General features: G+C 44.7%; 1 protein-coding gene across 1 annotated transcript; it reads left to right on the top strand.

The window, feature by feature from the left end:
• The first annotated feature begins 37,468 nt into the window (after positions 1-37,468).
• Positions 37,469-67,277, top strand: LOC115121609 (zinc finger CCHC domain-containing protein 2-like). Its single transcript, XM_029650715.2, has 4 exons — positions 37,469-38,420; positions 56,356-56,479; positions 59,894-59,964; positions 67,191-67,277. Exons 1-4 carry the CDS (start codon positions 37,878-37,880, stop codon positions 67,275-67,277), a joined length of 825 nt encoding a protein of 274 aa, XP_029506575.2. The 5' UTR covers positions 37,469-37,877.
• Positions 67,278-72,089: the final 4,812 nt, after the last annotated feature.

The following is a 72,089-nucleotide window of genomic DNA, read 5'->3' as shown; positions in this document are numbered from 1 at the left end:
TGTTAGAGTGTTATTCAAATTCCAAATGTCTCGATCCAAGCCATGCAACTCCACACAGAGGAGGGGAGCTTACTTTGCCACCAGTCAGGCCTGGAGCCCTGCATGGTCCTAGTGGGCCCAGTTCTGGAGCCCTGCATGGTCCTAGTGGGCCCCGTTCACCCTGTGTGGGTCAGGAAAAAGGAACAAGCATTTCTATTCTATAGTCTCTCAGCTTTAATAGGTTTATCATGCTATTAAACAAGACCTGGCAGTGGTTACGGCAGTGGTTACAGGCACGGTGTAATAGCTACTGTTGTGGTGGGTTTGAGTACTGCATAATCCCCATACACATTCTGCATATGATAACCGTTAGCATAGCATTCACTCCAACCCTAATCTACCACACCTGATTCTAATAATTAGCTGGTTAAATCAGGTTAGTTACAACTGGGGTTGGAGTAAAAAACTACAGGAACAGGGTTTGGAGAGCCCTAGTGTACAGGCTACGTGTTGATTAAGCGGAAAAGATATGTGACTCTCTCTTCCGTTATGTCAAATCATATTTCAAAATGTTCCGCAAACGTCTCCCAACATGTGGAGGTCGTCTGATGGGAGATTGATAATTTTGTTATCATACAGTATGCTGTTAGGAGACCTTGACGTGTACTCACAGGCTTACCGTCAGGGCCTGGTAGCCCTGTTCTTCCTATCGCGGCTTGGGAGACCCTGTACAACAGGTCACATTGGCATTAAAACCTCCACGGGCTCTTCCACAACCATGAACTTGTGATTGATTGCACAAAGTGACATATGCTCAGGAGGATGAGAGAAAAAAAGCTTTTTCTATCATCTCATTTTGTTTTGAATAACAGATTGTTCAAATAAATCCTGCAGTAATAATGGATGGTCTATCTAATGATTGACGATCTACAGCGATTCCTGCCCGCACACACTTCTAGAATGGACTCAGTGTAATAAATCACACAGGATGTGGTTGCAGGGCCTGTCGCAGATAATTGAAAAGTTTTAAGCTCTGGTGTCAAAGCCACCGGGGGGAGAAGACTAAACAATCTTTCAGAAGTCTTTTTCTCATACAATAAAGGCACAGGAAGCAGGAAGCTAAAGAAAGATAACAGGAAGCAGGTGTTATAGAAAGTGAGACAGACATATATATATATATATATATATATATACAGTACCAGTCAAAAGTTTGGACACATCTACTCATTCAAGGGTTTTTCTTTATTTTTTACAATTTTCTACATTGTAGAACAATAGCGAAGACATCAAAACTATGGAATTACACATATGAAATCATGTAGTAACCAAAAAAGTATTAAACAAATCCAAACATATTTTATATTTGAGATTATTCAAAGTAGCCACCTTTTGCCTTGATGACAGCTTTGCAAATTCATGGCATTCTCTCAACCAGCTTCACCTGGAATGCTTTTCCAACAGCCTTGAAGGAATTCCCACATATGCTGAGCACTTGTTGGCTGCTTTTCCTTCACTCTGCGGTCCAACTCATCCCAAACCATCTCAATTGGGTTGAGGTCAGGTGATTGTGGAGGCCAGGTCATCTGATGCAGCACTCCATCACTCTTCTTCTTGGTCAAATAGCCCTTACACAGCCTGGAGGTGTGTTGGGTCATTGTCCTGTTGAAAAACAAATTATAGTCCCACTAAGCTCAAATCAGATGGTATGGCGAATCGCTGCAGAATGCTGTGGTAGCCATGCTGGTTAAGTGTGCCTTGAACTCTAAATAAATCAATGACAGTGTCACCAGCAAAGCACCCCCACACCATCACACCTTCTCCAAGTTTCACACATGCGGAGATCCATTCACATACCATGCATCTCACAAAGACACGGCGGTTGGAACCAAAAATATCAAATTTGAACTCCTCAGACCAAAGGACAGATTTACACTGGTCTAATGTCCATTGCTCGTGTTTCTTGGATCAAGCAAGTCTCTTCTTATTATTGGTCTCCTTTAGTAGTGGTTTCTTTGCAGCAATTTGACCATGAAGGCCTGATTTACGCAGTCTCCTCTAAACAGTTGATGTTGAGATGTGTCTTTATTAACTCTGTGAAGCATTTATTTGGGCTCCAAGTTCTGAGGCTGGTAACTCTAATGAATTTATCCTCTGCAGCAGAGGTAACTCTGGGTCTTACTTTCCTGTGGCGGTCCTCCTCGTGAGAGACTTAGTCACAACACAACTGAATAGCTCAAACGCATTAAGATGGAAAGAAATTCCCCAAACACCTGTTAATTGAAATGCATTCCAGGTGACTACCTCATGAAGCTTGTTGAGAGAATGCCAAGAGTGTGCAAAGCTGTCATCAAGGCAAAGGATGGCTACTTTGAAGAATCTCAAATTTAAAATATATTTTGATTTGTTTAACACTTTTTGGGTTACTACGTGATTCCATATGTGCAATTTCATAGTTTTGATGTCTTCACTGTTATTCTACAATGTGGAAAATAGTTGTCACGAACGTCGTCAGGGAAAGGACCGGACCAAGGTGCAGGGTGGTGAGCGTACATTTTACTTTATTATAAATGTCGCCAACAAAACAAGAACCAACAAACACAACCGTGACGCTTACTAGGACTACACAGGCCACTAACAAAGACAACTACCCACAACTAAGGTGGCAAAACAGGCTGCCTAAGTATGATTCCCAATCAGAGACAACGATAGACAGCTGTCCCTGATTGCGAACCATGCCCGGCCAAAACATAGAAATAGAAAACATAGAAATAAAGAAACTAGAATGCCCACCCTTGTCACACCCTGGCCTGCCCAAAATAGAGAATAAAAGCCTCTCTATGGCCAGGGCGTGACAATAGTAAACATTTAAAATAAACCTGTAATGAGTAGGTGTCCAAACTTTTGATTGTCACTGTATTTATGTATTTATTTTACCTTGAACCTACCTCCACTCCCCTAATTGGAGTAAACTAATGGACAACAACACTTAGGTTACTTCTTACAGCTTATACATACTATATACATGTTACGGGCACATCCTTCATCTACCCTCAACCCCTCCCATTTATCTTTGAACACTATGTAGTTTTGATAGTTTCTATTTGACATATTTTTTTTTCCAACTGTGCTGTGATGTTTCACAAAAGTTGTAAATCTTTCTAGTCTCATAGATTCTACATATTGTAAATTAGCTAGTTAACATTTTTGCTTAAAGTATTACTATATTAGAGATTTACCCAGAAAGACTCAAAGCTGTAATCGCTGCCAAAGGAGATTCTAACATGTTTTGACTAGGGGGTATTTTATTTTTATTAACCTTTATTTTACTAGGCAAGTCAGTTAAGAACAAATTCTTATTTTCAATGATGGCCTAGGAACAGTGGGTTAACTGCCTGTTCAGGGGCAGAACGACAGATTTGTACCTTGTCAGCTCGGGGAATTGAACTTGCAACCTTTTGGTTACTAGTCCAACGCTCTAACCACTAGGCTACCCTGCCGCCCCAGGGTGGCAAGATATTTCTGTATTTCCTTTTCAATACATTTGCAAAAATGTCTAAAACCAGACAGACAGACAGACAAGTCCAGTAAATGTGTGTTGGAGAGAATTACAGTGGGGCAGGTGATGCTATACTGTTCCATAGGTCCAGGAGGACCGGGCGGTCCAGGCCTGCCATTAACACAGTCACATTCTTACAATGTGGACTCACGGCCCAGGAGACACTGGGGCAGATACACAGTCAGTGACACTCTTAATGCAGACAATAAATGGTTAAAGGGAACAGAGGAAACATTTCGTAGACCTCATTTACCCTCTCATCATCCTGTGAAAGAAATATGTTTATTTCCATCTACCCATATACCCATACACCCATCATATCCTTATACCATATACCCATCATACCCATACACCCATACACCATCATACCCATACACCATCATACCCATACACCCATCATATCCTTATACCATATACCCATCATACCCATACACCCATACACCATCATACCCATACACCATCATACCCATATACCCATCATACCCATACACCCATCATATCCTTATACCATATACCCATCATACCCATACACCATCATACCCATACACCATCATACCCATCATACCCATACACCCATCATATCCTTATACCATATACCCATCATACCCATACACCCATACACCATCATACCCATACACCATCATACCCATATACCCATCATACCCATACACCCATACACCATCATACCCATACACCATCATACCCATATACCCATCATACCCATACACCCATCATATCCTTATACCATATACCCATCATACCCATACACCATCATACCCATATACCCATCATACCCATCATAACCATATACCCATCATACCCATCATATCCTTATACCATATACCCATCATACCCATATACACATCATACCCATCATAACCATCGAATCCATCATACCCATACACCCATACACCATCATACCCATACACCCATACACCATCATACCCATCATACCCATATATCCATACACCATCATACCCATATACCCACCATATCCTTATATAGTGGCCCTCCTTATACCATATCCTTATACCATATACCCATCGAATCCATCATACCCATATACCCATCAAACCAATCACATCCATCATATCCATCATATCCTTATACCCATCATACCCATAAACCCATCATACCCATCATACCATATACCCATCATACCCTTCATACCCATTACACCAATATACACATCATACCCATCATACCCATATACACATCATACCATATCATTGGGGCGGCAGGGTAGCCTAGTGGTTAGAGCGTTGGACTAGTAACCGAAAGGTTGCAAGTTCGAATCCCCGAGCTGACAAGGTACAAATCTGTCGTTCTGCCCCTGAACAGGCAGTTAACCCACTGTTCCTAGGCCGTCATTGAAAATAAGAATTTGTTCTTAACTGACTTGCCTAGTAAAATAAAAAAAAAATTTTTAAAAATAATCAAAATACCCAAAAAATACCATCATCATATACCCATCATACCCATCATATCCTTATACCCATCATACCCATAAACCCATCATACCCATCATATCCTTATACCCATCATACCCATCATACCATATACCCATCATACCATATACCCATCATACCATATACCCATCATACCCATCATACCATATACCCATCATACCATATACCCATCATACCATCATACCATATACCCATCATACTGTGGTCTGTTTTGTGGGGTCCTGCCATTAGACCTGTGGTCTGTTTTGTGGGGTCCTTCCATTAGACCTGTGGTCTGTTTTGTGGGGTCCTGTCATTAGACCTGTGGTCGGTTTTGTGGGGTCCTGCCATTAGACCTGTGGTCTGTTATGTGGGGTCCTGCCATTAGACCTGTGGTCTGTTTTGTGGGGTCCTGCCATTAGACCTGTGGTCTGTTATGTGGGGTCCTGCCATTAGACCTGTGGTCTGTTATGTGGGGTCCTGCCATTAGACCTGTGGTCTGTTTTGTGGGGTCCTGCCATTAGACCTGTGGTCTGTTTTGTGGGGTCCTGCCATTAGACCTGTGGTCTGTTATGTGGGGTCCTGCCATTAGACCTGTGGCCTGTTATGTGGGGTCCTTCCATTAGACCTGTGGTCTGTTATGTGGGGTCCTGCCATTAGACCTGTGGTCTGTTATGTGGGGTCCTGCCATTAGACCTGTGGTCTGTTATGTGGGGTCCTGCCATTAGACCTGTGGTCTGTTTGTGGGGTCCTGTCATTAGACCTGTGGTCTGTTATGTGGGGTCCTGCCATTAGACCTGTGGTCTGTTTTGTGGGGTCCTGCCATTAGACCTGTGGTCTGTTATGTGGGGTCCTGCCATTAGACCTGTGGTCTGTTTTTTGGGGTCCTGTCATTAGACCTGTGTTCTGCACCACCAACCACAGCCCTCAACCAAAGAAAATAACAATGTAGGCAGAACTGTAGAGAAAACAACACCCCCTCCCTTCACTTCCATTCAATGACCTTTGACTGTCAATAGACATTATCTTCTTTTAAGTCTGCTTCAAGTTGGTTTTGAACCATTCATTTCAGCACCTGCTTTACAGCCTTGAGACCAAGTGAACACAGGGCCGTTTTGTAGGGTTTTTGGGGGCCCTAAGCGAGATTTTGTTTGAAAGCCCCCCCCCCCCCCCACCTCGTTTAGTGGCCCTCCTCTTGGCAGGGGACAGAAACATTTGCAATTTTAAAGCTAATTTACTGCAGTTCAACACATTTTGCCATGTTCTTATGATAACTGATTTAGACTGACGAGCCAAATCAATGGGGGCCCCCTGGAGGTCAGGGTCCCTGGGCATGTACCTTAGAGGTGAAGGATTGGAGTTCAAGCATCAGACACGGAGGTAAAGCCGAGTGGAGGAGAAAGGGGACAAACGTGACCAATGCTGGTCTCTTTTCTCTACTCCAACGTGACCAATGCTGGTCTCTTTTCTCTACTCCAACGTGACCAATGCTGGCCTCTATTCTCTACTCCAACGTGTCCAATGCTGGTCTCTTTTCTCTACTCCAACGTGACCAATGCTGGCCTCTATTCTCTACTCCAACGTGACCAATGCTGGCCTCTATTCTATACTCCAACGTGACCAATGCTGGCCTCTATTCTCTACTCCAATGTGACCAATGCTGGTCTCTTTTCTCTACTCCAACGTGACCAATGCTGGCCTCTATTCTCTACTCCAATGTGACCAATGCTGGACCAACGTGACCAATGCTGGCCTCTATTCTCTACTCCAACGTGACCAATGCTGGCCTCTATTCTATACTCCAACGTGACCAATGCTGGCCTCTATTCTATACTCCAACGTGACCAATGCTGGCCTCTATTCTCTACTCCAACGTGACCAATGCTGGCCTCTATTCTCTACTCCAACGTGACCGATGCTGGCCTCTATTCTCTACTCCAATGTGACCAATGCTGGCCTCTATTCTCTACTCCAACGTGACCAATGCTGGCCTCTATTCTATACTCCAATGTGACCAATGCTGGCCTCTATTCTCTACTCCAACGTGACCAATGCTGGCCTCTATTCTCTACTCCAACGTGACCAATGCTGGCCTCTATTCTCTACTCCAACGTGACCAATGCTGGCCTCTATTCTCTACTCCAACGTGACCAATGCTGGCCTCTATTCTCTACTCCGACGTGTCCAATGCTGGCCTCTTTTCTCTACTCCCACATGTCCAATACTGGCCTCTATTCACTACTCCCATGTGTCCAATGCTGTCCTCCTTTCTCTACTCTAGCATGTCCAACGCTAGTATTCCATTCACTCCTCCAGCGTGTCCAATGAAGGCCTCCGTTCACTATTTCAGCGTGTCCAATGCTGGCCTCCGTTCACTCTACCAGCGTGTCCAATGCTGGCCTTCGTTCACTCTACCAGCGTGTCCAATTTTGGCCTCCATTCACCACTCTAGCTTGTCCAATGCTGGACTCTTTCACTACTTCAGCGTGTCCAATTCTGGTCTCCGTTCACTCCTCCAGCGTGACCAATGCTGGTCTCCGTTCACTCCTCCAGCGTGACCAATGCTGGCCTCCATTCACTCCTCCAACATGTCCAATGCTGGCCTCCATTCACTCCTCCAACATGTCCAATGCTGGCCTCCATTCACTACTCTAGCGTGTTCATTGCTGGCCTCCGTTCACTCCAGCGCTCTTGTAAAATTGTAGCACAGGTAGTAAAATGCTACAGCCTGGCTTTAACTGCAGGTACTAGGAGAGGGAGAGGGCACTCAGGACATTCCCAGGGGCCTTCACTCCCTCGTAAATCACCCCTTTGCATCATTTTCCTTCATCTTACTACATTGATGATGCCACTAAACCTCCACGTTGTCCATCAGTGATAATCATACCACCATAACTGTAAATCAGGAATAAAAAATAAAACATGTGAATGAATTGTGGCCTGTTTGAGTCATTTTGAGGAGCCATATCTACCTCCAAAAAAAACACTTTCCAAATGTCCTTTCTTGACCCATCATCATTCTGACTGACATCCTAATCTATTTCAAGGCTTTTCACATTAGTCCCGCTTTGCAAAGACAGTGAACAATGTTTGTTTCTCCCCTTGGTCACTGCCTATCAGCCCTTACTTCAATGGACTAGTACACATTACATTTACATTTAAGTCATTTCAATGGACTTACAAAGTGCACTTATGACCTCCAGTGACATCTAAATCTTTTCACTCTTCGAGTAAAAGGTGCTATGTAGAACAAAACTGGTTATTCGGCTGTCCCCAAAGGAGAACCATTTGAAGAACCCTTTTGGGGCCAAGTAGAATACTTTTGGTTCCACCTATTTCTCCACAACCTCATGCGTCTCTTTGCTTTGCTTGTATTGCTGAACATGTGGTTTCCATGTGTTTGATGTGTTTCATACCGTTCCATTTATGCCATTCCATATAGCTCCTCCTATAGCTCCTCCCACCAGCGTAGCATTGGAGTATTGGAGTACTGGAGTAATGGAGTATTTTAGTATCGGAGTATTGCATTATTGCTGTAATGTAGTATTGGAGTATTGGAGTAGTATTGGAGTATTTTAGTATCGGAGTATTGCATTATTGCTGTAATGTAGTATTGGAGTACTGGAGTACTGGAGTATTGGAGTATTTTAGTATTGGAATATTGTATTATTTTAGCATTGTAGTATTGGAGTATTTTAGTATCAGAGTATTGCATTATTGCTGTAATGTAGTATTGTAGTATGGGAGTATTGGAGTACTGGAGTACTGGAGTATTGGAGTATTTTAGTATTGGAATATTGTATTATTTTAGCATTGTAGTAATGGTGTACTGGAGTATTGGAGTATTGGAATATTGTAGTATTGGAGCACTGGATTATTGGATTATTGGAGTATTGGAGTACTGGAGCACTGGAGCACTGGAGTACTGGAGCACTGGAGTACTGGAGTACTGGAGCACATTGGAGTACTGGAGCACTGGAGTACTGTAGTATTGTAGTATTGTATTATTGCGGTATTGTGGTATTGTAGTATTGCGGTATTGTGGTATTGTATAATGAGGCTCTGCAGCTGTTTGCCATCTGTGTGGTTTCCAATGCACCCACACGCTCACTATCATGGCTTGTGGAAGTTCCTCATCACACATGGAAATGTAAGAGGTTTCCTGTTTTCTCTGAGCTTACATATCTTGTGCCGAAGGCCATCAGTAAAAGGAATCTAGGTGGGTCAATGAAACGCTCACATCTCAGCGTGCATCTGTTGTAAAACAATATGCATTTTGTTCAAGCTCCATAACATTAGTGGAAAGTGGCAAAATGGCCCCAAGATGGTCACAGTTATACATTGGTCCATTTTATGGTCTTGTAAGGGTTTTCTGGTGAAAGAGAGGCGGACCAAAATGCAGCATGGTGGTTATTCATGTTCTTTAATTTATAAAGAAACTACACATGAGATAACTAACAAAAACCAACAAACGTGAGAAAACCTAAAACAGTCCCATCTGGTGCAAACACAAAGACAGGAACAATCACCCACAAACACACAGTGAAACCCAGGCTACCTAACTATGATTCTCAATCAGAGACAACTAATGACACCTGACTCTGATTGAGAACCATACTAGGCCGAAACATAGAAATACCCAAAACCTAGAAAAACAAACATAGACTGCCCACCCAACTCACGCCCTGACCATACTAAATAAATACAAAACAAAGGAAATAAAGGTCAGAACGTGACAGTACCCCCCCCCAAAGGTGCGGACTCCGGCCGCAAAACCTTAACCTATAGGGGAGGGTCTGGGTGGGCGTCTGTCCGCGGTGGCGGCTCTGGCGAAGGACGCGGACCCCACTTCACCATAGTCTTAGTCCGCCTTATTGTCCGCCTCCGTGGCTTTCTAACCATGGCCACCCCTCTCAATGACCCCACTGGACAGAGGGGCAGCTCGGGACAGAGGGGCGGAAGCTCTGGACAGATGGGCGGAAGCTCTGGACAGATGGGCGGAAGCTCTGGACAGATGGGCGGAAGCTCTGGACAGAGGGGCAGAAGCTCTGGACAGAGGGGCAGAAGCTCTGGACAGAGGGGCAGGGGCTCGGGACAGAGGGGCAGGGGCTCTGGCGCCTCTGGGCTGAGGGGCTCTGGCGCCTCTGGGCTGAGGGGCTCTGGCGCCTCTGGGCTGAGGGGCTCTGGCACCTCAGACTCCGGCAGCAGCGCCGGACAGGCTGGAGACTCCGGCAGCAGCGCCGGACAGGCGGGAGACTCCGGCAGCAGCGCCGGACAGGCGAGGCGCACTGTAGGCCTGATGCGTGGTGCTGGCACTGGTGGTACTGGGCCGAGGACACACACAGGAAGCCTGGTGCGGGGAGCTGCCACCGGAGGGCTGGTGTGTGGAGGTGGCACCGGACCGTGAAGGCGTACTGGAGATCTTGAGAGCAGGGCTGGCACCAACCGCCCTGGCTGAATCTTCACCCTAGCCCGGCAGATGTGCGAAGCTGGGGTGTAGCGCACCGGGCTAAGCACGCGTACTGGGGACACCGTGCGAACCACCGCATAACACGGTGCCTGACCAGCACCACGCCTGCCACGGTTAGCACTGCTAGGAGCACTGTAGTGCTGAGATGGCACAGGACGTGCAAGGCTAGGGAGATCCACAGGAGGCCTGGTGCGTGAGGCTGGCACAGTCTTCACCAGACCCCTAGCACGCACCTCAGGATGAGTATGGAGAGCTGACCCAGGTGCCATTAAATCCCTGACACGCTCCGTCGGGCGAATGTCGTGCCTCATGCACCAAACCAGCAATTCCCTCATATCTCTCTCCTCCAATTTCCCCATTAATTCCTTCACAGTCTCTGCTTCGCTCACCTCCAACACCAGCTCTGGTTCTGAGCTCCTCCTTGGCTCCTCACGATAAACGGGGGGAGTTGGCTCAGGTCTGACTCCTGACTCTGCCACACTCCCCCTGTTCCCCCCCCCAATACATTTTTGGGGCTGACTCTCGGGCTTCCGTCCGCGCCGCCGTGCTTGCTTCGCCAACCTCATTCTCCTGTAACCTTCCGCACACTGCTCCATCGAAACCCAGGCGGGCTCCGGCACTCTCCCTGGGTCGACCGCCCACCTGTCTATTACCTCCCAAGTAGTATAGTCCATATTCTCCAAGTAGTGCAGCCTCTCCCACTGCTGCTGCTGCTCCTGCTGCTGCTCGTTAACACGCCGCTTGGTCCTGTTGTGGTGGGTGATTCTGTAAGGGTTTTCTGTGGTGAAGGAGAGGCGGACCAAAATGCAGCATGGTGGTTATTCATGTTCTTTAATTTATAAAGAAACTACACATGAGATAACTAACAAAAACCAACAAACGTGAGAAAACCTAAAACAGTCCCATCTGGGGCAAACACAAAGACAGGAACAATCACCCACAAACACACAGTGAAACCCAGGCTACCTAAGTTTGATTCTCAATCAGAGACAACTAATGACACCTGCCTCTGAATGAGAACCATACTAGGCCGAAACATAGAAATACCCAAAACCTAGAAAAACAAACATAGACTGCCCACCCAACTCACGCCCTGACCATACTAAATAAATACAAAACAAAGGAAATAAAGGTCAGAACGTGACAGGTCTAAGAAATAATATTGTGTTTGAGTAATGTTGTAACCGTATTATACTCAAACAATGGCTAATATAATAATAATAATAATAATATTAATAATAATAATATAATAATAATAATAATAATAATAATAATAATAATAATAATAATAATAATAAATGCCATTTAGCAAACACTTTTATCCAAAGCAACATAAAGTCATACGTTTTAGGTATGGGTTACACTACGGGGTACGAACTAGAGGACCATGTTCTACTAACTGAACTACAGAGGACCATGTTCTACTAACTGAACTACAGAGGGCCATGTCCTACTAACTGAACTACAGAGGACCATGCTCTACTAACTGAACTACAGAGGACCATGTTCTACTAACTACAGAGGACCATGTTCTACTAACTGAACTACAGAGGACCATGTCCTACTAACTGAACTACAGAGGACCATGCTCTACTAACTGAACTACAGAGGACCGTGTTCTACTAACTGAACTACAGAGGACCGTGTTCTACAAACTGAACTACAGAGGACCATGTTCTACTAACTACAGAGGACCATGTCCTATTAACTGAACTACAGAGGACCATGTTCTACTAACTGAACTACAGAGGACCGTGTTCTACTAACTGAACTACAGAGGACCGTGTTCTACTAACTGAGCTGCAGAGGACCATGTCCTACTAACTGAACTACAGAGGACCGTGATCTACTAACTGAACTACAGAGGACCATGTTCTACTAACTACAGAGGACCATGTCCTACTAACTGAACTACAGAGGACCATGTTCTACTAACTGAACTACAGAGGACCATGTTCTACTAACTACAGAGGACCATGTCCCACTAACTGAACTACAGAGGACCATGTTCTACTAACTGAACTACAGAGGACCATGTTCTACTAACTGAACTACAGAGGACCGTGTTCTACTAACTGAACTACAGAGGACCGTGTTCTACTAACTGAACTACAGAGGACCGTGTTCTACTAACTGAACTACAGAGGACCGTGTTCTACTAACTGAACTACAGAGGACCATGTTCTACTAACTACAGAGGACCATGTCCTACTAACTGAATTACAGAGGACCATGTCCTACTAACTACAGAGGACCATGTTCTACTAACTACAGAGGACCATGTCCTACTAACTGAACTACATAGGACCATGTCCTACTAACTGAACTACAGAGGACCATGTTCTACTAACTGAACTACAGAGGACCATGTCCTACTAACTGAACTACAGAGGACCATGTTCTACTAACTGAACTACAGAGGACCATGTTCTACTAACTGAACTACAGAGGACCGTGTTCTACTAACTGAACGACAGAGGACCATCATTTACATTTACATTTAAGTCATTTAGCAGACGCTCTTATCCAGAGCGACTTACAAATTGGTGTGTTCACCTTAAGACATCCAGTGGAACAGCCACGTTACAATAGTGCATCTACATCTTTTAAGGGGGGGGGTGAGAAGGATTACTTTATCCTATCCTAGGTATTCCTTAAAGAGGTGGGGTTTCAGGTGTCTCCTGAAGGTGGTGATTGACTCCGCTGTCCTGGCGTCGTGAGGGAGTTTGTTCCACCATTGGGGGGCCAGAGCAGCGAACAGTTTTGACTGGGCTGCGCGGGAACTGTACTTCCTCAGTGGTAGGGAGGCGAGCAGGCCAGAGGTGGATGAACGCAGTGCCCTTGTTTGGGTGTAGGGCCTGATCAGAGCCTGGAGGTACTGAGGTGCCGTTCCCCTCACAGCTCCGTAGGCAAGCACCATGGTCTTGTAGCGGATGCAAGCTTCAACTGGAAGCCAGTGGAGAGAGCGGAGGAGCGGGGTGACGTGAGAGAACTTGGGAAGGTTGAACACCAGACGGGCTGTGGCGTTCTGGATGAGTTGTAGGGGTTTAATGGCACAGGCAGGGAGCCCAGCCAACAGCGAGTTGCAGTAATCCAGACGGGAGATGACAAGTGCCTGGATTAGGACCTGCGCCGCTTCCTGTGTGAGGCAGGGTCGTACTCTGCGGATGTTGTAGAGCATGAACCTACAGGAACGGGCCACCGCCTTGATGTTAGTTGAGAACGACAGGGTGTTGTCCAGGATCACGCCAAGGTTCTTAGCGCTCTGGGAGGAGGACACAGAGGACCATGTCCTACTAACTGAACTACAGAGGACCGTGTTCTACTAACTGAACTACAGAGGACCATGTTCTGCTAACTACAGAGGACCGTGTTCTACTAACTGAACTACAGAGGACCATGTTCTACTAACTACAGAGGACCATGTCCTATTAACTGAACTACAGAGGACCATGTTCTACTAACTGAACTACAGAGGACCGTGTTCTACTAACTGAACTACAGAGGACCGTGTCCTACTAACTGAACTACAGAGGACCATGTTCTACTAACTGAACTACAGAGGACCGTGTTCTACTAACTGAACTACAGAGGACCGTGTTCTACTAAATGAGCTGCAGAGGACCATGTCCTAATAACTGAACTACAGAGGACCGTGTTCTACTAACTGAACTACAGAGGACCGTGTTCTACTAAATGAGCTGCAGAGGACCATGTCCTAATAACTGAACTACAGAGGACCGTGTTCTACTAACTGAACTATAGAGGACCATGTTCTACTAACTACAGAGGACCATGTCATACTAACTGAATTACAGAGGACCATGTTCTACTAACTACAGAGGACCATGTCCTACTAACTGAACTACAGAGGACCGTGTTCTACTAACTGAACGACAGAGGACCATGTTCTACTAACTGAACTACAGAGGACCGTGTTCTACTAACTGAACTACAGAGGACCATGTTCTACTAACTGAACTACAGAGGGCCATGTTCTACTAACTGACCTACAGAGGACCATGTTCTACTAACTGAACTACAGAGGACCATGTACTACTAACTGAACTACAGAGGACCATGTTCTACGAACTGAACTACAGAGGACCATGTTCTACTAACTGACCTACAGAGGACCATGTTCTACTAACTGAACTACAGAGGACCATGTTCTACTAACTACAGAGGACCATGTCCTACTAACTGAACTACAGAGGACCATGTACTACTAACTGAACTACAGAGGACCATGTTCTACTAACTGAACTACAGAGGACCATGTTCTACTAACTGACCTACAGAGGACCATGTTCTACTAACTGACCTACAGAGGACCATGTTCTACTAACTGAACTACAGAGGACCATGTTCTACTAACTACAGAGGACCATGTCCTACTAACTGAACTACAGAGGACCATGTTCTACTAACTGAACTACAGAGGACCATGTTCTACTAACTACAGAGGACCATGTCCTACTAACTGAACTACAGAGGACCATGTTCTACTAACTGAACTACGGAGGACCATGTTCTACTAACTGAACTACGGAGGACCATGTCCTACTAACTGAACTACAGAGGACCATGTCCTACTAACTGAACTACAGAGGACCATGTTCTACTAACTGAACTACAGAGGACCATGTTCTACTAACTACAGAGGACCATGTCCTACTAACTGAACTACAGAGGACCGTGTTCTACTAACTGAACTACAGAGGACCATGTTCTACTAACTACAGAGGACCATGTCCTATTAACTGAACTACAGAGGACCATGTTCTACTAACTGAACTACAGAGGACCATGTCCTACTAACTGAACTACAGAGGACCATGTTCTACTAACTGAACTACAGAGGACCGTGTTCTACTAACTGAACTACAGAGGACCGTGTTCTACTAACTGAGCTGCAGAGGACCGTGTTCTACTAACTGAACTACAGAGGACCATGTTCTACTAACTACAGAGGACCATGTCCTACTAACTGAACTACAGAGGACCGTGTTCTACTAACTGAACTACAGAGGACCATGTTCTACTAACTACAGAGGACCATGTCCTATTAACTGAACTACAGAGGACCATGTTCTACTAACTGAACTACAGAGGACCATGTCCTACTAACTGAACTACAGAGGACCATGTCCTACTAACTGAACTACAGAGGACCATGTTCTACTAACTACAGAGTACCATGTCCTATTAACTGAACTACAGAGGACCATGTTCTACTAACTGAACTACAGAGGACCATGTCCTACTAACTGAACTACAGAGGACCATGTCCTAATAACTGAACTACAGAGGACCGTGATCTACTAACTGAACTACAGAGGACCGTGTTCTACTAACTGAACTACAGAGGACCATGTTCTACTAACTACAGAGGACCATGTCCTACTAACTGAACTACAGAGGACCATGTCCTACTAACTGAACTACAGAGGACCATGTTCTACTAACTGAACTACAGAGGACCGTGTTCTACTAACTGAACTACAGAGGACCATGTCCTACTAACTGAACTACAGAGGACCGTGTTCTACTAACTGAACTACAGAGGACCATGTTCTACTAACTGAACTACAGAGGGCCATGTCATACTAACTGAACTACAGAGGACCATGTTCTACTAACTGAACTACAGAGGACCATGTTCTACTAACTGAACTACAGAGGACCGTGTTCTACTAACTGAACTACAGAGGACCATGTTCTACTAACTGAACTACAGAGGGCCATGTCCTACTAACTGAACTACAGAGGACCATGTTGTACTAACTGAACAACAGAGGACCATGTTCTACTAACTACAGAGGACCATGTCCTACTAACTGAACTACAGAGGACCATGTCCTACTAACTGAACTACAGAGGACCATGTTCTACTAACTGAACTAAGGAGGACCATGTTCTACTAACTGAACTACAGAGGACCATGTTCTACTAACTACAGAGGACCATGTCCTACTAACTGAACTACAGAGGACCATGTCCTACTAACTGAACTACAGAGGACCATGTCCTACTAACTGAACTACAGAGGACCATGTCCTACTAACTGAACTACAGAGGACCATGTTCTACTAACTGAACTACAGAGGACCATGTTCTACTAACTACAGAGGACCATGTCCTACTAACTGAACTACAGAGGACCATGTCCTACTAACTGAACTACAGAGGACCATGTTCTACTAACTGAACTACAGAGGACCATGTTCTACTAACTACAGAGGACCATGTCCTACTAACTGAACTACAGAGGACCATGTTCTACTAACTGAACTACAGAGGACCATGTTCTACTAACTACAGAGGACCATGTCCTACTAACTGAACTACAGAGGACCATGTCCTACTAACTGAACTACAGAGGACCATGTTCTACTAACTGAACTACAGAGGACCATGTTCTACTAACTGAACTACAGAGGACCATGTCCTTCTAACTGAACTACAGAGGACCATGTTCTACTAACTGAACTACAGAGGACCATGTTCTACTAACTGAACTACAGAGGACCATGCTCTACTAACTGAACTACAGAGGACCATGTTCTACTAACTGAACTACAGAGGACCATGTTATACTAACTGAACTACAGAGGACCATGTTCTACTAACTACAGAGGACCATGTCCTACTAATTGAACTACAGAGGACCATGTTCTACTAACTGAACTACAGAGGACCATGTTCTACTAACTGAACTACAGAGGACCGTGTTCTACTAACTGAACTACAGAGGACCGTGTTCTACTAACTGAACTACAGAGGACCGTGTTCTACTAACTGAACTACAGAGGACCGTGCTCTACTAACTGAACTACAGAGGACCATGTTCTACTAACTGAACTACAGAGGACCGTGTTCTACTAACTGAACTACAGAGGACCGTGTTCTACTAACTGAACTACAGAGGACCGTGTTCTACTAACTGAACTACAGAGGACCGTGTTCTCCTTGTCTTTCCCTTAATCTACACTGATCTACACTCTAAAGGAGAGGAAATTAGGAGAAGTCACTTTAGACTGTTGAGATAGTCCCAGATGCTCACCGTTGAACAAACAGAAACAGTCATTATAAATACCTTCTTCGTAATGCATGTTAAGCTCATAAATAATACCTTGTTATGAGCTGTGCATAAGCAACGTCCCTCTGAGACAGGCCTAAGCCACCTCTCCTTGCTGTGTCCGTCCAGGCGGGCTAGACGACATCATAGAGTCCCCCAGGGCCTCTCCTTGTGAAACAGATCAGTTATTACACAGATCATTAACACATGCGTGGCATAGCGGCAGGCCTCGAACCTGAGTTCCTTTGAGTCTTACGGGGACATTTGGGAATCACTGGTGCGGTCAGTCAACCACTTCCATTACAATCAATCACATTTAGACGTCTTTTATTCAGCACGCTAATTTCGCTCCTCTCACATGAAGGTAACTAAACTGCACTGGGCCACGGTTGTGAATAAGTAAATGCTAATTGAGTCTATCAAGGATTTTTTTTTTAAATGAGCTACGTTAATGATGTGTGTGTATGTTGCGTAAAGAGATCTCAGGGAATTGATGCAAAAAAACAAAACACAGTCAATTGAATGGAGACGTTCTAGGGGAGAGCTGGCTTGGAGAGGTGGCTTTTTGTCCTACTAAAATGATTGCAAATTGCTCCAATTCCTCTGGGACTTAGCATGGGACAATGGGAAACATGATGGACCTACTTTAAAAACAGAAACAAACAGAGAATGCAGTGTTTAATTCAAACCATTTTCCCCCAGTAATTTAAATATATATTCTCCTGAGCCACTCTTCATTAATGTAGAGTGAAGTCAATTGGAATTACAATAAACTTTATAAAATCAAGTAGATTAAACTTGTCAACTTTTAAAGAACAAATTTGTCAGTCTTCCCATGTTCAGTTGGTCCCTGAAGCATATCATGCAGGGATATATTGTATTTTTGGTCCTGTTTGTCCATCTGTATCCACTTGACTCCTTTGTAAAGTCATACTTAGTCCCTCCACCGTCAGTAAGCATGTTTGCTTCTTCAGTTTTACAGAGCAGCGTTTTTTAGACATTTGGTATGATATCATTTCTGCTGCAAGACGCATTTGCCACGGTTGGAGGAAGGCATAGTATATTTTTCTTACCAATGTGTGAAGTGTTTCTTAAACAAAAACCAATGTTTTGATGTGCGGGCACACAGGTATAATCATGGGGCATTTGTATATTTTAGCATGTCAGTCCTTTTCTGCCCAGCGACAGTTGAATTTGTAAAATGTCTCATCTGCCGCGCCAACAGTTGCAGCATCCAGATTCAAATCAAATCAAATCTAATTGTATTTGTCACATGAGCCGAGTACAACAGGTATTTCACCTTACAGTGAAATGCTTACTTACAAGCCCACAAAAAAACAATGCAGTTCAAGAATATTTATTAAATAAACTTAAGTTTAAAACATTTATCCAAAAGTAACACAGGAAAATTACATAACCTTATTTTTTTTTTTTTTAAAAATAAACTAACAAATAATTAAAGAGCAGCAGTAAAATAACAATAGTGAGGCTACAGATGAAGTCGGAAGTTTACATATGCCTTGGTCAAATATATGTTTTTACAGTTTTCCTGACTTTCTCAGTTTTTGACAATTCCTGAGATTTACTCCTAGTAAAAATTCCCTGTCTTAGGTCAGTTTGGATCACCACTTTATTTTAAGAATGTGAAATGTCAGAATAATAGTAGAGAGAATTATTTATTTCAGCTTTTATTTCTTTCATCACATTCAATGTTTACATACACTCAATTAGTATTTGGTAGCATTGCCTTTAAATTGTTTAACTTGGGTCAAATGTTTCGGGTAGCCTTCCACAAGTTTCCCACAATAAGTTAGGTGAATTTTGGCCAATTCCTCCTGACAGAGCTGGTGTAACTGAGTCAGGTTTGTAGACCTCCTTGCTCGCACACGCTTTTTCAGTTCTGCCAACATATTTTTATGGGATTGAGGTCAGGGCTTTGTGATGGCCACTCTAATACCTTGACTTTGTTGACCTTAAGTCATTTTGCCACAACTTTGGAAGTATGCTTGGGGTCATTGTCCATTTGGACCAAGCTTTAACTTCCTGACTGATGTCTTGAGATGTTGCTTCAATATATCCACATTATTTTTCTTCCTCATGATACCATCTATTTTGTGAAGTGCACCAGTCCCTCCTGCAGCAAAGCACCCCCACAACATGATGCTGCCACTCCTGTGCTTCACGGTTGGGATGGTGTTCTTCGGCTTGCAATCCTCACCCTTTTTCCTCCAAACATAACGATGGTCATTATGGCCAAACAGTTCTATTTTTGTTTCATCAGACCAGAGGACATTTCTCCAAAAAGTATGATCTTTGTCTCCATGTGCAGTTACGAACCGTAGTCTGGCTTTTTTATTGCGGTTTTGGAGCAGTGGCTTCTTCCTTGCTGAGCGGCCTTTCAGGTTATGTCGATATAGGACTCGTTTTACTGTGGATACAAGGTTCTTTGCTGTTGTTCTGGGATTGAGTTGCACTTTTCGCACCAAAGTACGTTCATCTCTAGGAGACAGAAGGTGTCTCCTTCCTGAGCGGTATGACGGCTGCGGGGCCCCATGACGTTTATACTTGCGTACTATTGTTTGAACAGATGAATGTGGTACCTTCATGCGTTTGGAAATTTCTCCCAAACCAGACTTGTAGAGGTCTACAATTTTCTAATTGAGGTCTTGGCTGATTTATTTTTATTTTCCCATGATGTCAATCAAAGAGGCACTGAGTTTGAAGGTAGGCCTTGAAATACATCCACAGGTACACCTCCAATTGACTCAAATGATGTCAATAGCCTATCAGAAGCTTCTAAAGCCATGATTTTCTGGAATTTTCCAAGCTGTTTAAGGCACAGTCAACTTAGTGGATGTAAACTTCTGACTCACTGGAATTGTGATGCAGTGAATTATAAGTGAAATAATCTGCCTGTAAACAATTGCTGGAAAAATAACTTATGTCATGCACAAAGTGGATGTCCTAACCGACTTGCCAGAACTATAGTTTGTTAACAAGACATTTGTGGAGTGTTTGAAAAACAAGTTTTAATGACTCCAACCTAAGTTTATGTCAACTTCTGACATCAACTGTGTATACAAGGGGTACCAGTACAGAGTCAATGTGCTGGGGCACTGGTTAGTTGAGATAATATGTACATGTAGGTAGAATTATTAGTGATTATGCATAGATAATAACAGAGAGTAGCAGCAGTGTAAAAGGGGGGGCACAATGCATCATGGATTGGCATTGAGTGGGTACCAGACACGTTTATTCAGAAAGGCTCTATTCATAACTCATAATAGCATTACCATGAGAGACAAAGTACCGTACATGATGACCAATACACCAACACACCAAACGTAAATGTACCTTAGCCGTCTCTTAGCTGTGTCACTGTCTTTGCCCAGAGATATGAGGTCAAGTCATCATTGCCACTTGGCAAGCATAGGTTTCCCACTCAATGCCAAGCCATGACGCAACACTGTCAGTACTAGGCTACTGGATAGCTTTACTCAAAGTCAAGAACAGGCTTTTGTTACATATCATTTCCAGCAGCCGACAGGGGATAACGTACCTCACTGACTAATGGCTCCAGAATAGAAAATAAAGTACAGGGACCAATTCTCGAGTCATCAGCTACTCATATAGACTACTACCACAGTAGCCTGTACTGTTGCAATTCAACTTGTCACCTGATTTAGAACGATACATCATGGGCTACACATGCACCTTGCATTAGATAAGACATGACACAGAACGAAAACTTGCCTGTTGTGGTGCTGGGAATATACCCTAATACCCCATATATACACATGCACCTTGCATTAGATAAGACATGACACAGAACGAAAACTTGCCTGTTGGGGTATTAGGGCATATTCCCAGCACCACATATATCAAAAACATGCATTTTTATAGGCTATATGAGAACGAAAAGCTGCAAAACGCAAATATACCATTGATAGACCATGTATTGTCATCTGAACGCAATCACAGCAACGGACATTCCTGAAGTTGTATAGAAGACAGCTCTGCAGGTGCGTGCGATAAACCAACACCTGTGCATCACGTTTACAAACAATTTGAATCAATAGTTAATGCCAGCTGTTAATCACAAAATGTCACATGACATTTCACTGTCAATTAACAGTAAAACAGATCATTACTAATAAAGTAAAGTGATCAAAGTGGTTTTGGGAATGGCTATTAATGAATTCTGAAAAAAAGAATGCTCCACATGTTGTTACCCCAGGAGCCTGCGACGTCTCATCTAACCCTACACATGTTGTTACCCCAGGAGCCTGCGACGTCTCATCTAACCCTCCATGTTGTTACCCCAGGAGCCTGCGACGTCTCATCTAACCCTCCATGTTGTTACCCCAGGAGCCTGCGACGTCTCATCTAACCCTCCACATGTTGTTACCCCAGGAGCCTGCGACGTCTCATCTGACCCTCCACATGTTGTTACCCCAGGAGCCTGCGACGTCTCATCTGACCCTCCACATGTTGTTACCCCAGGAGCCTGCGACGTCTCATCTGACCCTCCTCATGTTGTTACCCCAGGAGCCTGCGACGTCTCATCTGACCCTCCACATGTTGTTACCCCAGGAGCCTGCGACGTCTCATCTGACCCTCCACATGTTGTTTCCCCAGGAGCCTGCGACGTCTCATCTGACCCTCCACATGTTGTTACCCCAGGAGCCTGCGACGTCTCATCTGACCCTCCACATGTTGTTTCCCCAGGAGCCTGCGACGTCTCATCTAACCCTCCACATGTTGTTTCCCCAGGAGCCTGCGACGTCTCATCTAACCCTCCATGTTGTTTCCCCAGGAGCCTGCGACGTCTCATCTGACCCTCCTCATGTTGTTTCCCCAGGAGCCTGCGACGTCTCATCTGACCCTCCATGTTGTTACCCCAGGAGCCTGCGACGTCTCATCTGACCCTCCATGTTGTTACCCCAGGAGCCTGCGACGTCTCATCTGACCCTCCACATGTTGTTTCCCCAGGAGCCTGCGACGTCTCATCTGACCCTCCACATGTTGTTTCCCCAGGAGCCTGCGACGTCTCATCTAACCCTCCATGTTGTTTCCCCAGGAGCCTGCAACATCTCATCTGACCCTCCACATGTTGTTACCCCAGGAGCCTGCGACGTCTCATCTGACCCTCCTCATGTTGTTTCCCCAGGAGCCTGCGACGTCTCATCTGACCCTCCATGTTGTTACCCCAGGAGCCTGCGACGTCTCATCTGACCCTCCATGTTGTTACCCCAGGAGCCTGCGATGTCTCATCTGACCCTCCTCATGTTGTTACCCCAGGAGCCTGTGACGTCTCATCTGACCCTCCACATGTTGTTACCCCAGGAGCCTGCGACGTCTCATCTGACCCTCCACATGTTGTTTCCCCAGGAGCCTGCGACGTCTCATCTGACCCTCCACATGTTGTTTCCCCAGGAGCCTGCGACGTCTCATCTGACCCTCCACATGTTGTTACCCCAGGAGCCTGCGACGTCTCATCTGACCCTCCACATGTTGTTTCCCCAGGAGCCTGCGACGTCTCATCTGACCCTCCACATGTTGTTTCCCCAGGAGCCTGCGACGTCTCATCTAACCCTCCACATGTTGTTTCCCCAGGAGCCTGCGACGTCTCATCTGACCCTCCACATGTTGTTTCCCCAGGAGCCTGCGACGTCTCATCTGACCCTCCACATGTTGTTTCCCCAGGAGCCTGCGACGTCTCATCTGACCCTCCACATGTTGTTACCCCAGGAGCCTGCGACGTCTCATCTGACCCTCCACATGTTGTTACCCCAGGAGCCTGCGACGTCTCATCTGACCCTCCACATGTTGTTACTGAAATTAGTGGAAATGTAGCAACGTCTTTGATTTCAGTTTATCAAATCAAAATCAAATCACATTTATTTATATAGCCCTTCGTACTTCAGCTGATATCTCAAAGTGCTGTACAGAAACCCAGCCTAAAACCCCAAACAGCAAGCAATGCAGGTGTAGAAGCACGGTGGCTAGGAAAAACTCCCTAGAAAGGCCAAACCTAGGAAGAAACCTAGAGAGGAACCAGGCTATGTGGGGTGGCCAGTCCTCTTCTGGCTGTGCCGGGTGGAGATTATAACAGAACATGGCCAAGATGTTCAAATGTTCATAAATGACCAGCATGGTCGAATAATAATAAGGCAGAACAGTTGAAACTGGAGCAGCAACACAGTCAGGTGGACTGGGGACAGCAAGGAGTCATCATGTCAGGTAGTCCTGGGGCACGGTCCTAGGGCTCAGGTCCTCCGAGAGAGAGAAAGAAAGAGAATTAGAGAGAGCATATGTGGGGTGGCCAGTCCTCTTCTGGCTGTGCCGGGTGGAGATTATAACAGAACATGGCCAAGATGTTCAAATGTTCATAAATGACCAGCATGGTCAAATAATAATAAGGCAGAACAGTTGAAACTGGAGCAGCAACACAGTCAGGTGGACTGGGGACAGCAAGGAGTCATCATGTCAGGTAGTCCTGGGGCACGGTCCTAGGGCTCAGGTCCTCCGAGAGAGAGAAAGAAAGAGAATTAGAGAGAGCATATGTGGGGTGGCCAGTCCTCTTCTGGCTGTGCCGGGTGGAGATTATAACAGAACATGGCCAAGATGTTCAAATGTTCATAAATGACCAGCATGGTCAAATAATAATAAGGCAGAACAGTTGAAACTGGAGCAGCAGCACAGTCAGGTGGACTGGGGACAGCAAGGAGTCATCATGTCAGGTAGTCCTGGGGCATGGTCCTAGGGCTCAGGTCCTCCAAGAGAGAGAAAGAAAGAGAGAAGGAGAGAATTAGAGAACGCACACTTAGATTCACACAGGACACCGAATAGGACAGGAGAAGTACTCCAGATATAACAAACTGACCCCAGCCCCCCGACACATAAACTACTGCAGCATAAATACTGGAGGCTGAGACAGGAGGGGTCAGGAGACACTGTGGCCCCATCCGAGGACACCTCCGGACAGGGCCAAACAGGAAGGATATAACCCCACCCACTTTGCCAAAGCACAGCCCCCACACCACTAGAGGGATATCTTCAACCACCAACTTACCATCCTGAGACAAGGCTGAGTATAGCCCACAAAGATCTCCGCCACGGCACAACCCAAGGGGGGAGCGCCAACCCAGACAGGATGACCACAACAGTGAATCAACCCACTCAGGTGACGCACCCCCTCCAGGGACGGCATGAGAGAGCCCCGGTAGGCCAGTGACTCTGTAATAGAGTTAGAGGCAGAGAATCCCAGTGAAAGAGGGGAACCGGCCAGGCAGAGACAGCAAGGGCGGTTCGTTGCTCCAGAGCCTTTCCGTTCACCTTCCCACTCCTGGGCCAGACTACACTCAATCATATGACCCACTGAAGAGATGAGTCTTCAGTAAAGACTTAAAGGTTGAGACCGAGTTTGCGTCTCTGACATGGGTAGGCAGACCGTTCCATAAAAATGGAGCTCTATATGAGAAAACCCTGCCTCCAGCTGTTTGCTTAGAAATTCTAGGGACAATTAGGAGGCCTGCGTCTTGTGACCGTAGCTTACGTGTAGGTATGTACGGCAGGACCAAATCAGAGAGATAGGTAGGAGCAAGCCCATGTAATGCTTTGTAGGTTAGCAGTAAAATCTTGAAATCAGCCCTTGTTTTGACAGGAAGCCAGTGTAGAGAGGCTAGCACTGGAGTAATATGATCAAATTCTTTGGTTCTAGTCAGGATTCTAGCAGCCGTATTTAGCACTAACTGAAGTTTATTTAGCGCTTTATCCGGGTAGCCGGAAAATAGAGCATTGCAGTAGTCTAACCTAGAAGTGACAAAAGCATGGATTAATTTTTCTGCATCATTTTTGGACAGAAAGTTTCTGATTTTTGCAATGTTACGTAGATGGAAAAAAGCTGTCCTCGAAATGGTCTTGATATGTTCTTCAAAAGAGAGATCAGGGTCCAGAGTAACGCCGAGGTCCTTCACAGTTTTATTTGAGACGACTGTACAACTATTAAGATTAATTGTCAGATTCAACAGAAGATCTCTTTGTTTCTTGGGACCTAGAACAAGCATCTCTGTTTTGTCCGAGTTTAATAGTAGAAAGTTTGCAGCCATCCACTTCCTTATGTCTGAAACACATGCTTCTAGCGAGGGCAATTTTGAGGCTTCGCCATGTTTCATTGAAATGTACAGCTGTGTGTCATCCGCATAGCAGTGAAAGTTTACATTATGTTGTCGAATAACATCCCCAAGAGGTAAAATATATAGTGAAAACAATAGTGGTCCTAAAACGGAACCTTGAGGAACACCGAAATTTACAGTTGATTTGTCAGAGGACAAACCATTCACAGAGACAAACTGATATCTTTCCGACAGATAAGATCTAAACCAGGCCAGAACATGTCCGTGTAGACCAATTTGGGTTTACAATCTCTCCAAAAGAATGTGGTGATCGATGGTATCAAAAGCAGCACTAAGGTCTAGGAGCACGAGGACAGATGCAGAGCCTCGGTCCGATGCCATTAAAATGTCATTTACCACCTTCACAAGTGCCGTCTCAGTGCTATGATGGGGTCTAAAACCAGACTGAAGCATTTCGTACACATTGTTTGTCTTCAGGAAGGCAGTGAGTTGCTGCGCAACAGCCTTCTCTAAAATTTTTGAGAGGAATGGAAGATTCGATATAGGCCGATAGTTTTTTATATTTTCTGGGTCAAGGTTTGGCATTTTCAAGAGAGGCTTTATTACTGCCACTTTTAGTGAGTTTGGTACACATCCAGTGGATAGAGAGCCGTTTATTATGTTCAACATAGGAGGGCCAAGCACAGGAAGCAGCTCTTTCAGTAGTTTAGTTGGAATAGGGTCCAGTATGCAGCTTGAAGGTTTAGAGGCCATGATTATTTTCATCATTGTGTCAAGAGATATAGTACTAAAACACTTGAGCGTCTCTCTTGATCCTAGGTCCTGGCAGAGTTGTGCAGACTCAGGACAACTGAGGTTTGGAGGAATACGCAGGTTTAAAGAGGAGTCCGTAATTTGCTTTCTAATAATCATAATCTTTTCCTCAAAGAAGTTCATGAATTTATCACTGCTAAAGTGAAAGTCATCCTCTCTTGGGGAATGCTGCTTTTTAGTTAGCTTTGCGACAGTATCAAAAAGGAATTTCGGATTGTTCTTATTTTCCTCAATTAAGTTAGAAAAATAGGATGATCGAGCAGCATTAAGGGCTCTTCGGTATTGCACGGTACCGTCTTTCCAAGCTAGTCGGAAGACTTCCAGTTTGGTGTGGCGCCATTTCCGTTCCAATTTTCTGGAAGCTTGCTTCAGAGCTCGGGTAATTTCTGTGTACCAGGGAGCTAGTTTCTTATGAGAAATGTTTTTAGTTTTTAGGGATGCAACTGCATCTAGGGTATTGCGCAAGGTTAAATTGAGATCCTCAGTTAGGTGGTTAACTGATTTTTGTCCTCTGGCGTCCTTGGGTAGGCAGAGGGAGTCTGGAAGGGCATCAAGGAATCTTTGTGTTGTCTGTGAATTTATAGCACGACTTTTGATGTTCCTTGGTTGGGGTCTGAGCAGATGATTTGTTGCAATTGCAAATGTAATAAAATGGTGGTCCGATAGTCCAGGATTATGAGGAAAAACATTAAGATCCACAACATTTATTCCATGGGACATAACTAGGTCCAGCGTATGACTGTGACAGTGAGTGGGTCCAGAGACATGTTGGACAAAACCCACTGAGTCGATGATGGCTCCGAAACCCTTTTGGAGTGGGTCTGTGGACTTTTCCATGTGAATATTAAAGTCACCAAAGATTATAATATTATCTGCTATGACTACAAGGTCCGATAGGAATTCAGGGAACTCAGTGAGAAACGCTGTATATGGCCCAGGAGGCCTGTAAACAGTAGCTATAAAAAGTGATTGAGTAGGCTGCATAGATTTCATGACTAGAAGCTCAAAAGACGAAAACGTCATTTTTTTTTGTAAATTGACATTTGCTATCGTAAATGTTAGCAACACCTCCGCCTTTGCGGGATGCACGGGGGATATGGTCACTAAGTGTAGCCAGGAGGTGAGGCCTCATTTAAAACAGTAAATTCATCAGGCTTAAGCCATGTTTCAGTCAGGCCAATCACATCAGATTATGATCAGTGATTAGTTCATTGACTATAATTGCCTTTGAAGTAAGGGATCTAACATTAAGTAGCCCTATTTTGATATGTGAGGTATCATGATCTCTTTCAGTAATGACAGGAATGGAGGTGGTCTTTATCCTAGTGAGATTGCTAAGGCGAACACCGCCATGTTTAGTTTTGCCCAACCTAGGTCGAGGCACAGACACGGTCTCAATGGTGATAGCTGAGCTGACTACACTGACTGTGCTAGTGGCAGACTCCACTATGCTGGCAGGCTGGCTAACAGCCTGCTGCCTGGCCTGCACCCTATTTCATTGTGGAGCTAGAGTTTATGACCTGTTTGATTGAGAATATCTGTGATTGAGAATATCTGTGTAGCCTACTATATTATAACTTGTCTAACTCTAGATTTATGTTACATAAATGGCTGGAGTTGGAACACTTTGTATTCACATTTCCTCCGCTACTGTAAAGGGAAAATGTGGCTTCTACAGTAGTTAAACACATTTTCTTCATAACCAAAATGTCATCAGTGACTGAGAACCTTCATGAGAGAAAGTAAATAGAACCCGGGCAATCAGGTTGACACTTGAACGTAGCCTGACGGTCAGTAACCGAAAAGGTCACTGTTTTGAAAAATCTGTCGATGTCTCTTAAGCAAGGCCCTTATTCCTAATTTGCTCCAAGTGTGACATACTACTATGGCTGACCCTGTAAAACAACACATGTCACTGCACCAGTGTGTGACAATAAAACATGATATACAGTGCATTTGGAAAGTATTCAGACCCCTTGACTTTTTCAACATTTTGTTACGTTACAGCCTTATTCTAAATTATATTAAACTGTTTTATTCCCTCATCAATCTACACACAATACCCATAATGACAAAGCAAAATAGGTTTAGACCATTTTGCAAATTTATTACAAATTTAAAAAACTGACATATCACGTTTACATAAGTATTCAGACCCTTTACTCAGTACTTTTTTGAAGAGCCTTTGGCAGCGATTACAGCCTTGAGTCTTCTTGGGTATGACGCTACAAGCTTGGCACACCTGTATTTGGGGAGTTTCTCCCATTCTTCTCTGCAGATCCTCTCAAGCTGTCAGGTCAGATGGGGAGTGTCGCTGCAGAGCTATTTTCAGGTCTCTCAGGTCTCTCCAGGGGTTCAAGTCCGGGCTCTGGCTGGGCCACTCAAGGACATTCGAAGACTTGTCCTGAAGCACCCCCTGTGTTGTCTTGGCTGTGTGCTTAGGGTCATTGTCCTGTTAGAACGTTAACCTTCGCCCCCAGTCTGAGATCATGAGCGCTCTGGAGCAGGTTTCCAACAAGGATCTCTCTGTACTTTGCTTCGTTCATCTTTCCCTCAATCCTGACTAATCTCCCAGTCCCTGACGCTGAAAAACATCCCAGCAGCATGATACTGCCACCACCATGCTTCACCGTAGGGATGGTGCCAGGTTTTCTCCAGACGTGGCACTTGGCATTCAGGCCTAAGAGTTCAATCTTGGTTTCATCAGACCAGAGAATATTGTTTCTCATGGTCTGATAGTCTTTAGGTGCCTTTTGGAAAACTCCAAGTGAGCTGTCATGTGCCTTTTACTGAGGAGTGTCTTCCGTCTGGCCACTCTACCATAAAGGCCTGATTGTTGGAGTGCTGCAGAGATGGTTGTACTTCTGGAAGACTTTCCCACAGAGGAAATCTGTAGGTCTGTCAGTGACCATTGGGTTCTTGTTCGCCTCCCTGTATAAAGGCCCTTCTCCCCCGGTTTCTCAGTTCCAAACTTCTTCCATTTAAAAATGATGGAGGTCAATGTGTTCTTGGGGACCTTTAACGCTGCAGAAATGTTTTGGTAACCTTCCCCAGATCTGTGCCTCGACACAATCCTATCTCAGAGCTCTAGAGACAATTCCTTCGAGCTCATGGCTTGGTTTTTGCTCTGACATGCACTGTTAACTGTGGGACCTTATATAGACAAGTGTGTGCCTTTCCAAATCATGTCCAATCAATTGAATTTAGCACAGGTGGACTCAAAGTTGAAGAAACATCTTAAGGATGATAAATGGAAACAGGAAGCACCTGAACTCAATTTATAGTCTCATAGCAAAGGATCCTGTTGTCCTCCGCAAGTACGACATGCCGCTGACTTTGAGTAAAGCCAGAGTGTATGCGTATGACTGCAACACTATACACGTCAGCTACGACAGTGACTGAAATGACTGCAACACTATACACGTCAGCTACTACAGTGACTGAAATGACTGCAACACTATACACGTCAGCTACTACAGTGACTGAAATGACTGCAACACTATACACGTCAGCTACTACAGTGACTGAAATGACTGCAACACTATACACGTCAGCTACTACAGTGACTGAAATGACTGCAACACTCAACACTATACACGTCAGCTACGACAGTGACTGAAATGACTGCAACACTATACACGTCAGCTACTACAGTGACTGAAATGACTGCAACACTCAACACTATACACGTCAGCTACTACAGTGACTGAAATGACTGCAACACTATACACGTCAGCTACTACAGTGACTGAAATGACTGCAACACTATACACGTCAGCTACGACAGTGACTGAAATGACTGCAACACTCAACATAGAGCAGCAGTTAGTTTCAGAATGGGTGGCAAGGAATAAGTTAGCCCTAAATATTTCTAAAACTAAAAGCATTGTATTTAGAACAAAACACTCACTAAACCCTAAACCTCAACTAAATCTTGTAATAAATACTGTGGAAATTGAGCAAGTTGAGATTAACTTCTTGTAGTAACCTTAGATTAAACTGTCATGGTCAAAACATATTGATACAACAGTAGCTAAGATGGGGAGAAGTCTGTCTATAATAAAGCGCTGCTCTGCCTTCTTAACAACACTATCAACAAGGCAGGTCCTACAGGCCCTCGTTTCTACCTTCTTAACAACACTATCAACAAGGCAGGTCCTACAGGCCCTAGTTTCTACCTTCTTAACAACACTATCAACAAGGCAGGTCCTACAGGCCCTAGTTTCTACCTTCTTAACAACACTATCAACAAGGCAGGTCCTACAGGCCCTAGTTTCTACCTTCTTAACAACACTATCAACAAGGCAGGTCCTACAGGCCCTAGTTTCTACCTTCTTAACAACACTATCAACAAGGCAGGTCCTACAGGCCTTAGTTTCTACAATACTAATACATGTATCACTAACCACTTTAACTATGCCACTTTGTTTACATACTCATCTCATATGTATATACTGCACTCAATACCATCTACTGTATCTTGCCTATGCCGCTCTGTACCATCACTCACTCATATATCTTTATGTACATATTCTTATCCCCTTACACTTGTGTCTATAAGGTAGTAGTTTTGGAATTGTTAGCTAGATTACTTGTTGGTTATTACTGCATTGTCGGAACTAGAAGCACAAGCATTTCACTACACTCGCATTAACATCTGCTAACCATGTGTATGTGACAAATACAATTTGATTTGATTTGATTTGAAGAGGCCTCTTCACAGTCCCGAGTTCCAGAACAGACTATGGGAGGCACACAGTACTACTGTACATAGAGCCATGACTACATGGAACTCTATTCCACATCAAGTAACTGATGCAGCAGTACAATTAGATTTAAAAAGCAGATAACAAAACACCTTATGGAACAGCGGGGACTGTGAAGCAACACAAACATTGGCACAGACACGCACACACACACACACACACACACACACACACACACACACACACACACACACACACACACACACACACACACACACAATAACATACGCACTATACATACACATGGATTTTGTACTGTAGATATGTGGTAGTGGTGGAGTAGGGGCCTGAGGGCACACAGTGTGTTGTGAATGTACTGTAATGTTTTAAAAATGGTATAAACTGCCTTAATTTTAATGGACCCCAGGAAGAGTAGCTTCTGTATTGACAGGAACTAATGGGGATCCATAATAAATACAAATATTTATGTAAATAAGGTATTTCAGTTTTTATTTTTAATTAATTTGCACAAATTTCTAAAAACTTGTTTTCACTTTGTCGTTATGAGGGTATTGTGGGTAGATTAATGTTTGTAATATTTGTTTTTGCCATTTTAGAATACGGCTGTAACGTAACAAAATGTGGAACAAGTCAAGGGTTCTGAATTCTTTCCAAACGCGCTGTATATCATGTTTTATTGTCACACACCGGATAGGTGCAGAGAAATGTGTTTTACAGGGTCAGACATAGTAGTATGATAGGTGCAGAGAAATGTGTTTTACAGGGTCAGACATAGTAGTATGATAGGTGTTGTTTTACAGGGTCAGTCATAGTAGTATGATAGGTGTTGTTTTACAGGGTCATAGTAGTATGATAGGTGTTGTTGTACAGGGTCAGTCATAGTAGTATGATAGGTGTTGTTTTACAGGGTCAGTCATAGTAGTATGATAGGTGTTGTTTTACAGGGTCAGTCATAGTAGTATGATAGGTGTTGTTGTACAGGGTCATTCATAGTAGTATGATAGGTGTTGTTGTACAGGGTCAGTCATAGTAGTACGATAGGTGTTGTTTTACAGGGTCATAGTAGTATGATAGGTGTTGTTTTACAGGGTCAGCCATAGTAGTATGATAGGTGTTGTTTTACAGGGTCAGTCATAGTAGTATGATAGGTGTTGTTTTACAGGGTCAGTCATAGTAGTATGATAGGTGTTGTTGTACAGGGTCAGTCATAGTAGTATGATAGGTGTTGTTTTACAGGGTCAGTCATAGTAGTATGATAGGTGTTGTTTTACAGGGTCAGTCATAGTAGTATGATAGGTGTTGTTGTACAGGGTCAGTCATAGTAGTATGATAGGTGTTGTTCTACAGGGTCATAGTAGTGTGATAGGTGTTGTTTTACAGGGTCATAGTAGTATGATAGGTGTTGTTTTACTGGGTCAGTCATAGTAGTATGATAGGTGTTTTACAGGGTCAGTCATAGTAGTATGATAGGTGTTGTTTTACAGGGCCAGTCATAGTAGTATGATAGGTGTTGTTTTACAGGGTCAGTCATAGTAGTATGATAGGTGTTGTTTTACAGGGTCAGTCATAGTAGTATGATAGGTGTTGTTTTACAGGGCCAGTCATAGTAGTATGATAGGTGTTGTTTTACAGGGTCAGTCATAGTAGTATGATAGGTGTTGTTTTACAGGGTCAGTCATAGTAGTATGATAGGTGCAGAGAAATGTGTTTTACAGGGTCAGACATAGTAGTATGATAGGTGTTGTTTTACAGGGTCAGTCATAGTAGTATGATAGGTGTTGTTTTACAGGGTCATAGTAGTATGATAGGTGTTGTTTTACAGGGTCAGACATAGTAGTATGATAGGTGTTGTTTTACAGGGTCAGTCATAGTAGTATGATAGGTGTTGTTTTACAGGGCCAGTCATAGTAGTATGATAGGTGTTGTTTTACAGGGTCAGTCATAGTAGTACGATAGGTGTTGTTTTACAGGGTCAGACATAGTAGTATGATAGGTGTTGTTTTACAGGGTCAGTCATAGTAGTATGATAGGTGTTGTTTTACAGGGTCAGACATAGTAGTATGATAGGTGTTGTTTTACAGGGTCAGTCATAGTAGTATGATAGGTGTTGTTTTACAGGGTCAGTCATAGTAGTATGATAGGTGTTGTTTTACAGGGTCGGTCATAGTAGTATGATAGGTGTTGTTTTACAGGGTCAGTCATAGTAGTATGATAGGTGTTGTTTTACAGGGTCATAGTAGTATGATAGGTGTTGTTTTACAGGGTCAGTCATAGTAGTATGATAGGTGTTGTTCTACAGGGTCATAGTAGTGTGATAGGTGTTGTTTTACAGGGTCATAGTAGTATGATAGGTGTTGTTTTACTGGGTCAGTCATAGTAGTATGATAGGTGTTTTACAGGGTCAGTCATAGTAGTATGATAGGTGTTGTTTTACAGGGTCAGTCATAGTAGTATGATAGGTGTTGTTTTACAGGGTCAGTCATAGTAGTATGATAGGTGCAGAGAAATGTGTTTTACAGGGTCAGACATAGTAGTATGATAGGTGGTGTTTTACAGGGTCAGTCATAGTAGTATGATAGGTGTTGTTTTACAGGGTCAGTCATAGTAGTATGATAGGTGTTGTTTTACAGGGTCGGTCATAGTAGTATGATAAGTGTTGTTTTACAGGGTCATAGTAGTATGATAGGTGTTGTTTTACAGGGTCAGCCATAGTAGTATGATAGGTTTTGTTTTACAGGGTCAGTCATAGTAGTATGATAGGTGTTGTTGTACAGGGTCAGTCATAGTAGTATGATAGGTGTTGTTTTACAGGGTCATAGTAGTATGATAGGTGTTGTTTTACAGGGTCATAGTAGTATGATAGGTGTTGTTTTACAGGGTCAGTCATAGTAGTATGATAGGTGTTGTTTTACAGGGTCAGACATAGTAGTACGGGGCCCCTGGAGCAAATTAGAATTAAGTGCCTTGCTCAAGGGACATCGACAGATTTTTAACCTCTCGGCTATTCAAAACAGTGACCTTTTTGGTTACTGGCCCAACACTCCACCTTCAAGTGTCAACCTGATTGCCTAATCCATTTTAGAATAAAAATGTAACGTAACAAAATGTGGAAAAAGTCAAGGGTTGTGAAACCTTTCCGAACGCGCTGTATATCACAGGCAGCCGGTGGCACCTTCATTGGGGAGAATGGGCTCATAGTAATGGAAGGAATGGCTGGAAAAGATTGAATGGAATTAATGGAATGGATTGAATGGAATGGCTGGAATGGAATCAATTGAATGGTATGGAAGACATGATTTCCATGTGTTTCATACCATTCCATTCAATCCATTCCCTTCAATCCATTCCAGCCATTATTATGAGCCATCCAGCAGCCTCCTTCAATGTATTTAAAGCAATTAAGCCCGAGGGGCTCTGGTATATTGGCCATATACCACAAACCCCAGAGGTGCCTTATTGCTATTATAAACTGGTTACCAACTAAATTAGAGTAGTAAAAATAAATGTTTTGTCATACCCGTGGTATACGGTCTGATGATCAGTGCTCGAAACACCCAGTTAATTTCTTTATTTATATATCAAAATACATCGAGCATGAAAAGCCTTTTTAGAGTTTTAATGTATACTGAACAAAAATATAAACGCTACATGCAACAATTTCAAAGGTTTTACTGAGTTACACTTCATATAAAGGAAATCAGTCAATTGAAGTAAATTCATCAGGCCCTAATCTATGGATTTCACATGACTGGGAATACAGATATGCATCTGTTGGTCACAGATACCTTAAACATAATGGGCCTCAGAATGAGCCTCAAGATCTTTTCATGGTATCTCTGTGCATTGAAATTGCCATCGATAAAATGCAATTGTGTTCTTTGTTCGTAGCTTATGCCTGCCCATACCATAACCTAACCCTACAGCCACCATGGGGCACCCTGTTCACAACGTTGACATCAGCAGAGCGCTCGCCCACACAACGCCACCCTACAGCCACCATGGGGCACCCTGTTCACAACGTTGACATCAGCAGAGCGCTCGCCCACACCACGCCACCCTACAGCCACCATGGGGCACCCTGTTCACAACGTTGACATCAGCAGAGCGCTCGCCCACACCACGCCACCCTACAGCCACCATGGGGCACCCTGTTCACAACGTTGACATCAGCAGAGCGCTCGCCCACACCACGCCACCCTACAGCCACCATGGGGCACCCTGTTCACAACGTTGACATCAGCAGAGCGCTCGCCCACACCACGCCACCCTACAGCCACCATGGGGCACCCTGTTCACAACGTTGACATCAGCAGAGCGCTCGCCCACACAACGCCACCCTACAGCCACCATGGGGCACCCTGTTCACAACGTTGACATCAGCAGAGCGCTCGCCCACACCACGCCACCCTACAGCCACCATGGGGCACCCTGTTCACAACGTTGACATCAGCAGAGAGCTCGCCCACACCACGCCACCCTACAGCCACCATGGGGCACCCTGTTCACAACGTTGACATCAGCAGAGCGCTCGCCCACACCACGCCACCCTACAGCCACCATGGGGCACCCTGTTCACAACGTTGACATCAGCAGAGCGCTCGCCCACACAACGCCACCCTACAGCCACCATGGGGCACCCTGTTCACAACGTTGACATCAGCAGAGCGCTCGCCCACACCACGCCACCCTACAGCCACCATGGGGCACCCTGTTCACAACGTTGACATCAGCAGAGCGCTCGCCCACACCACGCCACCCTACAGCCACCATGGGGCACCCTGTTCACAACGTTGACATCAGCAGAGCGCTCGCCCACACCACGCCACCCTACAGCCACCATGGGGCACCCTGTTCACAACGTTGACATCAGCAGAGCGCTCGCCCACACCACGCCACCCTACAGCCACCATGGGGCACCCTGTTCACAACGTTGACATCAGCAGAGCGCTCGCCCACACCACGCCACCCTACAGCCACCATGGGGCACCCTGTTCACAACGTTGACATCAGCAGAGAGCTCGCCCACACCACCCTACAGCCACCATGGGGCACCCTGTTCACAACGTTGACATCAGCAGAGCGCTCGCCCACACCACGCCACCCTACAGCCACCATGGGGCACCCTGTTCACAACGTTGACATCAGCAGAGCGCTCGCCCACACCACGCCACCCTACAGCCACCATGGGGCACCCTGTTCACAACGTTGACATCAGCAGAGCGCTCGCCCACACCACGCCGCCCTACAGCCACCATGGGACACCCTGATCACAACGTTGACATCAGCAGAGCGCTCGCCCACACCACGCCACCCTACAGCCACCATGGGGCACCCTGTTCACAACGTTGACATCAGCAGAGCGCTCGCCCACACCACGCCACCCTACAGCCACCATGGGGCACCCTGTTCACAACGTTGACATCGGCAGAGCGCTCGCCCACACCACGCCGTACACCTGTTCTTCGGTTGTGAGTCTATGACTAGGCTGGCTGGAGTGTTTGACCATTTTTAGGTCCTTCCTCTGACACTGCCTCCAAATGCCATGTTAAATTACCATCAATATGTTGAAGTCTACAGGGATTATCAAGGACGTATGATTAAATCTGACATATTGCACATACAGTAGGGTACTGTAGTCTTTAGCCAACAGGAGTGAAAATATATCCTGGCCTTGGTATTATGCACGTACTACTTATGCAATGTTGTTTGTGAGCCACTAGGGGTCAGTGTTGTCTAAAGGAATCCTCATCTCTCGCTCGGCCCATAGGAACAATAATTAAAACACAGTAATAAGACCAGTATCATGTAAAGTGTTAAACAAACACAGTATTTTACACGCATAGAGGTCTAAAACAAGAGATCACATATTTTAATACATACATCATTTTGACTTCTGCATTAAGGCCTAAGCATTTTGAAGGGATACATGAAACTGAATTACTACTACCGCAATAAACTGAGCAATGAATACTATGAAATCACATAATATAGGCTTGTCATTTTATACATCACATAATATAGGCTTTCCATTTCATACATCACATAATATAGGCTTTCCATTTCAGAAGATCCTACAGATTCGACATTAAACACATGTTAAAATGTACCACTCTACAAATTGTACTTCTACCTACATTGTAGATAAATAAAAGATAAGCTCAAATTGTTATGAAACTTTTATTAATTAACAAACTTCCACTCAGCTGAAATTCAGGACCCAGTACGCTTCTACGGAAAGGGGAGGGGTTTATGAATGATTGACAGGTCAGAGTGCCGTCTACAGTGAAGGAGAAATGAAAACTAAAGCTTGTCGCCGAGAGTCTCTCTGAATATTACTGAAAAATTGATTTGCTTCTGTTGATTCTGCATTACACAGCAGTTAGACGATCAAAGGATGTAGCTATATTTAACAGTCATTTACGCCTTGAAGCCTTTCCAGTCGAGACGATAATGCTTAAAACGAAGCTGCCCATGAGACCGCGGAGGCAGGAGATGATACGGCCGAGGAACAGCCGGATCTCCATATTCCCAGATCGGTCTCTCCCACGATCTCGGACAGGCTCGAAGATTCATCCAGACACCCAGGATATCCATCTCAATTGGACAAAGAGACCGTTTTCGAGTGGTTTGGTTTGCATCTAAATCCTGCCAAGCGGATCGAGTTAATGTGCGGACTGCTGCATATGTGCCAGCCGCTCGAACTCCGGTTTTTGGGCTCCTGTCTGGAAGACTTGGCACGGAAAGATTACCCGATTCTACGGGATGTCGAGATCAGGGCGAACTGTCCGAATGATTTGGGCATTTTATCTGATGTTATCGACCCGGTGGTGCGCTCCAAACTGCTGGTCTGCTTATCTCTTCTGCGATCTGACAGCAGGGAGTGTGCGGGAATACTATTTCAGATATTGAACCATATGGATCCCTCCTTGTTCTACAAAAACTATCCCGGTTATTCTGTTTCTCCCTTCAGGGACCCGTTCCATCCTTCGCGTGTGGACGGGAAAACGTTCAGGAGAACAGAGCATATTTGCGGGCGTCCAATAGAGGAAGCAGTCGGACCCTTGGAGCAGTTTGCGTTGCTTTTTACTATGGCTTCGTTGCATCCAGCGTTTCCTTTTCATCAAAGAGAAACCCTTCTAGTGCATCTGGACAAAATCAAATTTGCCACAGAGGATAGACAGCAGAATCCGTACAGAATAAACGCCCAGGTAACATTGATTAATAGTTGGTTAGTTTGTTAGCGGACTTAACTTTCAAGAGTTTTGGACCTGTGCTCTGACGCCGATAGCGAGCTATTGAAGTTTGTATATTATATCTAGTTGGTAAAGAGTACTATGAATTAGACAAGACAGTTAGCTAAATATATATCATTATTTATTAGCTCGCTAACGTTAGCTAGCTAGTTTGGCCATTTAGCCAAAGAATGGTACTGTAGTTAGCCAACATGGGCACAACAGGCTACACTGAACAAAAATATAAACGCAACAATTTCAAAGATGTTACAGGTGATAGAAGGAAATCAGTCAATTGAAAATAAATTAATCTGGTCCTAATCTGTGGCTCCCCAGTGGGTGGACCTATGCAGGAGTATAGGTCCACCCACTGGTGAGCCAGGCCCAGCCAATCAGAATTATCCCCCCCCCCCAAAAAAAAAGGGTTAGGGTTATTACAGACATAACTACTCCTCAGCACCCCCCCACCTCAGACGATCCTGCAGGTGAAGAAGCCAGATGTGGAGGTCCTGGGCTGGCGTGGTTACAACATGTGGTTGTGAGGCGGGTTGGGTTTATTGCAAAATTTCTCGTAAATGCAGTTGGCAACAGCTCTGTTGGACATTCCTGCAGTCAGCATGCCAATTGTACGCCCCCTCAAAACATGAGACAACTATGGCAATTGTGTTGTGTGACAAAACGGCACCTTTTATTATCTCCAGCACAAGGTGCACCTGTGTAATGATCATGCTGTTTAATCAGCTTCTTGATAATCCATTCACCTGACAGGTGTGGCATATCCTGGCACGGAAGACATTTCTGGGATTTTTTATTTCAGTTCATGAAAAATGGGACCAACACTTTACATGTTGCGTTTTTATTTTTGTTCAGTATATATAGCCAACGTAGCTCGGATGACAACTGTAGTTAGCTAGTTAACTTGGTGATGGAAGCTAGGTACATTTAGCTAGCTAGCGTAGGCAAATTGTGAATCTCTTCATGCTATGCTAAGTACAGTTTTGTCCATATTCATCCATCTCTTAATGTTCCTGATGTTTTAAAACCAAAAGTCTCTGCTAGGTTGCGAGACCAACGTGTATGCAAGAAGTCATTTCATGCTCTGGCGTTTGACAGCCGGGAGAGGCGAAAGAGAAAGTTAGGGATGGGTTTTGCCCTTTGACAACACAGCTACAAAAAAATATTGACCTTTTCTCAGATTATCTTGCGTTTTGTTACAGCGTATGCTTTAGTAAAAGTTTGCAAACTAGATAAATTGGCATATAGTGAATAAGACTGCAGCTAAAATCTAGGCTAATAAGTGCATCATGTTTTTCATTCATGAGAGAGTATGAGAGAAATTGTAGTAGGCCTATAATAACAAACACACGCCATGTTTATGCTTTCCTTTCAAAATAGCAGTGTTGCTTTTACAATGTTGGATGAGTTTCAGTTGCTCTAATGCCCTGAATATAAATCCATCTGCCACATAACCTCAGGGAAAGAAAGTTGTTGTAATAAGCAACAAAAAAATAGGTTTTGCATGAGAACTCAGCCCGTGTTTGAGGAGAGTGGGGGGTATTTACACAACTGGGAAAGTTATTCCTTTGAATCTGTTCACCGATTTTTCCCGAATTGTGAGACTTTCAAAATACCATTGGCTCATTTTGACAATGTAGATTAGGTTATCCCAATCTTTTACAAAAGGCTTTAATAGTATGGCTAGTTCTCAACGGTTGACATTTGACAGATGGGGGAAGATGCAGTATTTGTGCAGATTTAATCTTCTTTTGCACCAAGGATTAACAACAATCCCCAAGGATTAACATTCTCCTCTGGCTCATATAGCCTACTTTATTCAAAACCGTAAGAACATATTTTTATTTTTCCTTTATTTAACTAGGCAAATCAGTTAAGAACCAATTCTTATTTTCAATGACGGCCTAGGAACGGCCTAGTGGGTTCAGGGGCAGAACGACAGATTTGTACCTTGTCAGCTCGGGGGTTTGAACTTGCAACCTTCCGGTTACTAGCCCAACGCTCTAACCACTAGGCTACCCTGCCACCTCTACACTCTAACCACTAGGCTACCCTGCCAGCTCTACACTCTAACCACTAGGCTACCCTGCCACCTCTACACTCTAACCACTAGGCTACCCTGCCAGCTCTACACTCTAACCACTAGGCTACCCTGCCAGCTCTACACTCTAACCACTAGGCTACCCTGCCAGCTCTACACTCTAACCACTAGGCTACCCTGCCAGCTCTACACTCTAACCACTAGGCTACCCTGCCAGCTCTACACTCTAACCACTAGGCTACCCTGCCAGCTCTACACTCTAACCACTAGGCTACCCTGTGCTCATGTGGCAATTAAAAAATGAAATCACTACACGTGAGGACAGAGTCTTTATTTATTTACAGCCCACTGAGTTTATTAGACATGTCATTCACTGTGTTGAAATGGACAAACAGCTGGATCTCTCCCCATACCACTGTTTGAAGGAACACCATCTCACATACACTATTTTCTTTGTGGTTTTAAAAATGCAATATGTACATTTTTGCAATATGTACCAAATTCACATAGAAATGTGATCTATAGATCTGTCATTCTCCATGAAAGCAAGTCTAAGAAGCGGTAGTTATATACTATGTGTGTTATTTCTATGCTTCCTATTCTTAAATTGCTTTTTTTTTTCTTTTCGTATTTTTTACTTTCTCTCTAGATCAAAACTCCACTAAAGAGGTCTCTAGCTTAGTCCATATCAGCCTCTATTAGGGATGTGACTAGCCTCGTTGCAAAACAGGCTTCCCTAAAATGGCCTGGGGAAGTTTATGGCAGAAGAATAGCTAAATAGGGGTGGGAACCCGGTGTAAATCAGTGACGCCTCACAGCACGGCAAATCAATCAAATGCCTTGCTTGGGTGGAGCACCAAATAGTGCTCAGTAGATTAGTTCCGTAGGTGCAACAGTGCATGAGGATTGGCCGGGGCAATCGCATATTTAAACAACAAGAGTTTCTAAACCCGGAGGCACAACATCCCGAGACTTCCGGGAACGCTTGTGAAACAGACCAGGCAGGGGTTTGGGGTTCGAGAAGTCAACATGCACACTAATCATTTGATTATTAAACTGATTATGACAGAAGGTCGAATATGGCATTAGTCATGTAAACACCTTACTCTGTTTATCTTAATCGGCGTAAGGTCCTAATCGAAGTAAGCATATGACAATTAAAACAGCAGGTTTTCTGAGGAATCTTTTTGAATGATTATGGCCTGTAAATCTTCAGTTAAAGCAGTGTATTAGATCTGCGCATGTTTCGGGCTTCCTGTAAATCCTCAGTTAAAGCAGTGTATTAGATCTGCGCATGTTTCGGGCTTCCTGTAAATCCTCAGTTAAAGCAGTGTATTAGATCTGCGCATGTTTCGGGCTTCCTGTAAATCCTCAGTTAAAGCAGTGTTAGATTTACATTTACATTTAAGTCATTTAGCAGACGCTCTTATCCAGAGCGACTTACAAATTGGTGCATTCACCTTATGACATCCAGTGGAGCAGCCACTTTACAATAGTGCATCTAAATCTTTTAAGGGGGGGGGGGTGAGAAGGATTACTTTATCCTATCCTAGGTCTGCGTCTTTATCCTATCCTAGGTCTGCGTCTTTATCCTATCCTAGGTCTGCGCATGTTTCGGGCTTCCTTGTTTTGTGCGAGTTCTGAAAAATGAAGAGGGCATTTTAGAAATATTTTTTTCCCATTTAAACGCTATATGTCCGAACTCAGAATTAAATAGACATCGCAAAAATAACATGGTTGCTGTGGTAGAATGTTTATTTTGATTGGCAATTTCCTGCATCTATCAAAGTATCATCAGGTAGCCTGATTTCAGATGTGTCCATGTAAACATGATTATTAGATCAATCTTTCTTCTTCTTGCATAGCATGTAAACGTTTAAATCAAATTATTACATTATTCAGACTATTCACAATAATCGGATTATTGTGTGCATGTAACCATACTCAATGAGATGTGAACAAAAATGATTCCTTAGTTGTTCATTTTTTTGAAAATCCAATGGCACAATCTCGATTTGAGCCAATGTCTTAAGTAGCTGAACAGGTTATTACTCCAACCTTGTAAAAGTGACAAACTGACACGTTTTTAATTATAAACAAAAAACTTTGTATCGAGGAGTGGGTGCCTTTGATTCGATGGCCTGCACATGGGCAGTTCAGCTCGAGGTGACCGTTAGACCCCATGACGTGTAGGTAGGCATGAGTTTAGCTAGCCAACATCGCCATGACTTCGCCTACAAGTGGGATAGGGGATTTCTATTGGATAAGCAGTTTTAGCCTTATCTTCAGACCAGTGAGAGTCGATGCCGTTTAAGATTAGGGAGGACGATTGTTTTTTTTATTTTTTATTATGAACATGGCCTTATTTCTGTTACAGCATATTGGATGACTGTCATTCATATTCACCCAGCTCAATGTAACAGTGACAGGTTTAGGTTACTGTCATTCATATTCACCCAGCTCAATGTAACAGTGACAGGTTTAGGTTACTGTCATTCATATTCACCCAGCTCAATGTAACAGTGACAGGTTTAGGTTACTGTCATTCATATTCACCCAGCTCAATGTAACAGTGACAGGTTTAGGTTACTGTCATTCATATTCACCCAGCTCAATGTAACAGTGACAGGTTTAGGTTACTGTCATTCATATTCACCCAGCTCAATGTAACAGTGACAGGGTTTGTCATTCACCCAGCTCAATGTTACTGTCATTCATATTCACCCAGTTCAATGTAACAGTGACAGGTTTAGGTTACTGTCATTCATATTCACCCAGCTCAATGTAACAGTGACAGGTTTAGGTTACTGTCATTCATATTCACCCAGTTCAATGTAACAGTGACAGGTTTAGGTTACTGTCATTCATATTCACCCAGCTAACAGTGACAGGTTTAGGTTAGTCATTGATAGCTCAATTTGACAGGTTTAGGTTACTGTCATTCATATTCACCCAGTTCAATGTAACAGTGACAGGTTTAGGTTACTGTCATTCATATTCACCCAGTTCAATGTAACAGTGATAGGTTTAGGTTACTGTCATTCATATTCACCCAGTTCAATGTAACAGTGACAGGTTTAGGTTACTGTCATTCATATTCACCCAGCTCAATGTAACAGTGATAGGTTTAGGTTACTGTCATTCATATTCACCCAGTTCAATGTAACAGTGACAGGTTTAGGTTACTGTCATTCATATTCACCCAGTTCAATGTAACAGTGATAGGTTTAGGTTACTGTCATTCACCCAGCTCAATGTAACAGTGATAGGTTTAGGTTACTGTCATTCACCCAGCTCAATGTAACAGTGATAGGTTTAGGTTACTGCCATTCATATTCCATTCACCCAGTTCAATGTAACAGTGATAGGTTTAGGATACTGCCATTCATATTCCATTCACCCAGTTCAATGTAACAGTGACAGGTTTAGGTTACTGTCATTCATATTCCATTCACCCAGTTCAATGTAACAGTGATAGGTTTAGGTTACTGCCATTCATATTCCATTCACCCAGTTCAATGTAACAGTGATAGGTTTAGGTTACTGCCATTCATATTCCATTCACCCAGTTCAATGTAACAGTGATAGGTTTAGGTTACTGCCATTCATATTCCATTCACCCAGTTCAATGTAACAGTGATAGGTTTAGGTTACTGTCATTCACCCAGTTCAATGTAACAGTGATAGGTTTAGGATACTACATGATACTCTAATGTTCCCTGTACCAATCCAGCATCTATGTAATGACATGATAGATAAATAAATAACAATAAGATCGCATCCAAGTCAACTCACGCTGGTAGACTATCTCTGTCCCTGCTCCCCCTCGTCAACTCGCGCTGGTAGACTATCTCTGTCCCTGCTCCCCCTCGTCAACTCACGCTGGTAGACTATCTCTGTCCCTGCTCCCCCTCGTCAACTCGCGCTGGTAGACTATCTCTGTCCCTGCTCCCCTCGTCAACTCGCGCTGGTAGACTATCTCTGTCCCTGCTCCCCCTCGTCAACTCGCGCTGGTAGACTATCTCTGTCCCTGCTCGCGCTGGTAGACTATCTCTGTCCCTGCTCCCCCTCGTCAACTCGCGCTGGTAGACTATCTCTGTCCCTGCTCCCCCTCGTCAACTCGCGCTGGTAGACTATCTCTGTCCCTGCTCCCCCTCGTCAACTCGCGCTGGTAGACTATCTCTGTCCCTGCTCCCCTCGTCAACTCGCGCTGGTAGACTATCTCTGTCCCTGCTCCCCCTCGTCAACTCGCGCTGGTAGACTATCTCTGTCCCTGCTCCCCTCGTCAACTCGCGCTGGTAGACTATCTCTGTCCCTGCTCCCCTCGTCAACTCGCGCTGGTAGACTATCTCTGTCCCTGCTCCCCCTCGTCAACTCGCGCTGGTAGACTATCTCTGTCCCTGCTCCCCCTCGTCAACTCGCGCTGGTAGACTATCTCTGTCCCTGCTCCCCCTCGTCAACTCGCGCTGGTAGACTATCTCTGTCCCTGCTCCCCCTCGTCAACTCGCGCTGGTAGACTATCTCTGTCCCTGCTCCCCCTCGTCAACTCGCGCTGGTAGACTATCTCTGTCCCTGCTCCCCCTCGTCACTCACATGACTGCTACTCTGCGTTGACCCTCTCGCTCTCCCTCATGCCTTAAAGCTCCCTAATGCATTAAAGCGCCCTCATGCATTAAAGCATTAAAGCTCCCTCATGCATTAAAGCGCCCTCATACATTAAAGCTCCCTCATGCATTAAAGCTCCCTCATGCATTAAAGCTCCCTCATTCATTAAAGCTCCCTCTTGCATTAAAGCTCCATTATTCCTTAAAGTTCCCTGGTGCATTAAAGCTCCCTCTTACATTAAAGCTCCCTCATGCCTTAAAGCTCCCTCATGCATTAAAGCTCCCTCTTGCATTAAAGCTCCCTCATGCATTAAAGCTCCCTCTTACATTAAAGCTCCCTCATGCATTAAAGCTCCCTCTTACATTAAAGCTCCCTCATGCATTAAAGCTCCCTCTTACATTAAAGCTCCCTCATGCCTTAAAGCTCCCTCATGCATTAAAGCTCCCTCTTACATTAAAGCTCCCTCATGCATTAAAGCTCCCTCTTACATTAAAGCTCCCTCATGCATTAAAGCTCCCTCATGCATTAAAGCTCCCTCATGCATTAAAGCTCCCCCATGCAGTAAATCTCACTCATGCCTTAAAGCTCCATTATTCCTTAAATCTCCTTCGTGCATTTAAGCTCCCTCTTGTATTAAAGCTCCATTATTCCTTAAATCCCCTTCTTGCATTAAAGCTCCCTTGTGCATTAAAGCTCCCTCTTGCATTAAAGCTCCCTCTTGCATTAAAGCTCCCTCTTGCATTAAAGCTCCCTCTTGTATTAAAGCTCCCTCATTCATTAACGCTCCCTCATGCATTGAAGCTTTCTCCTACTAACGTTACAGCATTGTTGAGTTAGGTATTTGTAAAAAAACAAACAAACAAAAAATCCCGTTTTGATGATGATTGGGACCTGTTTGTGGTAGTTTTGTGACAACAGCACTGTGATTTGAAGTTTCATTTTGTGAAGACGAAAAAATAATTGTTTTTCGGTTAGGGATTCCTTATTAACGTTAAGGATCCCAATTTCGTTTACACGTTCACACCCTATCCGCTATACCCTATTCTAGTCGAGGCATTTAATGATGTCACAGGGGACTGACTGGCTGTGCTATTTCTGACTGTACAAAAGGCCACTGCCAACCCCCCCAATACACTTTCTAGTTTTTATGGCGCATTTCACAAAGAGTTATGTGCTGTGCTGCGTGTGAGGCATTCGGGTCCTGTGGCCTACTGTAGTGCAAGCCTGGCAATTCTACAGGGAGGAGGAGATTATGCCAGTGTGAGGGGCCTCAACCATGCTGTGAGCCAATGGCTTGAAACCAACTGAGCACTAAGGTGACTGGACAAGTGGAGGCCAGCCAGGATCTTTCAGTTTGTTGATAGGGATGCATTTCCTTCTTGGGGAGCTGCATGTTAAAGTAGGAGATTCTGTTTTTCTACTTACCCAGAGTCAGATTTGTATGTCTCTGTGTGCAGTTAGCAATACCCCACGAAATGACCTTCAACTTCCTTCAAACTGCACGCAAATAAGGATCCCAATTGCCAGAATCAAACACTATCCCTTTAACAGGGTGTCATCACCTCATTTAACAGGGTGTCATCTCCTCATTTAACAGGGTGTCATCTCCTCATCTCCTCATTTAACAGGGTGTCCTCTCCTCATCACCTCATTTAACAGGGTGTCATCACCTCATTTAACAGGGTGTCCTCTCCTCATCTCCTCATTTAACAGGGTGTCATCACCTCATTTAACAGGGTGTCATCTCCTCATTTAACAGGGTGTCATCTCCTCATCTCCTCATTTAACAGGGTGTCCTCTCCTCATCACCTCATTTAACAGGGTGTCATCTCCTCATCACCTCATTTAACAGGGTGTCATCTCCTCATCTCCTCATTTAACAGGGTGTCATCTCCTCATCACCTCATTTAACAGGGTGTCATCACCTCATTTAACAGGGTGTCCTCTCCTCATCTCCTCATTTAACAGGGTGTCATCACCTCATTTAACAGGGTGTCATCACCTCATTTAACAGGGTGTCATCACCTCATTTAACAGGGTGTCATCTCCTCATTTAACAGGGTGTCATCACCTCATTTAACAGGGTGTCATCTCCTCATCTCCTCGTTTAACAGGGTGTCATCTCCTCATCACCTCGTTTAACAGGGTGTCCTCTCCTCATTTAACAGGGTGTCCTCTCCTCATTTAACAGGGTGTCCTCTCCTCATTTAACAGGGTGTCATCTCCTCATTTAACAGGGTGTCATCTCCTCATTTAACAGGGTGTCATCTCCTCATCACCTCATTTAACAGGGTGTCCTCTCCTCATCACCTCATTTAACAGGGTGTCATCACCTCATTTAACAGGGTGTCCTCTCCTCATCACCTCATTTAACAGGGTGTCCTCTCCTCATCACCTCATTTAACAGGGTGTCATCTCCTCATCACCTCATTTAACAGGGTGTCATCTCCTCATCTCCTCATTTAACAGGGTGTCCTCTCCTCATCTCCTCATTTAACAGGGTGTCATCTCCTCATTTAACAGGGTGTCATCTCCTCATTTAACAGGGTGTCCTCTCCTCATCTCCTCATTTAACAGGGTGTCATCTCCTCATCACCTCATTTAACAGGGTGTCCTCTCCTCATCTCCTCATTTAACAGGGTGTCATCTCCTCATCTCCTCATTTAACAGGGTGTCATCTCCTCATTTAACAGGGTGTCATCACCTCATTTAACAGGGTGTCATCTCCTCATCTCCTCATTTAACAGGATGTCACCAAAAGGTTACATCAAACCTCATTTAACAAGGTAAAAAATCTGTGTCCTCTCCTCATTTAACAGTTAACCCACTGTTCCTGTATTGTAAGTAAGAATTTGTTCTTAACTGACTTGCCTAGTTAAATAAAATAATCTATTCACCTTTACTGATTTAAACAGCTTATTTGGGTGAAAGTGAATTCCTTTTGGCTTTGTCTCCTCATCAGGCCTGTCTTTAACAGTGGTGTGTCCTCTCCTCATCAGGCCTGTCATTTATACAGTGGTGCTTTGTCATCTAATCAGGCCTGTCTTTACAGTGGTGTCATCTTGTAATCAGGCCTGTCTTTATTTAGTGGTGCTTTGTGTCATCTGTCATCAGGCCTGTCTTTATATTGGAGTGGTGCTTTGTACTTCCTAATGCAGGCCTGTCATTTATACAGGGCTTTGTACTTGTAATCTCCTGTCTTTATATTGGAGTGGTGCTTTGTACTTGTAATGCAGGCCATTTAACAGTGGTGCTTTGTACTTGTAATGCAGGCCTGTCATTTATATTGGAGTGGTGCTTTGTATTTGTAATGCAGGCCTGTCATTTATATTGAGTGGTGCTTTGTACTTGTAATGCAGGCCTGTCATTTATATTGGAGTGGTGCTTTGTCTTCATCTCCTGTCATTTAACAGGGTGTTGTCTTGTAATCACCTGTCATTTAATTGGAGTGGTGCTTTGTACATGTAATGCATCTGTCTTTAATTGGAGTGGTGCTTTGTACTTGTAATCAGGCCTGTCTTTATATTGGAGTGGTGCTTTGTACTTGTAATGCAGGCCTGTCTTTATACAGTGGTGCTTTGTCTTGTAATCAGGCCTGTCTTTATATTGGGTGTCTTGTAATGCAGGCCTGTCTTTATACAGTGGTGCTTTGTCACCAGGCCTGTCTTTATACAGTGGTGCTTTGTACTTCATTTAATGCAGGCCTGTCTTTATATTGGAGTGGTGCTTTGTACTTGTAATGCAGGCCTGTCTTTATATTGGAGTGGTGCTTTGTACTTGTAATGCAGGCCTGTCTTTATATTCAGTGGTCTTTCATTTAACAGGCCTGTCTTTATATTGGAGTGGTCTTTGTATTTAACAGGCCTGTCATATTCATCTCTTTCATTTAATGCAGGCCTGTCTTTATAAGTGGTGCTTTGTATGTAATGCAGGCCTGTCTTTATATTAAAAAGTGGTGCTTTGTACCCCCTGTAACAGGCCTGTCTTTATATTGGAGTGGTGCTTTGTATTGTAATGCAGGCCTGTCTTTATATTGGAGTGGTGCTTTGTACTTGTAATGCAGGCCTGTCTTTATATTAAAGTGGTGCTTTGTACTTGTAATGCAGGCCTGTCTTTATATTGGAGTGGTGCTTTGTATTTGTAATGCAGGCCTGTCTTTATATTTTGGTGCTTTGTACTTGTAATGCAGGCCTGTCTTTATATTGGAGTGGTGCTTTGTACTTGTAATGCAGGCCTGTCTTTATATTGGAGTGGTGCTTTGTACTTGTAATGCAGGCCTGTCTTTATATTGGAGTGGTGCTTTGTACTTGTAATGCAGGCCTGTCTTTATATTGGAGTGGTGCTTTGTACTTGTAATGCAGGCCTGTCTTTATATTGGAGTGGTGCTTTGTACTTGTAATGCAGGCCTGTCTTTATATTGGAGTGGTGCTTTGTACTTGTAATGCAGGCCTGTCTTTATATTGGAGTGGTGCTTGTCAAAGATGACCACTGTGTAGACGATTGGAAAAGAACAAATAACAGACATCCATGGTTTTATTTGCTCAATACTTTTAACTTGTCGTCATGGTCACATCCTATATCCACTTTTTTTCTTTATTTAGAAAACCAAAAATGACACTTTTTGTTTTTCTAGTACAGTTTAAATTGGTGATGGGGGGAAAAAATTATACATTTACATATCGCAATATTATTTTGGACGATATTATATCGATACTTTGACTCCAAGCATCTATATAAAATAAAATAAAATAAAATGTGTTGCTAGATAGTGTTAGCTAGCGCTAGTCGGCAGTACCTGCTCCAAAACACTGTTTTTCATCCTATTGATTGTTTTAACTAAATGTTTGGCCTCTCTACAGGGAGATTCCCAGCCCTAGTTTTAATAGAGTATTGTTGTTGTACAGTCATCCATGTTGACTATAGTGTTGATGCTCAACTGAACCAGTTGACCTGTAAAATAGCTGCATCATTGTGTGTCTGCCTAATGTCATTTAGCCACTTGAAGAGAGTTTGAAGCCAGCAGCACACAACCTCACAACTCACATTAGCTTACGCTCTCATAGCCAGCAATTATGATCAGAAGGTACCGCTGAAGTGATATGGCGTTAGGTTTTAGTGTGTTATTTTAATTAATTAATATTTTTTTTAATTATTATTTAAAAATAGATATATTTTATGAACACGAACAAATACAAAAACAGAAATATACTAACAAGAGTACATAAACCTAACAGACAGGGGGGGTATTACATATTGAGAAACATTTTCAATTTGTAGAAAACTTTTATGGCGCGTATTCCTTTATAGTTTTTACATTTACGGATAATGTCTAAATAATATTTAAATTATATCTTAAATAATGTGAAGAGGGGTTTGTTCTCGGGCCCACACCATTTTATGGATAAAGAATCTTCCATGAAAAATAAACTAATTAACAATGAAAGTTAAATCAGGGTCCATATCATTTGGATCAATATCAAACATACATTTCCGAGTCTCTCTGATTAACATTAATAGTCGTTGCTCACAGTCCCCATCCACCCCACTCCACCCCCACAGTTTAGCAGCTAAGAAGGGTTCAGTCACCCAGGCTAACTACACAAGGGTCACTTTACCACGCAGTCCATGGTTCACCAAGGACATCTGATCTGAACACAATTGAACCTTCCACTGCATAAAAGTATACTAATGGCTCAAGTACTGGACACTGTTTAGCCAAGGTTACACAGGTGATAATTGCTTGGGTTAGATCAGTGATTTTTGACCTGACACTACCAGCTGTTTGATCAAGTCTTGATGATTAGTAGATTATTTTTAATTAGCTGTGTAGTGCAAGGGCAAAAACCAAAACATGCCCCCCCTCCCCCCCTTGGGGTCCAGAGGACTGAGTTTGGGAAACTCTGAGTTAGATGGTCTGGATCTCTAGCCTTTGATTGGACACAGCAGCAATGTACAGGATATAGAGGACAGTGTAAACAGAAAAGTTGCAAATTTGATGTCGAATAGATAAAGATCTTGCTTTACATATTCAGACTATTTTGTAAGTGTAAACAGGCTCATAGTGTGAAAAATACCAGCAACAGTGTGTAAACAGGCTCATAGTGTGAAAAATACCAGCAACAGTGTGTAAACAGGCTCATAGTGTGAAAAATACCAGCAACAGTGTGTAAACAGGCTCATAGTGTGAAAAATACCAGCAACAGTGTAAACAGGCTCATAGTGTGAAAAATACCAGCAACAGTGTAAACAGGCTCATAGTGTGAAAAATACCAGCAACAGTGTGTGAAAACCTTGTGAAGACGAACAGAAAGCTTTGCCAACAAAGGGTTTATAACAAAGTATTGAGATAAACTTTTGTTATTAAACAAATACTTATTTTCCACCATAATTTGCAAATAAATTCATTAAAAATCCTACAACGTGATTTTCAGGATTTTTTTTTTCTCCATCATTTTGTCTGTCATAGTTGAAGTGTACCTATGATGAAAAGTACAGGCCTCTCTCATCTTTTTAAGTGGGAGAACTTGCACAGTTGGTGGCTGACTAAATACTTTTTTGCCCCACTGTATTTAGACTATTTTGTAAGTGTAAACAGGCTCATAAAGGGACTCCCTCTCCAGTTCAACATGTAGTTCATTTTCCAGTCTGTTGGATGAAAAAGAGTGATGACGTCCACTGACTCGTTCCGGAAATATCCCTCGATGACCTCCTGGTGAATCACCTCTCCACTCAGGAGCAGATGTCGAGTTAATGCGAAATTAAATCAGAGGCCCCAATTTTAGACCAGTTGTTCCTGGACCTTTAAAAAAAAAAAATCTTTACCTTTATTTAACTAGGCAAGTCAGTTAAGAACACATTCTTATTTTCAATGAAGGCCTAGGAACAGTGGGTTAACTGCCTGTTCAGGGGCAGAACGACAGATTTGTACCTTGTCAGCTCGGGGATTTGAACTTGCAACCTTCCGGTTACCAGCCCAACGCTCTAACCACTAGGCTACCTGCCACCTCTACACTCTAACCACTAGGCTACCTGCACTCTAACCACTAGGCTACCCTGCCACCTCTACACTCTAACCACTAGGCTACCCTGCCACCTCTACACTCTAACCACTAGGCTACCTGCCTCCTCTACACTCTAACCACTAGGCTACCTGCCACCTCTACACTCTAACCACTAGGCTACCTGCCACCTCTACACTCTAACCACTAGGCTACCTGCCACCTCTACACTCTAACCACTAGGCTACCCTGCCTCCTCTACACTCTAACCACTAGGCTACCCTGCCACCCACTCTAACCACTAGGCTACCCTGCCACCTCTAACTCTAACCACTAGGCTACCTGCCACCTCTACACTCTAACCACTAGGCTACCCTGCCTCCTCTACACTCTAACCACTAGCCTACCCTGCCACCTCTACACTCTAACCACTAGGCTACCCTGCCTCCTCTACACTCTAACCACTAGGCTACCTGCCACCTCTACACTCTAACCACTAGGCTACCCTGCCACCTCTACACTCTAACCACTAGGCTACCTGCCACCTCTACACTCTAACCACTAGGCTACCTGCCACCTCTACACTCTAACCACTAGGCTACCTGCCTCCCACCTAACCACTAGGCTACACACTCTAACCAAGGCTACCCTGCCTCCTCTACACTCTAACCACTAGGCTACCCTGCCACCTCTACACTCTAACCACTAGGCTACCTGCCTCCTCTACACTCTAACCACTAGGCTACCTACCACCTCTACACTCTAACCACTAGGCTACCTGCCTCCCTACACTCTAACCACAGGCTACCTAACCACTAGGCTACCTGCCCACCTCTACACTCTAACCACTAGGCTACCCTGCCTCCTCTACACTCTAACCACTAGGCTACCCTGCCTAACCCTAGGCTACACTCTAACCACTAGGCTACCCTGCCACCTCTACACTCTAACCACTAGGCTACCTGCCACCTCTACACTCTAACCACTAGGCTACCTGCCACCTCTACACTCTAACCACTAGGCTACCCTGCCACCTACCACCTAACCACTAGGCTACCTGCCACCTCTAACCTAACCAAGGCTACCCTGCCTCCTCTACACTCTAACCACTAGGCTACCCTGCCACCTCTACACTCTAGGCTACCTGCCACCTCTACACTCTAACCACTAGGCTACCCTGCCACAACATGTCAAATGAAAAGAGGGCGGAGATGCTGCAGGAAAGCAAAGCCCTTCAAACCACAAGCAGCTGATGTGGTCCCAGTGTTGTTCGGCATCAATCAATATGTCACTGCCACTTAAATCGGACCAAGTCCAGGCCTATATCGTTCTGCATTTGAATTTGATTGTTTTTTTTTCCCCTGGTATATTTTATTTGAAGTATATAGAACTAGTGCTTTGGGCTGTTGCGGTGACCGTGTTACCGCCACACCGGAGATCACGGGTCATGAAGGCAGTCAATCAAATTCCACGTGACTGTTTAGTCACGGTAAATGGGCTTCTCCAAGCTCTGATGCTGCTGCTGATCATTAGTAGCCTACTGAACTTTCTAACTGCCTGCTACTCAGCACTCTATTGTGGTCTGCCACTGCGAGGACGATCAGCTGTCCATCCTGTCTCCCTGTAGCGCTGTCTTAGGAGTCTCACAGTACGGACATTGCAATTTTTTGCCCTGGCCACATCAGCAGTCCTCATGCCTCCTTGCAGCATGCCTAAGGCACGTTCACGCAGATGAGCAGGGACCCTGGCCATCTTTCTTTTGGTGTTTTTCAGAGTCAGTAGAAAGGCCTCTTTAGTGTCCTAAGTTTTCATAACTGTGACCTTAATTGCCTACCATCTGTAAGTTGTTAGTGTCTTAACGACCGTTCTACAGGTGCATGTTCATTAAATGTTTATGGTTCATTGAACAAGCATGGTGAAACAGTGTTTAAACCCTTTACAATGAAGATCTGTGAAGTTATTTCGATTTTTACGAATTATCTTTGAAAGACAGGGTCCTGAAAAAGGGACGTCTCTTTTTTGCTGAGTTTAGGTGTACCTATTTCTTTGGTAACGTTTCAGCACAGAATAGCTGAATATGCACACTCCCTCAAATTGTTTGGAGAAAATATTTCTATTATATTCAGCTTTGTTCAATTGTATTCTTCATACTATAAAATATTGCCACGGAATTCTAAGCAAAATCTTGTCTGCTAATGGAGGGTAGCCCACAGCCAGATCAGGACCGAACATAAAGACAACTCAGAGTATGGTATTATGTTCTTCTGAAATAGAATACATTTTTCTTCATATCATGCTTCTTTACACCCGTCTAAAATAAATGATGGATTTATTGTGAAGGTGTAGGCTATATTACATGGATTTATTGTGAAGGTGTAGACTATATTACATGGATTTATTGTGAAGGTGTAGGCTATATTACATGGATTTATTGTGTGATGGATTTATTGTGAAGGTGTAGGCTATATTACATGGATTTATTGTGAAGGTGTAGGCTATATTACATGGATTTATTGTGAAGGTGTAGGCTATATTACATGGATTTATTGTGAAGGTGTAGGCTATATTACATGGATTTATTGTGAAGGTGTAGGCTATATTACATGGATTTATTGTGAAGGTGTAGGCTATATTACATGGATTTATTGTGAAGGTGTAGGCTATATTACATGGATTTATTGTGAAGGTGTAGGCTAGGCATGGATTTATATTACATGGATTTATTGTGAAGGTGTAGGCTATATTACATGGATTTATTGTGAAGGTGTAGGCTATATTACATGGATTTATTGTGAAGGTGTAGGCTATATTACATGGATTTATTGTGAAGGTGTAGGCTATATTACATGGATTTATTGTGAAGGTGTAGGCTATATTACATGGATTTATTGTGAAGGTGTAGGCTATATTACATGGATTTATTGTGATGGTGTAGACTATATTACATGGATTTATTGTGAAGGTGTAGACTATATTACATGGATTTATTGTGAAGGTGTAGGCTACATTACATGGATTTATTGTGAAGGTGTAGACTATATTACATGGATTTATTGTGAAGGTGTAGGCTACATTACATGGATTTATTAGACTGTAGATGTCCCAAAGGTCTGCATCAGTGGCTTGTAGGCTGTGTGTGGAAGCCAGGAGATGATAAATGTGTTTATGTTAATTAATGGTCAATTACCATGAGGCCCGACAGCTATTTGTTTGACAATCACCGACTGACAACGTTTGTCGTGACCGCCACTGACCTACTAGGACTAGGCTATTTTAATACGGGCCTACTGGTACAAGTTCTACTGAATCTGAGAGGCTTGTGTTGCACTGATACGCTGGGGGCTGAACTGTGCTCTGTTCTCCTCTGACCTTCAGCGGAGGCTAACTGTCCGTCTGTGTTTGTCAGCTCCTAACTGATAGCAGGGAGCAAAGCCCTGACTGACCCCGTCTCATGGGCTGCAAACAGTGCAAGTGTGTGTGTGTGTGTGTGTGTGTGTGTGTGTGTGTGTGTGTGTGTGTGTGTGTGTGTGTGTGTGTGGGCGTAAGTGTGTGTGTGTGATGTGCCCGTGCGTCCGCCAGTGTGTGTGTGGAGGCTAGCTGCTGTCATCCACCAGACAATTGTTCAAAGACCACCTCATTAACAACACCGTGGGTCCCTGAAGGACGATAGCACCACCACGACGATAGCACCTCCATTAACGACGATAGCACCTCCATGACGATAGCACCACCACGACGATAGCACCTCCATTAACGATAGCACCTCCATTAGCACCTCCATTAACGATAGCACCTCCATTAACGATAGCACCTCCATTAACGATAGCACCACCACGATAGCACCTCCATTAACGATAGCACCTCCATTAACGATAGCACCTCCATTAACGATAGCACCTCCATAAACGATAGCACCTCCACCACGATAGCACCTCCATTAACGATAGCACCTCCATTAACGATAGCACCTCCATTAACGATAGCACCTCCATAAACGATAGCACCTCCATTAACGATAGCACCTCCATTAACGATAGCACCTCCATTAACGATAGCACCTCCATGACGATAGCACCAGCAGCAACGTTTAATATTAGAACAGATAGCACACCTGACAGATGTTCTGGAAGCTTGATAGTTTGATTCATCTTGGTGTCCTTCCTCTGTGGGATGTCATCGTGTATTTAATTGCCTGAGTGCAGCTGCGGTGTTGAAGGCTTTCTACTCACTAGTTGCTTTGTGTTTTCCCAAGGCCCAGGAAGCAGAGTACCTGGGCCCAGCTGCCGTCACCACTGAAGCCAGTCTGGATGAGAGGACGCAGGGGCAGAGACAGTGTGCCAGCCAGACACCCCCCAGCTGCAGGACCCAGAGGGAAGGTACGCTGCAGACAGACAGACAGACAGACAGACAGACAGACAGGCACATACAGACAGACAGACAGACAGACAGGCATATACAGACAGACAGACAGACAGACAGGCAGGCATATACAGACAGGCAGGCATATACAGACAGACAGACAGACAGACAGGCATATACAGACAGACAGACAGACAGACAGACAGACAGACAGGCATATACAGACAGACAGACAGACAGACAGACAGACAGACAGACAGGCATATACAGCACAATCACATCCACGGTCAGCTGGGAAGCGAATGACAACACAGTCACATACACACTATAGTCAAACACACACTACTATTACAGTAAACTAAGTCCAATATGAATTAAGGCTGTAATGGTACATGTATTCGTATGGAACTGTTCCGTACGGGGACCTCGTTAAAACCCTCGGCCTATAGGTTACATCTACGCTGCGTTGTATTCCTGGAGTAAATGTGAGCAAAGAAAATGGCAAGAAATGTCAGGCTATTCCATTAATAAACAGCTATTCAAAATATGAATCTTACCTGTCGCATTTGAAACGGTCCTTTCGTTGAGGCACAGCTGGGAACTAGTTCTCTACGATGGTGTGCAGTGGGGTTGACAAAACAGGAGGCTCCATCATCATTTAAATCTCCAGGCTGGGAACATTTTTGCCTTCGGCGAAGGACAGAGAGAGTTTGTTGTCACTCCTCAATAAGAATAGCCAATGGACAGAGAGAGTTTGTTGCCACTCCTCAATAAGAATAGCCAATGGACAGAGAGTTTGTTGTCACTGCTCAATAAGAATAGCCAATGGACAGAGAGTTTGTTGCCACTCCTCAATAAGAATGCCACTCCTCAATAAGAATAGCCAATGGACAGAGAGTTTGTTGCCACTCCTCAATAAGAATAGCCAATGGACAGAGAGAGTTTGTTGTCACTCCTCAATAAGAATAGCCAATGGACAGAGAGTTTGTTGCCACTCCTCAATAAGAATAGCCAATGGACAGAGAGTTTGTTGTCACTCCTCAATAAGAATAGCCAATGGACAGAGAGTTTGTTGCCACTCCTCAATAAGAATAGCCAATGGACAGAGAGAGTTTGTTGTCACTGCTCAATAAGAATAGCCAATGGACAGAGAGTTTGTTGCCACTCCTCAATAAGAATAGCCAATGGACAGAGAGAGTTTGTTGCCACTCCTCAATAAGAATAGCCAATGGACAGAGAGTTTGGTGGATGCCAGGAAAACGCTACCTGCCCGACTGCATAGTGCCAACTGTAAAGTTTGGTGGAGAAGGAATAATGGTCTGGGGCTGTTTTTCATGGTTCGGGCCCCTTAGTTCCAGTGAAGGTAAATCTTAACGTTACAGCATACAATGACATTCTAGACGATTCCGTGCTTCCAACTTTGTGGCAACAGTTTGGGGATGGCCCTTTCCTGTTTCAGCATGACAATGCCCTTGTCCACAAAGCGAGGTCCATACAGAAATGGTTTGTCGAGATCGTTGTGGAAGAACTTGACTGGACTGCACAATGCTCTTGTGGCTGAATGGAAGCAAGTCCACACAGCAATGTTCCAACATCTAGTGGGAAGCCTTCCCAGAAGAGTGGAGGCTGTTATAGCAGTAATGTTCCAACCTCTAGTGGAAAGCCTTCCCAGAAGAGTGGAGGCTGTTATAGCAGTAATGTTCCAACCTCTAGTGGAAAGCCTTCCCAGAAGAGTGGAGGCTGTTATAGCAGTAATGTTCCAACCTCTAGTGGAAAGCCTTCCCAGAAGAGTGGAGGCTGTTATAGCAGCAATGTTCCAACATCTAGTGGAAAGCCTTCCCAGAAGAGTGGAGGCTGTTATAGCAGCAATGTTCCAACATCTAGTGGAAAGCCTTCCCAGAAGAGTGGAGGCTGTTATAGCAGCAAAGGGGGAGGACCAACTCCATATTAATGCCCATGATTTTGGAATGAGATGTTCGACGAGCAGGTGTCCACATACTTTTGGTCATGTAGTGTATATGGAATCAGGAACAACATTACTTTGTATTTTTTTACATTTTTATTTTTCCCACTGCACCGAAACCGAACAGTGACCCCAAACCCGCAATACGTACCGAACCGTAGGTTTGGTGAACCGTTAAACCCCCTAATAGGAATTAGATAGGCATTAGAGGTCGACCGATTAATCGGAATGGCCGATTAATTAGGGCCGATTTCAAGTTTTCATAACAATCAGAAATCGGTATTTTTGGGTGCCGATTTAAATAAACAAAATAATAAATATACCTTTATTTAACTAGGCAAGTCAGTTAAGAACAAATTCTTATTTTCAATGACTGCCTAGGAACGGTGGGTTAACTGCCTTGTTCAGGGGCAGAGCGACAGATTTTCACCTTGTCAGCTCGGGGTATCCAATCTTGCAACCTTACAGTTAACTAGTCCAACGCAATAACGACCTGCCTCTCTCTAGTTGTACTCCACAAGGAGACTGCCTGTTACGCGAATGCAGTAAGCCAAGGTAAGTTGCTAGCTAGCATTAAAGTTATCTTATAAAAAACAATCAATCATAATCACTAGTTAACTACACATGGTTGATGATATTACTAAATATTATCTAGCGTGTCCTGTGTTGCATATAATCTGACTGAGCATACAAGTATCTGACTGAGCATACAAGTATCTAAATCTGACTGAGCTGTGGTAGGCAGAAGCAGGCGCGTAAACATTCATTCAAACTGCACTTTTGTGCGTTTTGCCAGCAGCTCTTCGTTGTGCGTCAAGCATTGCGCTGTTTATGACTTCAAGCCTATTAACTCCCGAGATGAGGCTGGTGTAACCTGCTTCGATGGTGGCTGTTGTCGTTGTGTTGCTGGTTCGAGCCAAGGGAGGAGCGAGGAGAGGGACGGAAGCTATACTGTTACACTGGCAATACTAAAGTGCCTATAAGAACATCCAATAGTCAAAGGTTAATGAAATACAAATGGTATAGAGGGAAATAGTCCTATAATTCCTAAAATAACTACAACCTAAAACTTCTTACCTGGGAATATTGAAGACTCATGTTAAAAGGAACCACCAGCTTTCATATGTTCTCATGTTCTGAGCAAGGAACTTAAACGTTAGCTTTCTTACATGGCACATATTGCACTTTTACTTTCTTCTCCAACACTTTGTTTTTGCATTATTTAAACCAAATTGAACATGTTCCATTATTTACTTGAGGCTAAATTTATTGTATTGCTGTATTATATTAAGTTAAAATAAGTGTTCATTCAGTATTGTTGTAATTGTCATTATTACAAATAAATGCAAAAGAAAATCGGATCGGCTTTTTTGGTCCTCCAATAATCAGTATCGGCGTTGAAAAATCCTAATCGGTCGACCTCTAAAAGAAATGTATGTGTTAATCCTCTTCCCTCTACTCCTTACAGCTGTACATATAGAGAAGATTGTACTGAAGGGGATGTCACAGAGCAGGACAGACAGGGAATACAATTTTGAGGTATGTTTTCAGTCTTCACTTTCGCTTCTCTTGACATTAAATGAAATGATGTATAATTGAGCCAGTCATTGCTCGTGGTTATAAATGAGTCAACAGTTGAAATAAAATAAAATAAAATGTTAAACATGGTAAGCAGATGTTAATGCGAGTGTAGCGAAATGCTTGTGCTTCTAGTTCTGACAGTGCAGTATCATAACCGCCATCGATAAAAGACAGTACTGTGCAGCCATCTTCATCGACCTGGCCAAGGCTTTCGACTCTGTCAATCACCGTATTCTTATCGGTAGACTCAACAGCCTTGGTTTCTCAAATGACTGCCTCACCTGGTTCACCAACTACTTCTCAGACAGAGTTCAGTGTGTCAAATCGGAGGGCCTGTTGTATGGACCTTTGGCAGTCTCTATGGGGGTGGGTTCAATTCTCGGACCAACTCTTTTCTCTGTATACATCAACGATGTCGCTCTTGCTGCGGGTGATTCCCTGATCCACCTCTATGCAGGCACCAACATTCTGTATACAGTGGGGCAAAAAAGTATTTAGTCAGCCACCAATTGTGCAAGTTCTCCCACTTTAAAAGATGAGAGAGGCCTGTAATTTTCACCATAGGTACACTACAACTATGACAGACAAAATGAGTAAAAAAATCCAGAAAATCACATTGTAGGATTTTTAATGAATTTATTTGCAGATTATGGTGGAAAATAAGTATTTGGTCAATAACAAAAGTTTATCTCAATACTTTGGTATATACATTTTCTTATGTTAAAATGTTATATACAGCCTCCTATGTAGATACAGTGGGGCAGATATAGTGAACTTGAACAACCTATTTTCCACCATAATTTGCAAATAAATTCATTAAAAATCCTATGCAGATGTACGAGCAGGCTACTATTCCCCATCGTTTATCTGTGCAATTTTGACGGCCAACTAGCTGAAAAAGTTTGAGATGGTTTATCTACTGTTCCCTCATTCGATTTTATCTGTGACTGTGAAGTTGTCAAATGTAAGAGGACTCCAGTGGTATTTACATATTTGCAGAAATCTATTCAGGTGTATTTTGTGGCTTTTGGTGAATGTGTTCTAATGATCTAAAGTCATGCTGTTGCTACTGCCTGTAAACACACAGTCCAGTTCACAGTGCCTGTAAACACACAGTCCAGTTCATAGTGCCTGTAAACACACAGTCCAGTTCACAGTGAATGATGGCAGGCCCTACTGCCTGTAAACACACAGTCCAGTTCAAAGTGAATGATGACAGGCCCTACTGCCTGTAAACACACAGTCCAGTTCACAGTGAATGATGGCAGGCCCTACTGCCTGTAAACACACAGTCCAGTTCAAAGTGAATGATGACAGGCCCTACTGCCTGTAAACACACAGTCCAGTTCATAGTGAATGATGGCAGGCCCTACTTCCTGTAAACACACAGTCCAGTTCATAGTGAATGATGGCACGCCCTACTGCCTGTAAACACACAGTCCAGTTCAAAGTGAATGATGACAGGCCCTACTGCCTGTAAACACACAGTCCAGTTCACAGTGAATGATGGCAGGCCCTACTGCCTGTAAACACACAGTCCAGTTCAAAGTGAATGATGACAGGCCCTACTGCCTGTAAACACACAGTCCAGTTCATAGTGAATGATGGCAGGCCCTACTTCCTGTAAACACACAGTCCAGTTCAAAGTGAATGATGGCACGCCCTACTGCCTGTAAACACACAGTCCAGTTCAAAGAGAATGATGGCAGGCCCGTGTGGCGAATGGCTTATTTGCATATAGGCTACTGTAGCTCTGATTGGCTATGGCTCACCAGTCTGCATTGGCTCTGTTCCTGGACAAGACAGATGTTGTCACGCCTCCTCCCCCCCTGACCCCTGACCCCGTCATGTGCATCAGCGATTATTGGACTCACCTGGACTCACCTCTGTCATTACCTTCCCCATATCTGTCTGGTTCCCCGCTCTGTTCCCTGCTTCTGCATTGATTGTCTTATGTCCTTGTTTCCCTGTGTGCTGACTCTGTTCCTGTCCGGTTGCCTGTCTGTTCCTCATTAAATGTTCAACTCCCCGTACCTGCTTCTCATCTCCAGCATCGGTCCTTACAATATGTTTTTATTAGGATTTAGTTGCTGCAGTGTCTATTAATTGTACAAACGCACGGCCGCTTTCCCTCTCTATATTGCCATAGAATTTTCACAAATGCCCAAGTATATGTGATTCCCAAACATTCTAAGAATTTATAATCATGTGAAAATAACCATATCTAGTGTTAAGAACAAATTCTTATTTTCAATGACAGCCTACCAGGGAACAGTGGGTTAACTGCCTTGTTCAAGGGCAGAACGACTGATTTTTTTTACCTTGTCAGCTCGGGGATTCGATCTAGCAACCTTTCGGTTACTGGTCCAACGCTCTAACCACTGCCGCCCTATATCTAAGTGCTCGGTTGTCCGAAAATGAAAAAATAAAATAAAGTGTCATATTCTTCCTGAACAGATTTGAATAAGATTGTATGTTGCTAAAACACTGTGAGTTCCACTTTAAGCTCTCACACCACCACTGGTTTCCCTTTTTAGTCTCTTTACAGGCTGGCTTACTTAACGCTGGCACGGCCACAACAGTCAGACACTGTAATCCAAAGACCTGTCTGAATGTCACATCCTGACCAGAGTCTTCTTTGTTTTCTTTATTGTTTTGGTTAGGTCAGGGTGTGACATGTGTTTTTGTACTGTCTAGGGGTTTTGTAGGTTTATGGGTTTTTGTACTGTCTAGGGGTTTTGTAGGTTTATGGGTTTTTGTACTGTCTGGGGGTTTTGTAGGTTTATGTGTTTTTGTACTGTCTGGGGGTTTTGTAGGTTTATGTGTTTTTGTACTGTCTGGGGGTTTTGTAGGTTTATGTGTTTTTGTACTGTCTAGGGGTTTTGTAGGTTTATGGGTTTTTTGTACTGTCTAGGGGTTTTGTAGGTTTATGTGTTTTTGTACTGTCTGGGGGTTTTGTAGGTTTATGTGTTTTTGTACTGTCTGGGGGTTTTGTAGGTTTATGGGTTTTTGTCTACCATCTAGTTGTTTATGTATGTCTATGGCTGCCTGGATTGGTTCTCAATTAGAGGCAGCTGTTTATCGTTGTCTCTGATTGGGAACCATATTTAGGCAGCCAGCTTCGTTGGGTATTTGGTGGGTTATTGTCTATGTGATGTTGCATGTTTGCACGCAGTTTTGATCGCGGTCACAGGTTGTTCTGTTGTTCTGTTTGTTTAGTGTACTTCGTGTTTTTCGTCTTTCATTTAAAAAAAAGATGTATTCACATCACGCTTGCGCTTTGGTCTCCTCACGACGACGATCGTGACACCGAAGCTAACACTGTGTAAACCGTACAGCCTAACACCTGTAGAGGACACATTTATTGTTTTGTGTGTGTGGTGTGTGTGTGGTGTGTGTGTGTGGTGGGTTCCTCAAGTTCCAAGTCTTAATTTGTCATATGTACGGGATACACATGGTATACAGTGTCCAACTAAATGCTTCCTCTGTGTTTTCCATTAGCGCCTGCCGTCGGCTATTCCTTTTCAACAGGCTACGTTTTACACTTCGTCGTAAAGCTGCAATTATGTACATTTACGGGCGACCTGACCAAATTCACATAGAAATGTGTGTTATAGATCTGTCATTCGCATCGAAAACAAGTCTAAGAAGCGGTAGAGCTTGTTCTATGTGTGCTATTTCTATGCTTCCCTTTCTAAAGTTCTCTTACTTTCGGTTTTGTACACCATCTTCAAAACAGCTGAAAATACAATATTTTTTGGGTTATGAAAGATATATTTCACAGCCGTTTAGATGGTACAATGATTCTCTACACTTTTTGAGTCCTGGAGGGGAAACTCAGGGGGGGCACCTGGCGGGCTACTTTTACTATTTGGCTGGCTACTCTATATACATGTGGAAAATACTGCTTTCTTGCAGGTTCCTTCTCGACAATGCAACAACAATAAGAAATAATATAAAATAAGAATGTGATATAATACAGGAAAGCACATTTTATAGTCCAATCTTCACTCATGTTTAGGGAAGAGGCAATGTTTTTCACAAGCACAATGGCCAGTCAAAATAGGAAAAAGTTGCCAACCATCTCTATCTATTTTGATGGCTTCCGGTACATTCTAATGCCATGTTTCTACACCTGCATTGCTTTGCTGTTTGGGGGTTTTAGGTCTGGGTTTTTGTACAGCACTTTGAGATATCAGCTGATGTACGAAGGGCTATATAAATACATTTGATTTGATTTGGATTTGATTTGATTTCCATATCCAAAATACACAGCGAAATGATTTGAATACTTCCCAGATTAGAAAAATGTTTTGGGCTATTGAAAAGACAGAAAATACACTGAACAAAGAATATAAAAGCATCATGTAAAATGTTGGTCCCATGTTTCAAGAGCAGAAATAAAACAAATTGTTCATACACACAAAAATGCATTTCTCTCAACACATTTAACATTTTTTACATTTAAGTCATTTAGCAGACGCTCTTATCCAGAGCGACTTACAAATTGGTGCTTTCACCTTATGACATGCAGTGGAACAGCCACTTTACAATAGTGCATCTAGGTCTTTTAAGGGGGGGGGGGAGAAGGATTACTTTATCCTATCCTAGGTATTCCTTAAAGAGGTGGGGTTTCAGGTGTCTCCGGAAGGTGGTGATTGACTCCTGACAAGTGTTGCATATCAAGAAGCTGATTAAACAGCATGATCTTTAAACAGGCGCACCTTGTGCTGGGGACAATAAAAGGCCACTCTAAAATGTACACAATGCCACAGATATCTCAAGTTTTGAGGGAGTGTGCAATTGGCATGCTGACTGCAGGAATGTCCACCAGAGCTGCAGGAATGTCCACCAGAGCTGCAGGAATGTCCACCAGAGCTGCAGGAATGTCCACCAGAGCTGGTGCCAGAGAATTTAAGCTACATTTTTTATAACAAAAGCCGCCTCCAACGTTGTTTTAGAGACTTTGGCAGTACGTCTAACCGGCCTCACAACCACAGACCAGGTGTAACCACACCAGCCCAGGACCTCCTCAACCACAGACCAGGTGTAACCACACCAGACCAGGACCTCCTCAACCACAGACCAGGTGTAACCACGCCAGACCAGGACCTCCTCAACCACAGACCAGGTGTAACCACACCAGACCAGGACCTCCTCAACCACAGACCAGGTGTAACCACACCAGACCAGGACCTCCTCAACCACAGACCAGGTGTAACCACACCAGACCAGGACCTCCTCAACCACAGACAAGGTGTAACCACACCAGCCCAGGACCTCCTCAACCACAGACCAGGTGTAACCACACCAGCCCAGGACCTCCTCAACCACAGACCAGGTGTAACCACACCAGACCAGGACCTCCTCAACCACAGACCAGGTGTAACCACGCCAGACCAGGACCTCCTCAACCACAGACCAGGTGTAACCACACCAGACCAGGACCTCCTCAACCACAGACCAGGTGTAACCACACCAGACCAGGACCTCCTCAACCACAGACCAGGTGTAACCACACCAGACCAGGACCTCCTCAACCACAGACAAGGTGTAACCACACCAGCCCAGGACCTCCTCAACCACAGACCAGGTGTAACCACACCAGCCCAGGACCTCCTCAACCACAGACCAGGTGTAACCACACCAGACCAGGACCTCCTCAACCACAGACCAGGTGTAACCACGCCAGACCAGGACCTCCTCAACCACAGACCAGGTGTAACCACACCAGACCAGGACCTCCTCAACCACAGACCAGGTGTAACCACACCAGACCAGGACCTCCTCAACCACAGACCAGGTGTAATCACACCAGACCAGGACCTCCTCAACCACAGACCAGGTGTAACCACACCAGACCAGGACCTCCTCAACCACAGACCAGGTGTAACCACACCAGCCCAGGACCTCCTCAACCACAGACCAGGTGTAACCACACCAGCCCAGGACCTCCTCAACCACAGACCAGGTGTAACCACACCAGCCCAGGACCTCCTCAACCACAGACCAGGTGTAACCACACCAGACCAGGACCTCCTCAACCACAGACCAGGTGTAACCACACCAGACCAGGACCTCCTCAACCACAGACCAGGTGTAACCACACCAGCCCAGGACCTCCTCAACCACAGACCAGGTGTAACCACACCAGACCAGGACCTCCTCAACCACAGACCAGGTGTAACCACACCAGACCAGGACCTCCTCAACCACAGACCAGGTGTAACCACACCAGACCAGGACCTCCTCAACCACAGACCAGGTGTAACCACACCAGACCAGGACCTCCTCAACCACAGACCAGGTGTAACCACACCAGACCAGGACCTCCTCAACCACAGACCAGGTGTAACCACACCAGACCAGGACCTCCTCAACCACAGACCAGGTGTAACCACGCCAGCCCAGGACCTCCTCAACCACAGACCAGGTGTAACCACACCAGACCAGGACCTCCTCAACCACAGACCAGGTGTAACCACACCAGACCAGGACCTCCTCAACCACAGACCAGGTGTAATCACACCAGACCAGGACCTCCTCAACCACAGACCAGGTGTAACCACACCAGACCAGGACCTCCTCAACCACAGACCAGGTGTAACCACACCAGACCAGGACCTCCTCAACCACAGACCAGGTGTAACCACACCAGACCAGGACCTCCTCAACCACAGACCAGGTGTAACCACACCAGACCAGGACCTCCTCAACCACAGACCAGGTGTAACCACGCCAGACCAGGACCTCCTCAACCACAGACCAGGTGTAATCACGCCAGCCCAGGACCTCCTCAACCACAGACCAGGTGTAACCACACCAGACCAGGACCTCCTCAACCACAGACCAGGTGTAACCACACCAGACCAGGACCTCCTCAACCACAGACCAGGTGTAACCACACCAGACCAGGACCTCCTCAACCACAGACCAGGTGTAACCACACCAGACCAGGACCTCCTCAACCACAGACCAGGTGTAACCACACCAGACCAGGACCTCCTCAACCACAGACCAGGTGTAACCACGCCAGACCAGGACCTCCTCAACCACAGACCAGGTGTAACCACGCCAGACCAGGACCTCCTCAACCACAGACCAGGTGTAACCACGCCAGACCAGGACCTCCTCAACCACAGACCAGGTGTAACCACACCAGTCCAGGACCTCCTCAACCACAGACCAGGTGTAACCACGCCAGCCCAGGACCTCCACATCCGGCCTCTTTACCTGAGGGATCATCTGAGACCTGCCACCTGGACAGCTGATGAAATTGTGGGTTTGATGACAGCTGATGAAATTGTGGGTTTGCACAACCGAAGAATTTTTGCATAAACTGTCAGAAACCGTCTCAGGGAAGCTTATCTGCGTGTCCTAGTCGTCCTCACCAGGGTCTTGACCTGACTGGAGCTTGGCATCGTAAACGACTTCAGTGGGCAAATGCCCACGCTCGATAGCCACTGGCACGCTGGAGAAATGTGCTCTTCACAGATGAATCACAGTTTCAACTGTGCCGGGCAGATGGCAGACCGCGTGTAAGGCGTTGTGTGGGCGAACGGTTTGCTGATGTCAACGTTGTGAACAGAGTGCCCCATGGTGGGGTTATGGTATGGACAGGCATAAGCTACGGACAACACACACAATTGCATTTCATCGATGGCAATTTGAATGCACAGAGAAACCATGACGAGATCCTGAGGCCCGTTGTTGTGTCATTCATCCGCTGCCATCACCTCATGTTCCAGCATGATAATACAAGACCCCATGTCGCAAGGATCTGTACACAATTCCTGGAAGATACAAAATGTCCCAGTTCTTCCATGGACTGCATACTCCCCAGATATGTCACCCGTTGAGCATGTTTAGGGTGCTCTGGATCGACGTGTACAACAGAGTGTTCCAGTTTCCTCCAATATCCAACAACTTCTCACAGCCATTGAAGAGGAGTGGGACAACATTCCACAGTCCACAATCAACAGCCTGATCAACTCTATGTGAAGGAGATGTGTCCAGCTACATGAGGCAAATGGTGGTCATACCAGATACTGACTGGTTTTCTGATCCAAACTCCTCTACCTTTTGTTTAAGGTATCTGTGACCAACAGATGCATATCTGTATTCCCAGTCATGTGAAATCCATAGATTAGGGCCTAATTTATTTATTTAAATTGACTGATTTCCTTATATGAAATACAACTCGGTCAAATCTTTTAAATTGTTTCATGTTACGTTTTATATTTTTGTTCACAGTGTATATGAATTCAGTGTGTTACTAGTTGTTTGGGATATCATTTAGGCCCATGGGATCAGGACTATTTTTCTAAATAAGAGAACATTAACCCTTTTAACATCAGAACTATAAAATAGATACATTTGTGGATTTTTCTTTTGCGGATGCCGTTTTTTCATTGTAGGATAGACACTTGTGGTTTCTAGCTGCACCAATCAAAGCAGTGGAGCAATGGTCAAAACCATTCATCTTGGAGCGACGGGGGGAGCTAGGTTTCAAAATGTATTCATATCACAAGCAATTTACCATTTATAAAATGGTAATATATATTTATAAATACAGACTAGCTAGCTAAAACATAAGTGAAACTTGGCAAATTATCCCATGGATGTATGATCATTTGCTGGTAAAGATGAAGAAGAAGAAGAAGAAGGTGCGTATCTTTGCACCCCCTATTTTGATTTGCACAGACGGCTACAGTAAAAAAAGCTGATTGGCTCAGTCGCGACTCACGAAGAGGAAGAACTTTTGGTTTCTGATGAATCAACATGCTGGTAGGAAGTGACCATTCAAATAAAACCCCCGAAAAGAAACTGAGACTGAGAAGTAGTAGTACGTCCTCTCGTAGAGGAAAACCACGGCGTTGACACGGAAAATAAAAAACAACAAGGATTGATTTATTAAATGTTATTCAAATGGTGTGCAACATCGTGGGTAAGCTATGGGCATTGTATTTCAGCAGTGGGTAAGCTATGGGCATTGTATTTCAGCAGTGGGTAAGCTATGGGCATTGTATTTCAGCAGTGGGTAAGCTATGGGCATTGTATTTCAGCAGTGGGTAAGCTATGGGCATTGTATTTCAGCAGTGGGTAAGCTATGGGCATTGTATTTCAGCAGTGGGTAAGCTATGGGCATTGTATTTCAGCAGTGGGTAAGCTATGGGCATTGTATTTCAGCAGTGGGTAAGCTATGGGCATTGTATTTCAGCAGTGGGTAAGCTATGGGCATTGTATTTCAGCAGTGGGTAAGCTGTGGGCATTGTATTTCAGCAGTGGGTAAGCTATGGGCATTGTATTTCAGCAGTGGGTAAGCTATGGGCATTGTATTTCAGCAGTGGGTAAGCTGTGGGCATTGTATTTCAGCAGTGGGTAAGCTATGGGCATTGTATTTCAGCAGTGGGTAAGCTATGGGCATTGTATTTCAGCAGTGGGTAAGCTGTGGGCATTGTATTTCAGCAGTGGGTAAGCTATGGGCATTGTATTTCAGCAGTGGGTAAGCTGTGGGCATTGTATTTCAGCAGTGGGTAAGCTATGGGCATTGTATTTCAGCAGTGGGTAAGCTGTGGGCATTGTATTTCAGCAGTGGGTAAGCTGTGGGCATTGTATTTCAGCAGTGGGTAAGCTATGGGCATTGTATTTCAGCAGTGGGTAAGCTGTGGGCATTGTATTTCAGCAGCAACAAAAAAAGGTCCATTTCCGCTCTTGTGGGCGTTGAACGCCAGGTCTTTGTTGCCAGTATTTGACTTCATTACCTCAGCAGCTGGTGCCAGGCCAGGCCAGGGTTGGTTGCCAGTATTGACTTCATTACCTCAGCAGCTGGTGCCAGGGCAGGCCAGGCCAGGGTTGGTTGCCAGTATTGACTTCATTACCTCAGCAGCTGGTGCCAGGGCAGGCCAGGCCAGGGTTGGTTGCAGTATTGACTTCATTACCTCAGCAGCTGGTGCCAGGGCAGGCCAGGCCAGGGTTGGTTGCCAGTATTGACTTCATTACCTCAGCAGCTGGTGCCAGGGCAGGCCAGGCCAGGGTTGGTTGCAGTATTGACTTCATTACCTCAGCAGCTGGTGCCAGGGCAGGCCAGGCCAGGGTTGGTTGCCAGTATTGACTTCATTACCTCAGCAGCTGGTGCCAGGGCAGGCCAGGCCAGGGTTGGTTGCAGTATTGACTTCATTACCTCAGCAGCTGGTGCCAGGGCAGGCCAGGCCAGGGTTGGTTGCCAGTATTGACTTCATTACCTCAGCAGCTGGTGCCAGGGCAGGCCAGGCCAGGGTTGGTTGCCAGTATTGACTTCATTACCTCAGCAGCTGGTGCCAGGGCAGGCCAGGCCAGGGTTGGTTGCCAGTATTGACTTCATTACCTCAGCAGCTGGTGCCAGGCCAGGCCAGGCCAGGGTTGGTTGCCAGTATTGACTTCATTACCTCAGCAGCTGGTGCCAGGGCAGGCCAGGCCAGGGTTGGTTGCAGTATTGACTTCATTACCTCAGCAGCTGGTGCCAGGGCAGGCCAGGCCAGGGTTGGTTGCAGTATTGACTTCATTACCTCAGCAGCTGGTGCCAGGCCAGGCCAGGCCAGGGTTGGTTGCAATATTGACTTCATTACCTCAGCAGCTGGTGCCAGGGCAGGCCAGGCCAGGGTTGGTTGCCAGTATTGACTTCATTACCTCAGCAGCTGGTGCCAGGGCAGGCCAGGCCAGGGTTGGTTGCAGTATTGACTTCATTACCTCAGCAGCTGGTGCCAGGGCAGGCCAGGCCAGGGTTGGTTGCCAGTATTGACTTCATTACCTCAGCAGCTGGTGCCAGGGCAGGCCAGGCCAGGGTTGGTTGCCAGTATTGACTTCATTACCTCAGCAGCTGGTGCCAGGGCAGGCCAGGCCAGGGTTGGTTGCCAGTATTGACTTCATTACCTCAGCAGCTGGTGCCAGGGCAGGCCAGGCCAGGGTTGGTTGCCAGTATTGACTTCATTACCTCAGCAGCTGGTGCCAGGCCAGGCCAGGCCAGGTTGGTTGCCAGTATTGACTTCATTACCTCAGCAGCTGGTGCCAGGGCAGGCCAGGCCAGGGTTGGTTGCAGTATTGACTTCATTACCTCAGCAGCTGGTGCCAGGGCAGGCCAGGCCAGGGTTGGTTGCAGTATTGACTTCATTACCTCAGCAGCTGGTGCCAGGGCAGGCCAGGCCAGGGTTGGTTGCAATATTGACTTCATTACCTCAGCAGCTGGTGCCAGGGCAGGCCAGGCCAGGGTTGGTTGCCAGTATTGACTTCATTACCTCAGCAGCTGGTGCCAGGGCAGGCCAGGCCAGGGTTGGTTGCAGTATTGACTTCATTACCTCAGCAGCTGGTGCCAGGGCAGGCCAGGCCAGGGTTGGTTGCAGTATTGACTTCATTACCTCAGCAGCTGGTGCCAGGGCAGGCCAGGCCAGGGTTGGTTGCCAGTATTGACTTCATTACCTCAGCAGCTGGTGCCAGGGCAGGCCAGGCCAGGGTTGGTTGCAGTATTGACTTCATTACCTCAGCAGCTGGTGCCAGGGCAGGCCAGGCCAGGGTTGGTTGCAGTATTGACTTCCCTACCTCAGCAGCTGGTGCCAGGGCAGGCCAGGCCAGGGTTGGTTGCCAGTATTGACTTCATTACCTCAGCAGCTGGTGCCAGCGCAGGCCAGGGTTGGTTGCAGTATTGTCTTCATTACCTCAGCAGCTGGTGCCAGGGCAGGCCAGGGTTGGTTGCCAGTATTGACTTCATTACCTCAGCAGCTGGTGCCAGAGCAGGCCAGGCCAGGGTTGGTTGCAGTATTGTCTTCATTACCTCAGCAGCTGGTGCCAGCGCAGGCCAGGCCAGGGTTGGTTGCCAGTATTGACTTCATTACCTCAGCAGCTGGTGCCAGCGCAGGCCAGGCCAGGGTTGGTTGCCAGTATTGACTTCATTACCTCAGCAGCTGGTGCCAGAGCAGGCCAGGCCAGGGTTGGTTTCCAGTATTGACTTCATTACCTCAGCAGCTGGTGCCAGAGCAGGCCAGGCCAGGGTTTGCCAGAGAGGGGGGGGGAAGCAGCAGGAAAGAGGTGCTCCGCAGGGGGATTTCCTT

Source organism: Oncorhynchus nerka, linkage group LG22 (assembly GCF_034236695.1).
Source record: "Oncorhynchus nerka isolate Pitt River linkage group LG22, Oner_Uvic_2.0, whole genome shotgun sequence".
Taxonomy (NCBI): domain Eukaryota; kingdom Metazoa; phylum Chordata; class Actinopteri; order Salmoniformes; family Salmonidae; genus Oncorhynchus; species Oncorhynchus nerka.
The sequence above is the reverse complement of the archived record's forward strand: the minus strand, read 5'-3'. Positions and strand labels throughout refer to the sequence as shown.

What these genes read in the sequence shown, in the direction of transcription:
- LOC115121609 (XM_029650715.2), top strand. Translation starts at nt 37,878, where the DNA reads ATGTGCGGACTGCTGCATATGTGCCAGCCGCTCGAACTCCGGTTTTTG. An exon ending in CGTACAGAATAAACGCCCAG is followed by an intron (nt 38,421 to 56,355) that starts GTAACATTGATT and finishes TGTTTTCCCAAG; the next exon opens with GCCCAGGAAGCAGAGTACCT. An exon ending in ACAGGGAATACAATTTTGAG is followed by an intron (nt 59,965 to 67,190) that starts GTATGTTTTCAG and finishes CCTCAACCACAG; the next exon opens with ACCAGGTGTAACCACGCCAG.